The sequence below is a fragment of the Oryctolagus cuniculus genome, chromosome 14 (assembly GCF_964237555.1).
Source record: "Oryctolagus cuniculus chromosome 14, mOryCun1.1, whole genome shotgun sequence".
Taxonomy (NCBI): Eukaryota; Metazoa; Chordata; class Mammalia; order Lagomorpha; family Leporidae; genus Oryctolagus; species Oryctolagus cuniculus.
Window position 1 is genome coordinate 92,018,311 of NC_091445.1, and position 72,089 is coordinate 92,090,399.

General features: G+C 42.5%; 1 long non-coding RNA gene across 1 annotated transcript; it reads right to left on the reverse strand.

Annotated features, from left to right (window-relative positions):
• Window positions 1-9,121: 9,121 nt before the first annotated feature.
• LOC127492727 (uncharacterized) lies at window positions 9,122-40,739 on the reverse strand. Its single transcript, XR_007922424.2, has 3 exons — window positions 40,456-40,739; window positions 18,390-18,645; window positions 9,122-10,314 (listed from the first exon to the last, which is right to left on the reverse strand). It is a non-coding gene; the product is annotated as an uncharacterized lncRNA (long non-coding RNA).
• Window positions 40,740-72,089: the final 31,350 nt, after the last annotated feature.

Below are 72,089 nucleotides of genomic sequence, written 5' to 3' on the forward strand. Positions count from 1 at the left end.
TGTTGGCTATAGACATCCATAAGGCTACCTATTTGCTGATACTGAAGTGCTGTGTTGGTTTTACTGTGGCTGTGAGTGGCCTTTGCTGATCCCAGGTTAGCTTGCTCTTAGTACCTCTATTGTAGCTGGTAAATGTTGGTTCTGAGTCAGATGCTACAAAGACCCTTTCAAATAAAATGTTATGGGATCTGTGGCTTCAAACCTCTTTCTTGAGGTGTCTGAACAACCATGGGCCAAAATCTACCTGGTCCCACCAAGAACTTTGTTCACATTCATGGCTAATACTGCTCCTTTGAAAGACAAATGAAAGTGCAAAGAAATATTTTGCCTTACCTGGATAAAACATGTGACTATGAGAACAAGAATAAGTGTACTGGGATTGGAGATGTGGTGTAGCAGATAAAGTTGGTGCCTGCATGTGGGCACCAGCTTGAGTCCCTACTGCTCCATTTCCCTGATAATGTGCTTGGAAGGGCAGTGGAAGATGGCCCAAGTGTTTGGGCCCATGCACCCACATGAGAGACTCAGAAGAGGCTCCTAGCTCTTGGCTTCAGCCTGGCCCAGCCCTGACTGTTGACGGCATCTGAGGACTGAACTAGTGGATTTAATTAATCACTCTCTCTCTCTATCTCTTCCTCCCCCTCTCCCTCTCTCCCTCTCTCCCTCCCTCTCTTTCTCTCTCTCACCCTCACTTTTCCTTTCTCTTCCTCTTTCAAATAAGTAAATAAATCTTTAAATAAAAAGATCATACTTTAAAAAAAGAATAGATGTACTGTAACTCCTAAACTGTGAGAAATAGTTATCTATAATGAAAAACACGTTTCCCAGAATTCCATTAGCACTCCCACTGGTTAATACTCTTTCTACAAGTTGGAATTCCTCCCTGCATAAGTTACAGATCCTCTCTTAGAACTAATTCCTGGCTCACTTTGTCTTTCTGTATTGAAATAAAATATATTAATATATATGAATGATTACAATGTAATACCTGATAAATTCATCTCTAAGCTCTATGTCTTAATATCATAAAATTACACTCATGTGGACATTGGAAACTTTATCATGATAAAGTCTAACTTGTTCATTTGAACATGATAAAAACCAAGACTAGGGGATTCATCCATGAGGAGAAAACAAGAATATTCCCAGAAAACAGCATGGCATGGCCTTTGGTTCCAAAGGGGCCCCTCTGAGAAAGTGACCTGAATTCTGGGTGGCTGAACATTGGGTGAGTAAGAGGATGAGAGGCCATTTAGTACAAAACTGCAACATGGTCCAATTTGTAGATAGGTAGATAGACAGACAGACAGACAAATAAGCTAGATCAAAGATAATGAGATTGACTGGGGCAAACCTCCAGGGAAGCCACTGCCTTATCCATAGAGGTCTTGGGGACACTGAACCAGTGTGGAGTGGGCCAGCAACTGGAAAAACATGAATTTAAATGAGACAGAAGATGAAAGGAGTGGATGAGAGACTTGCTGTGAAGAAGGGAATCAGGGAATCCTAATTCTTTGTACCCCAACCTGGTGTCTGGATCAGATAACTGGGTGTGTTGTCTTGCCAGTCACACATGGGGGTTCTAGGAAGATGAATTCAGAGTTCTCATTTAAATATGTTCCCACTGGCAATTTCTGTGAAATAGCCATATGTACATGCCAAAGAGGGAGTTGATTAGTGATGTTCTACATACTTAGATTTTACAGCCAGTAGCATATGCGTATGATTTAAACTCATATCAGTGGATGATATGACCTAGGAATAGAGAGCCAAGATTAAATAGTAAAACATCCCGGGCTTTGCTTTTTAAGTTCATCATTAAGCTACCATAGAGAGGAAAATGGTCATGTAGAGTAAGAATAAGAACGAAGCAAAAATTCAGGGTGTGTGATACTGTTGAGGCTAGAAGAGAAAAATAGCTCAGTTGTATCAAATACACAGAGAAGTTAAGTGATAAGAAAACCAAAAAATGACACTGAATTCGGTAATCTAAAGTGTTGAAGATTTTGAGACCAGAAGTTTTGGCAAGTTAGCAAATAGGGAACTCATATTTGGGCAGAGGATCAAATAGAAGCAGAGAAAGTGAAGGGGTATTGAGTGACTGCCCATTGAAAGCGAGGTGCGCCGTGAAGAAGCAGGAGGGGATAATGATAGGGAGGGGCTTTATTTCTGCCTGTTTCTTTGATACGGGTGGTACTAGATCATGTTTATATGGGAATGACTGAGTCAAGGGGTCAATGGTCAGGAAGAAAGATGATAGCAGGTAGAGCTAACATGCAGTCCATGAGGGAAGGTTCTGCTGCATGTGTGTGGGGGGGGGCTTGCAGTCCATGAGGGAAGGTTCTATGCATGTGTGTGTGCGGGGTGGGGCTTGACCCCTGATGGAAGAGAGGACATGTACTCAGCTGGAAGAGAACTCTTTCCTTCTGTTCCAACTGAGTAAATGTGGGAAGGTTTGTGGATTGGAAAAGGAACAAGGAGACAAGTTATATTTATCCTGTGCAATATGAGGTTTATAATCATTAAGAATTAGAGGGGTTAAAAGGTGTAAATGACACTGTTATCTCAGACATGAGGAAGCCAGGTTGCACAAATGTAAGAAGATTTGACAGGCGTTAATTCCTAGATGAGGCTTGTTACTTGAAATAAATCAGAGTGCAACATTCCTTAGCAAAGCTCTTTCTAGTAAAGGAGCTACAAGGCATATGGAGGAGCTGATGCAGGCAGTGGGTAGCGGGGGAGGGGTCAGCAAAACATCAAGAGGAAGAATGAGATAAGTGATTTAATTGAGATTGACAGATTCTAATGGCGACTTTGGAATTTGAGTTAGACTAAGAAGTACAGGAAGGGAGTAAGATTCAATGAACTAGATATTACAGTTAGGGTCACAATTTTTATTTCTGCAGTGACGGATGTTTGGCTGAGTGAACTTCACTGACCTTTCCTAAACTTCACAATGGCCATTCCCTCTATGGTCTCACATCAGACCTGGACCATCTCTCGGGTATAATGTGCAGATGGTGTGAAGCTCTTGGAGTAGAGTGTGATTTTGTGTTTCCCAGTTTCCTTGGAACTGTTTGACTCAAGGAGTGGAAGTAGGTGTGGGGAGCAACTTGGACTAGACTAAGTTACTGGAATTAAGACTTATTCTATGCACCTGCTCTCCCACAATATGATGCTGAGAAGGGAGAAACAGCTTCTACACAGCTGCCTCCAGTTCAACCAATAAGCAGCAGGACCTGCTCCTGATTGGAGGAGAGCAGCGTACTCGGCATGTGGGTAGCAGAGTTGGGATTGGTGGAAGAGGACTATAAAGGAGGAGAGAGACAACATGCACCAGGAACATCTAAGGGGAACATCTGAGAGGAACACCTGTGCAGCCCCCGAGAGAGCCGGCCGGCGGTGTGCTGCTCCCCCGCGGAAGTGGGGAAGGTGGCAGGGGGAACCGCCCTTCCACGGAGGTGGAGGGGTCGGTAGCCAACCCGGGAAGAACCAGCAGCAAACCCGGGGAGGGCCGAGCAGACGAAAGAACAGCGCAGGGTCCTGTGTCGTTCCTCCACGAAGAGGGGGAGCGACAAGTAGGAGATGTTCAGAAATGCACATCCTACTGAGTTGGGATCTCTGAGGGTGGGGAGTATTTACTTGCGTTTTCATTTCTCACTGATTTATAGTTCTAGAACTTAAAAATAACTTGAAATCTCAGGCCTTGTTAAGAAAATAGTGAGCACTATTGAATGCCTCACAGAAAAAAAATGCATTTACACCACACACACACACACACACACACATTTTACTTCAATTTCTGGGGAGTTGTTGATAACATGAAGCTGTTCTTGGGACCTGGAGCCTGGAGTAGAGATTTCCCTGCAGTGCCTCTGGAATACTGAGAAGGAGGTGAAGTCCCAGGGAGCTCTGCTGAAAACTCATTTTTGTCTCTGGATCAAACCCCCAGTCAAGCTGTTTTCTGAGGACCCCTCACCTTCACCCGTGAGGTCTGTCTTGTCATTGCCACTTTGGTTTTCTTGTGCTCAGCTGAAATACCCATCTGGCCCTCTTACAAGTAGGTAGCTTTACTTGAAGCTGGTTGAGGTTTCTGCTCAATAATGACAGCTTCTTTGGGGTAGGACAGGAGTCATTTGCTACTTTTACAGAACCTTTGTTCTGATCTCTTACAGACCAAATTCTTCTTTATCTGCACCAAAATTAACATTTTTTTCTGAACTGTAGACCCTCCTTTAACTGAGCCATGATAAACTCAGCATATTTCTTATCACTGGATGGTTTGTCTAAGTAAGCTAAATTATATGCTTATTTGAAATACATGTTAACTTCAGTCTGTTATTTTTAGGGTACCATGTCTTCATTATGTACTAAAACATATTGAAGTCCATTAAAAGTTAAATGTTCTTTGCACTAGTAATAATAAAGTACTTACTCTACTCTAAAATATGTTGTAATCATACCCAATATAATAATATAATCCATGACCTCAACATTCTCTGTTGCAAAGTTGTTGAAATATCCACAAGGAAAAATTTACACCCTTGATATATCAAGAAATTCAGTTCTGGCTAGTGTATAACTGACTATTGCCTTTGCCCAAACTCCCTACCCAATTGGTTTGGTTAGCTGTCCCTCTAAACCAAATTGATTTTACCCCCTTTGAGAAGTGTCTACATCTAGACAGTATTTCAAACAGAAAAAAGAATGATGTCCTGGTCCTCTCGGACCTTCTTCGCACACCGCACACTTGTGACAAACTCTTTGCCTGGGAGTGGGAGGCCAACAAGAAGAGCGTCAGCATCTACGTTGTGTAGAAGGCATGAGCTCTTGACGTAGGATGTGGTTTGCCCTAGGCGCACCCTCCTAGGACCATGCCAGAGAGAGGTCTGTGTCAGATGCCGCTGGTCCACTCCAGGGAAAGTGAGATCTCAGAGAGACGTGATTACCCAAATACAATGAAATTCATTGGAAAGTGCTGATTCCCACTTGATCCTTTGGGAAGAAGTCACACCACAATGACTCTTCATAAATGATACGACCAAAACAGTGAGGGTTTCAGGACATCAAGAAACAGAGGGACCTGGGAGAGGACAACACAGCCTCCACAGGAGCCCTGGACATAGAGGAGGCATGGATGTGACACTCTTTAGACGCTCAAGTGTCAGTTCCATCATCCTCGTCCACGTCTGAAACAACTGATGGCACAGAGTGGGAGAGGGGGCCCACGTGATCTCACAGGGCATGGCTTACAGGTGTGAGCCAGGGATTTTCTTCAGCCCGAGGCCACTGCTGGCTGGCAAGAGGAACCCTCTCGGCACCCAAGTTTACCAGATAGCATCAGTTGTGAGATTCTCCAGAATGGAGCCCTGCGTCTGAAGCAAAGAAAAAGAGAAAAACATCTCGAGAATGGGGTGTTTGAATTGGTGAATTTATAATTTTAAACCTCCTGAATTTGTTAATATTTTTAGTCTGATCAAGCAGGACAGCTCCAGGTTATAAGAAACAGAAGCCTTACTCTCTCAGCAGAATAATGGTATTTGTTTAGCTTTGTGTTAAATTCCCAATTTGGGGGAAGATTAGAATCAATCTTACTGCAATTCATAATTTATTTGGTGTATGTAATCAAGCACACTGGGGAAGGTTTGAAATGCACTGAATTTATCCATATTATTTCTTCCCTCTGTCTCCTTCTTTCTTTATCCACCTGAGAAATGGTTTATGTTATAAGGAAACAATTGCCTGATGTAAATATGTAAGAATATATAAATATGTCAACATAAAATATAAATTTATTTTATGACTTTTGAAGTAATAATGATAGTCATGAGATGAATTAGCAAACTAGACTCTATCTAAAGTGGCTACTTCCAGAGAGTGTGGCCGGGGCAGTCAGGGTGAGGAGGAACTCAGGTGGGTAAGCATGTGTACACATACTTCTTTCCTTTAGATTCATGGTTGGCATTTTAATATGTTAAATATTTCATGTTGGCACATTGTTCTTTATAAGGATATGCTTTCTTTTTGGCATAATTTTGCAACTGTCATTTTTAAATGTCCCTGAACATGTCACAGTCAGACCTAATTGAATAAGTTTTTCTCTTTTAATTCAGTTACCCACCATTTTGCAGGTGCGAACAGAAGACTGTCTAGGCTTTCACACTGATATCTAAGTTTTATGTGTTCCAACTTCAGTGACCCCCCTGCCCTGCCACCTTTCTATATGCATTTCCTACTTGGGAAATAACCATGATAGCCATACTTTTGCCTTTTTATAAAATGACAGTAGATCAAGATAAAATGTGCAATGTGAAAGCCACCTAAAATTGCTCTGGGGATTTTATCTAAAAGCAGAATTGTTTATTTTCTTGAAAAATTCAACAGACTCTGAGCCTGAGGCCTCTTTGGAAAATCCTGTCTCTTGTGTTTTTAATTTATTTAAAAGCAGGCTAACTACTGAGATTGTCAAAACACAGTGAAAGAGCAGCAAATACACCTGGAACTTTGACCTTGCAATGACCTTTATTTCTTGGGCCTTCGGTTACCTGCACAACTCCTGTCCTCTGTGACAAATGTTTTACTCTACCTCCCTTACTCTCTGGCATTTAAATATTTCCTGCCGGGGGGTGGATAGTTGGCCTAGCAGTTAAGATGCAGATTAAAATGCCTGTGTCCCACATCTAAGTATCTGGGTCCTGTCTTTGGCTCCAGCTCCTGACTCCAGCTTCCTGCTCACATAGACCCTGGGAGGCAGTGGTGATGACTCAGATAACTGGGTTCCTGCCACCCATGAATGAGGCTTGAACTGAGCTCCTGACTTGTGCTAGTGTTTGCCACTGAGGATATTTGGGAAGTGAATCCGAATATGGGAGCCCTCCCCTCCCCTCCCCTCCCTTCCCCTCCCCTCCCCTCCCCTCTCCTCTCCTCCCCTGCCCTCCCCTCTCTTCTCTCTTCCTCTCTCCACTCCCATGTCTCTATATGTGTCCCTCTTTCTTGCAAGAAAATTAATTAATTAACTAACTATTGCCTTTTGGTTACATCTATTATAAAAGCTTATTTATAGAAATAAAGACAATATTTAGTCTTACCTGGGTTGTCTGCTAGCTAAGACATTTGCACCGCATTGATCTTCCACTGTCTGGACTCAAGCAAGCATAGAGCAAGGAATTTAGAGGAAGCAGGGAACATGGCTTTCATTCTGCCTCTAAAAGGAAACAGCTGAATCTGGCAGAAATAAGACTAACTTCTCAGACGTTGTAATTTCCAAGTCTGTCTGAAGCATGACAAAATCCAACACAAGTGGAGGGTCAATGTGATGGCAGGCCACACCCCACCTGAACCTGAAGGGCCTCTGCTGGCCACAGGCAGTGCTGGCTCTGCTGTTCCAGGGCAACTTGGCCCTCTCTGGGAAGTTTCTTGCTCATGAAATTCTGTCCAAGGCCTCACCAGTCGCTTGGGGAACAAGCAACCCTTGACTGGCAGACAAGAAGCCCTACCGAGAGCCCCTTTAGCACTACAGCCACCACCAATATGCTGCCACATGAGGGCGTGGCTCTCAGATGCCAGTCCTCAGAGAGGCCGTTCTCATACCCTCTCTTGTTGTTCCACAGAATACTGCTGCCGTGATGCGCACAGAGAGGGAGGCTCCAGGGAGATGTGAGATGTGAGTATCATGGGACTGCTTCTTAGAGGCTGGAAGCCCACTGGTTTCTTAAATCTCTGATTGAACTCACAACAAATCACTTGTTTATGCAATTTCCCAAATGTGTTTGCCACTTGAATTGGGGGATAATATTTATTAATTAATAATATTTATTAATGCTCATATAAAATAGGATTTCATACAATTCATATAAAATTTTAACAGCACTCGGAGTTAAGATGGCCAGGAGCTGTGTCAGGCTTCGTAGTGCCGCAGGTTAAGCCATAGTTTGGGATCCCGCATCCCATAGCAGAGTGCTGGTGTGCTTTGGCTGCTCTGCTTCTGATCCAACTTCCTACTAATGCATCGTGGAAGGCAGCAGATGATTATTCAAGTGCTTGGCCTCCTGCCACTTATGTGGGAGTCCTGGATGGAGTTATTTGCTCTGGCTTCGGGCTGACCCAGCCACAGTTGTTGTAGGTACTTGGGATGGAATCAGCAGATGGAAGATCACTCTCATGTTCACTCTTGCTCTCACTCTTGCTCTTGCTTTCTTTCTCTGCCTTTTGAGTAGATGAAAATAAACGAATGAACATGTATTTTAAAAGAGGCCAGGAGCACTTGCTGTAGACATCAGTTCTCAATTTCCAACAGGAAGGTGATTGCCTGAGACCCGGGGGCCAGCCCAGGCACCTTCCCTTCCTGGGCAACTTCACTTTCCAAAGACACCCAGGCCATGTCAACCTCAGGTAACCATAAAGAGGCCACAAATTAAAAAACAGATGGAATATCTGCTCTCCATCGAAACTACAACACTGCTGCTTGATATGAACAATGCTAGGATTGATCTCTTACCATCATTATCGAGGCTTTCCCTCATCACCTTCCTAACACAGATATTCTCTCTCTCTCTCTCTCTCTCTCTCTCTCTCTCTCTATCTCTCTAAAACACACACACACACACACACACACATACATGGGTGATGCAAAGTTGGCAAACAACCATTCCAGGTAGCTACTATTATTCCCAACAGATGAGTAAACTGAGTCTTTAAATGTTAGGTAGCTTCTATGTATTTTTCAAGGATGTGGCATAATCAATATTTAAACACAGCTCTGAAGGTGACCTTTGACTAAAGAACCAGAGAGCTTTCTGTCTCTAATGCATTGTCTAAGTCCTTGTAAGATTCACTTCCATGAGCTAACTCTGCCTTTATTGTACCAAGAACATGCAAAACGTGTCATAGCAATCATCTTAGGCATTTGTGATGGAGAAATTGCTGACTGCTTTGTGATGTATTGAGAGAAGCATTCTCAGGATTAAGTATTTACACTGAATAATATTTTTCTTATAGCCACTAAGCATGGTAGACTTGATCTTACCTCTCTAAGCTACTAAGAATTTCGGAGCTATATTCGCAACTCACTTCTAATGAGTAATATGTATGTATTAAATTCACTTCATGGCTTAATCTTGACTTTACCCTTCCTATGTTATCTTTTTCTTTTTAAAAAATGTTTCATTTAATATACATGAAATTTCTTTATAAATAAATTACTAATGTAGTGACAAAGAAAATGAAAGAGAGGAAGAAAAAGAGACTCATGGAAAGGCACTATTATGGCAGAATCCTAACTCATGAATAGTTACATCTTGGAGCAATTTAGCTTGTTCTCCTCTACCTTCACCCGTGTGTAAATACAAATGACAGTTTGGGTCTCCTTCCATGAGGTTCAGATTTCACCTCATAGCAGAAGTGGCAGCAGGCTGGGGAGAATTCCACAATGTGACTATGGTAGAAACAACAGTAAACGATGGAACATTCAGGAATTACAAAACTATGATGCTGAGCTTGGCTCCTGCACCCTCACAGCTTCCCTGGGCAGAGCCAAGGATCTGAGGGTCGCCACCACATACATACACCACCATCATCCAGAAGTGGAGACTCAGACACTTGCTAGGAGAGATCAAGCTCCGTTTGAAACTCAGTCGGCATTTCCTGTACCAGTGACATAACTGTATTGTAAATTGGCTCAACTTCTACTACAGAAGGCAACTTAGAAATATGCATTATGCAGTTATAAATGCAAATGCCCTTTGATGGAGCGATTTCTTATCTATACTAAATGCCCCATATTCTTTTTTTTTTTTTTGACAGGCAGAGTGGACAGTGAGAGAGAGACAGAGAGAAAGGTCTTCCTTTGCCGTTGGTTCACCCTCCAATGGCCGCCGTAGCCGGCACACCGTGCTGATCCGATGGCAGGAGCCAGGTGCTTCTCCTGGTCTCCCATGGGGTGCAGGGCCCAAGCACTTGGGCCATCCTCCACGGCACTCCCGGGCCACAGCAGAGAGCTGGCCTGGAAGAGGGGCAACCGGGACAGAATCCAGCGCCCCGACCGGGACTAGAACCCGGAGTGCCGGCGCCGCAAGGTGGAAGATTAGCCTAGTGAGCCGCAACGCCGGCGTAAATGCCCCATATTCTTTCAATTCATGTAAAATTACATGCATCCAGTTTCTCGCTGAAGCATTGTTACCGCAGCATGCAGAACGCCAGGTTGGTGCCCTCAGTAGTGACTGCTGTCCTGAACACACTGCATCCATTCTGTGCAAAGACAACTTTTACTGTATGCCATTGATATTTTGTGAATTTGAAATCCCGCCAATGTAGCATCTGTACAAAAAAGGAAATGGGAAGTAATGTGGCAATGCCCTCCAACAACTCAAACGAATTAAAGCCCCAGGAACACTGGTACTGTCTTAAATATAAACACGTTTTACCTCAAAATATTTGAGGCATTGGAAAAAGCCTTTTTTGAACAACATTACCAGTTGTCTTAATTAAAATATGAGTGATAAATATGTGAGGCTGCTGGGTTGTGATTCCAACACTTACCTCCTGCTTTATTTTCTTCCTGTTGCTATGGAGTATAACCTTAGGACTTTTATTCAACCCCAGTAATATTAAAAATATAATATATTTACCAATTATTAATTTAAAGTAACTTCAGGCCGATAGATAATTTAAATGCATACATAAATATATATATATATATATATATGACTAGTGAGAAACGTAAGTATTACATTGCACAGATGTTAAACTTTTTGGCATGAGAAGTACATGGACAATTCAGGCTCAAACATAACTTTAATGATACTTTAAAACTTTGCAATGCCCCCGGGAAGAACACAAATAGGAATAGATATTTTACATTTCCTTAAGGAAGTAGTGAAAGTGGGGGGAAAATGATGACTATTAAAAGCTTCACCCAACATCTTTAGGGAATACCATTCAAATAATATCAAACTGTAATTAACCAGTTTTGAGACAGTATGACAAAAATTAAGGGAGAATCTCTGGATAGTTGTCAGAAATCTTTATGCTTGTGTTTCAAAAAATAATGAGGTCTTAAAAGATTATTTGAATCTCCATGCTCTAAGGACAAATTTGTTTTGAAAACATGTAAAGCTACCATATTTCAGTCTGGAGCCAGGAGTGTGGTAGTTTGCAGGAGGGGGTAATGCAATAATTTTCTAAAACATGACGAGAGAATAAAGAAAGGAGGCTGGAAGGAAAGTCCAATATGGAATGCAGACAAGAAGCATGAGAAGAAGATGGAGAAAGAGAATTGAGACGAGCACACAAGGTCAGGAGAGGGTGGCATTGTCGCCCTCTGAGTGTAAAGGGACAAAGACATCTGGAAGCAAAGTGAGGTCATTGGAGTCCAGTTGTGTCGTGGGCTTGGGACAATTAAGTGATGGCGTCAGTGCCTCTAACACTGTAGGGACTGCTGGTGTCCTTGGCGAGGACAAGGGGGTCTTGGAGCAAGGGGGTCTGAGCTCCTTTCTCAGGGTTTGAAGGGAATGATCACCAGGGAAGGTGACTCAATGCATTTAGGGCACAACATCTAAAAACTGAAGAAAAAACTCTGGACAGTGGGCAGCAGGGGGAGGTAGGATTGTAGCAAAGATTTTCTAGGCTAGGAAATGTACAGGAACTTATGTGTATTTCATTATCACTTATATGTGAAACAGTGAGAATATATTTTTTTTGAAAGGCAGAAAAACAGAGAGATCTCCCATCTGCTGGTTCATTCTCCAAATGCCTGCAAACAACCAGGGCCAGTCCAGGGCTGAAGCTGGACACTGGGAACTCAATCCAGGTCTCCCTTATGGATGGCAGGGGCCCAATTATTTGAGGCATCATTGCTGCCTCCGAGAGACCATTAGCAGGAAGCTGGGGTCAAGTGGATATGGAACTCAAGCACTCCAATGTGAGACAGGGCTGTCCTAACCAGTGGCTTACCTACAGTGCCAAATGCCTGTCCCTTGAGAAGAGGTTGGAACACAGCAGACTTTCTGGGGGTGGAGAGGGGCATCACAGACTCAAGGGGATTGGCAGTGTGTGGTCAAGAGCAGGGTCTGCCCCGCTGAGCAGCAGAGAGCATGTACCAGAAATTGTGGCATTAAGTGAATCAGGTGCAGCTATGGGAAAAGACTGGTAAGTTCTTAATGATTCTTATATTTCCTTGGTGACGTTACTGAGGTATCATGCTGAATGGAGGAGGAGGTAGGTAGGCAAAATAGTATACAAAATACAAAATGCCACAGTGATAAAATCTTACAATAGTAGTGATAAGGGGCCAGTGCTGTGGCACCGTGCTTTAAGCCACTACCTGCAGTATTAGCATCTCATACAAGTGCCAGTTAGAGTCCCAGATCCTCCACTGCTGATCCACCCGCTTGCTAACATGCCTGGGACAGCAGCAGAGGATGGCACAAGTACTTGGGCCCCTGACAACTGGATGGAGCTCCAGGCTCCTGGTTTAGGTGCCAGTTACCATTTGGTAAAAGAACCAGCAGACAGATGTAATGCTCTCCCTATATAACCTTTCTATAACACTGCCTGTCAAGTAAATAAATAGATATTTTATAAAAGTAGTAGAATAGTTGTGATAAAATATTAAATAGGGAATGTTAGATGGAGATGGTGGGGGCTACCCAGTGGGATTTCCAGGCCACACTGAGGAAACCTTGCCACTGGAGACCATGAACTTACAGAAGTTCTAAGTATGTGTGTGGTGTTCTTCATTAGTGATCATGAATATGAGAACAGAAGGAAAGAATCTGAAGACCTCATTTATCCAGGGAGGGAATATTCTGTCACAGGACGGTGGAAACCCACAGAGAACAGTGTTGACAGGATGACTGAATGACCACTGGTATTGCAGAACATGAAGTCCACGTTAGTCAAACCAGTAGGAAACTGATACGAGCAATGGAACAAAGGCAGTAAGATCTGAAATAATCATGGTGGGGCAAAGGGAGCAGGAGCGTGGAGAGAGTGAGATTTTACACTTAAAATATACGAGGCAAGGGCTAAGAATTGGGCCTAGTGGCTAAGACACCACTCAGGATGCCCATATCCCACGTCAGAGTGCACAGATTCACGACCTGCCTCCAGCTTCTGGCTCCAGCTTCCTGCTAAGGCCAACCCTAGCAGGAAGCAGTAATGGTTGAAGTACTTGGGTTCCTGCCACCTGTTAGGGAGACATGGACTGTGAACCCCTGGCTCCTGGCTTTGGCCCAGCCCAGTCCTAGCTGTTGTGGGCATTTGGATAGAGAACCAGTAGCAATAATACCTCCCTCTATTTTTCTCTCTCTTACTCTTTCTGTGTCTCTCGTTGCCTCTTTTCCTCTCAAATAAATAAATACTTAAAATTTTAAAAATACTAAGCAAATGTAAATGTAGTTTCCTAGGTTGGATCACACAACTGGAAAAAAAATGCATCAGTGGCAAAACTGGTGACATCTAAATAAAATCATCAATTTAATTAATAGAAATGCACCAAGGGTTTTTTTTTTTTTTTTCAGTTCTGGCAAAGTTTTGAGGGTTATGTAAGATATTGGAATTAGAGAAACTGGATTAAAGACATACAAGATTCTATCTTTGCAACTCTTCAAAGCATTTTAAATTATTCCAAAATAAAAAGTATTTTTTTTTGACAGGCAGAGTGGACAGTGAGAGAGAGAGAGACAGAGAGAAAGGTCTTCCTTTGCCGTTGGTTCACCCTCCAATGGCCGCCGTGGCCGGCGCACTGTGGCCGGTGCACCGCGCTGATCTGATGGCAGGAGCCAGAAATTCAGGAAGATTTACATGAAAACATAAGTAAAAGCAGGCATGTAAACACACAGACACATTTATCCCCACTTTCAGTGTCTCATAGGCTTTGGAGCGCATGAGCAGTCCCCCAAGAAACAACACCCAGATTAACAGTGGTTTTCTCCTCGCCGCTTGCTTCCTTCCGGAATGCGTGGGACTTTTATAAGCTTCTGGGATTCTCGCTGGAAGAGATGGCATTGGGGCAGGTGATCTCTAGTGGCCCGTACTTTCATTCTGTCAGCTGTCTACCTTTGTGTAGTCCATTCTCACACTGAATCATTGTTGGTCATATGTGGTCAGTTATATTCTATGGAGGTTTTGCTGTATAATAAAAGCCACTGCAGCTTCCCACCTTGTTCTCTTATCTCACTTGCCCTGCATAAGTCAGATACTGTTCTATAAGGACACTGAAGCAACGGAAGGAAGGAAGACCTTTCTCTCTGTCTCTCTTTCTCACTGTCTAACTCTGCCTGTTAAAAAAATTAAAAAATAAAATAAAAAAAGAAAGACTCAGACCTGGATTTCTCTATCAGGCTGCTCCTGGACTCAACCATCTGAAGCCTTGGGAGATAATGCGTCATTATTATTGTTCTAAGATATGAATTCTGAGGGTAATTAAGCAAAAATTGGTAACCTGTACGAACTTTCCAATATAAGAATGATGTGCTACAATAAAAAAAAATTAAAATATCTGAAACATCCAGATTGGCACTGGACCTAGCGGTAGGCAGAAGCTGAAAGAATGTGGGGAAGGGTCTTAGTGAGATCTCTCATGAGGACCTTGAAGAGAAGAAGCCAGGTGGTCTTCAAGGAGGCTTCAGGGAGACAAGTGTTTGCAACATGGAGCAAAGTAACAGAAAGTTTAGCAACACTGTTTCAAGCAAGGTGGAAACTGAAAAAAATGCTACTCACTTAGCTGGATGATCTCTCTAAAGAGTCTTCTAGGCCAAGTATTCAAGGTGCTGCCTGGATGATCCAGCAGCCTTAGCAAAATGCAAGACTAGAACCATGATGAAAACACACACACACGTAAACACACACAGATGTTCTATGCAAAGGAAGCAGTTCTTGTTGGGTTTAGGTGAAAACTAACAGTTTTTCCCATTTCTGGGCTTTCAGATCACAGAAGTTCTGAAAATAAATAAAAGAACCAAACCCAGGCCACTGTAAGTAAATCTGGTTCACAGGCAAGACCCAGGTATGAATGTAGAGTCTTCTGTGTGATGTCAGAAATGGATGAGGTGGGGACCTGGAGCAGCACTGCTGTGGGTTAAGACGCAGTTTGCGACACCAAATTCCATAGCTGAGTGCCAGTTTGATTCTCAGCTGTTCCACTTCTGATATAGTCCCCTGCTAATGCTCCTGGGGAGGCAGCAGATGATGGCCCATCTGCCTGACTCCTGCCACTCATCTTGGAGGCCCAGACATAGTTCCTGGCTCCTTATTTCGGCCTGACCCAGCCCTGGCTGTAGCAGCCATTTGGGAATGAGCCAAGGATGAGATCTCTCTCTCTCCCTCTCTCTCTCTCTCCTCTCTCTCTCTTTCTCTCCTATCTCTCTCTCCTCTCTCTCTCTCTCTCTCTCTCTCTCTCTCTCTGTGTGTGTGTGTGTGTGATCTCTGTCTTTAAAATAAATAAATAAATCTTTAAAAAAGAAATGGGTTGATATGCACTGTCAAACAGACAAAAGTCCTCTGAGGATATATGTGCACCACACATTTTAGTAATTAAAAATAAAACCACCAAGGATCGTAAGAGCATTATCCTGCTGCAGCCTTACAGAAAGTAAAATGGTGAAAGTCAGTTTACCTCAATAAGATTTGTGTTTGTGCCCACTTTCCAATGGAGTGAAATTTATAGAAATGGAATGGAATTTATAGAAAGCCCAGTGATTTTTACTTGGATTATGTGAAAGGTCATCAGCTCTGACTACAATGAACAAGTAAATTCAGAATGCAAAGAGGTTTGGGTCCCTGGAGGATTAAGAACAGGAAGTGGTCGGAAAAAATGACTTAGATACAAGCAGCATTCATTTTTACCCAATATGAAGACTCAGTCACAGCCAGAATGCCAGAGATTGGAATTAAGATATAAGGCAGTTGTCTGAGACCTCACACAGGGCCCGGTGTTCTGTGTGGAAATGGATTTTAGAATTACTGTGGAGAATTATGTGTCTCCTGTTCTCCTTTGTGAATAGTTGGGCCTGTGTGGAGTATTGTGCACCATGATTCCAATCATTACACATTTGGGATATGGAGAGTAAAAATCTTGCCTTTCTAGTTCACAGGACTTCAGATTTTAAAGAACTGACAAACTCAAGGAGCTGTTTGCACAGAACCCAATCAGAGAGAGACTGGACGCCAAGCTATGATGGGATGAGATCTGGGAGGGGGGATAGGAGGTGTTCCTGGGAAGCAATGCCAAGAGCTGAGAACAGTCTGGTATTTTACCATACTTACTTCATCACAGTTAGCTGGCCATGGTTTCATGTGTGTTGGTAGAAAATATAAGACCCCTGGGTCAGGAAAAAGAATCTTATAACTTATTCATAGCATAGCAAGAAATCTAAACATAAGCATAACGTGTCAGTTCCCCTGGCCCCCAAGTACTGAAGGAAAATGTGGCGAGGCCCAGATGGATGCTGGCCCAGAAAGGGTTGCCTTGCAGAGGAGTAACGCCAAGCTCAGGAACTCCTAATGTTTTTTAATGGACAGAACACTTGACTGTCCTTGGTCAAGAGGAAAAGTTTTACTCTACTGTGCAATAATCACACCTCTGCTTTGCTTCAGAGGAACACACTGTATTCTATGATTGTAAGAAAACATTTCTCTCTGGAGGGAGATACTGTATCTCCCATGAGTGTTCATACAAACATCTTTGAAGAGACAGTCTGAAGCACAAGGCACTCATGCTGTGTTCACAAGTTGTTCAGGAATGTGAGACCCCAGAGGACCTTCTCCCAGCAAAGCAAGGGTGTGCCTTTCACACGACACAGACATGAGGCCTTGGGTGGACGATGCACTGAAGTATCTAATCGCCAAGACATCTCCCAGTGAGGTTTGACCCCTGATATCTGTGGCATCGTGCAGTCCCCCCACTGCCTTTCATTCGAGTGACACTATGTGATTTTGAGACTCAGTTATGAAAGGCATTGTAACTTCTGCTGTGGTCTTTTGAATCATTCTCCTTGGGGTTACCACTGTGCCATGAGGACCCTCAAATATTTTTCTGAAGAAGTCCCCTTCAGGAGGAACTAAGTACCCTAGCCAAAATCCAGCACCAACTTGCTGTCCACTCAAGAGAGCCATCTTACAATTAGACCATGCATCCTATTTAAAACTTCATCTATTGGCAGCTGCAGGCAGCTTCTGACTCCAGTGTCACAACAGACCCCAAGCCTGCACTTCCCAGGGAGTAAATGATGTTGTAACAATCAAGGATGAGATCAGGCTGTGAATACGAACCAGGGAGGTAAGGCCGCTGTTAGACATCCTCTATTCCACCCTCCACATCGGGGGTGGGGGTGGCTATCTGACAGTGACCGTTGGGCCTACACTGTCAGTGACTGGAGTTCATTAGGACACAAGCCAGCCCACCTCATTCTTGGATCATTCCAGGCATCAGAAAGCCTTACAAAAATTGAACCAGTGTATGACTCTCTGAAGCTTTCGTGAATAGGTCCCAGTGTTGTCAAAATCCACACAAATCTGATTTTCTATAGGTTTAAGTATGTTAATTGCGATGATGCATGAGAAAGTTCAACTTCAAAATTTTTTCCTATAAATTCGTTTATATCTCCCTCAAACTCATGGGATTTTCTTACTTCCTTATATTACAGCAATGCTTTTTGGACATTGCATTTTCTGTTAGCAGAATTGGATACGGGAGACAACATGAATTAATCAGGTGGTCTGATTGATCCGGCTGAACCTACTTAGCATGCAATAGGTCACAGTATTTCTTAAATCCCCAAGAGATATGTGCCTACTATTTTTTTCTTGGTACATCTGGAAGAAGCCACTTTACCAGTTTCGATGTGATACTATCTACGAGGCACTCTAGGAGGAACTCAGAGCAGCATTTGAGCATTCTGTTTACCTCCTAACAAAAATCCAGCCCATTATTCCTGCTTATTTTGAGCTGGGAGGCAATCTACTTAGAGCAACCCTGGGGAGGATGTTGGAATGATCTGGCAGCAAACAGTTCTGATGATGAATGCAACATTACCACAAGGACAATACAATAATGTTTAATTGAATTTGAATCTCACCCAGACCATTTCCATCAATAATTAATATGTTGCTGGGTCAATAAGATCCTGGATTGTGATCAATATTACATCATAAGAAAGTAATTGCTTAGCATGGAAATATCATTTTTTAGAAGTCTGGAATGGATTACAATATTTCATTTCCCCTAAGGAGCTAGGTTAGTGTTTTGCCGCAGGGATGAAGCTGAACATGGAAATGCATTGTGCTTTGTTCAGGACAAGATAAAAAATTAATAGCAAAACAGGGAATACAATCCTCAACTTTTGGAACATGGTTTTGTGTTCAGTCTACAGAGTCACACTGTCCCAGCTTACCTAACTTCAGAGCTCTGCCAGCTTTGTCAGGTTCTGGAGAGATTGGCAAAGGTGCCTCCTAGGAAGTGACGAAACCGCTTGGGAAGAAGGGATCTACGTGATCTCTGCTGCTTTCATCACTGGAAGCACTGAGAGTTTTCTTTCTGGAGTAACAGTCTTGACAATTTGATCAAGTCTAGGTCTTTTCAAGTATTCAGTCGAGAAGGCTGGCATGGTATCTCTCTCTTTCTCTTGCTGCCACAGAGCTTATTTTGGTCTAGAGATAAGACATAAAAGAAACACATGATAAAAATGATCCAATGTAACTAGATGAAATCACAGTTATACACCTGTGTCGAAATAATAAGATCATAGGAAATTTATCAGGGGAGAAACAGCAATTAGAATCTCTAACGGGCTGTGGGAATTCAAGTTAGTGAAATGAAGGAAGTACCAGTTACGGCAGGAGGGGTGAATGGGAATTAGCTGGGTGAAGCATGGAAGAGAAACAACCCAGGTAGAGGGCAGGAATGCGAATACTGAGATGGGAGGTCAGGGTGACTTTCAGGAAGAAGAAATGGGTACACCTTGGGTGTATTGAGCAAATCATTGAGAGGTAAAAATAAACCAGTAAACAGAGGCCACTCACAGGTCACCCAGATGAGGCCAATGCTTTGTGGATTCATTTTGTGAAGAAGTCACTTGGTGGAAGTAATGGAGGGGCTGATTAACTTCATTATTTTTTGTGTTCATTCATTTAGCTCTCAGTGTCACTGTGGGTACTGTATGGAATTTAGGCTGGTGAAGAAACATCATTGAGATGGAAACCACAATTGAGAGAAAACTGCTTCAGTTCAGGAAAAGCTGATTGTGGTGTGGACAAGGGTGATGCTGATGGTGTTGGAAACGAGTTAACACAAGTAGGAAACACGTCGGAGGTAAACTCAGCGGGGCGTGTGAGATCAGGGACGAGCCTGTGGACATGGTCATTCTGCACTATCTGTCTTCAGAATGCAGTTGCCGCTTCACAGCACTGGCCTTTTGTAAGCGAATACTTCAGTGAGGTGCAGAGATTTAGTGGACTTCAATCTAATAATCACCATCAACCCTGCCTGTTGTTCATGTCATACTTCTCATGAGACAGAAAATTGATGACAAATGGAATATTATTTAGTGGTAAAAAGAATGAGCTGTTGATACCTGCAATAATGTGAATCCATATCAAGAGCTTTGGCAAAAGAAATAAAAACTGCCAATTTGAAAAGATTACTTGCCATATTATTCCATCTACATAATATTCTGGAAAGGGCAAAAATATGGAGATTATAAACATAAGTGTGGTTGCCAGGAGCCTGAAACTGAGGTGGAGTTGACTAGCTGCAATCTGGGGCATTTTAAATGCAGTTTTATTTCATTTTAGCAATAGCTACATGGCACTATGCACATATTCCAACCCATGGGACTAATCTGCTAGCACAAACAGTAATGTACAGATATTTTAAACATCACTCAGGAGGTCACAGTATTCCAGGGTGGAATGCAGACTGTGATAAAAGAATCTCATTATGAAGCCGGCGCCGTGGCTCAACAGGCTAATCCTCCACCTTGCGGCACCGGCACACCGGGTTCTAGTCCCGGTTGGGGTGCCGGATTCTGTCCCGGTTGCCCCTCTTCCAGGCCAGCTCTCTGCTATGGCCAGGGAGTGCAGTGGAGGATGGCCCAGGTGCTTGGGCCCTGCACCCCATGGGAGACCAGGAAAAGCACCTGGATCCTGGCTCCTGCCATCGGATCAGCGCGGTGCGCCGGCTGCAGCGGCGGCCATTGGAGGGTGAACCAACGGCAAAGGAAGACCTTTCTCTCTCTGTCTCTCTCTCACTGTCCACTCTGCCTGTCAAAAAAAAAAAAAAAAAAAAAGAATCTCATTATGTACAAATGTATGAAACAGTCTCATTGAGGACAGTAGGAGGAAAGATGTTGGCCTAAGTAATGTTGGGAGTTGTTGGAAGAAATTTTAAATCCATGCATAGGTTTTTCATAACATGCATTTTCCAAAAACTCTTTATAAAGACTGCTTGTGAATACTATTTCAAACATTTTAATTATATTTTAATTCAATATATCTATAAATTTTTGAAGTACCCTTCTGTAATGCTTACAGATGGATATATATACATATATATATGAGGTGTTTACATACATGTGATTTAGTATGCACACATATATTTCCTTGCTTTTTCAGGTGAGAAGATCTAGAAGTATTGACTTCCCAGTAGCCAGGAGCAAACCTGTCACTCAAATCTCATTTTCATTCTTAAATAAAAATAACTAGGAATATTTGGAAAAAAATCACTGATTCGACAACTGGGGCAGGGAATGTCATAGGTGATCTCAGGATCTCAGAGATTTTACTGTAGCCAGTAAATAAATACTTGAAAAACCAACAGTCACGAAGGAAATCAAAGGGACCTGGGGGTTGCCGGCGCCGCGGCTCACTAGGCTAATCCGGCGCCGCTAGGCTAGGCGGAGGATTAGCCTAGTGAGCCGCGGCGCCGGCACACCGGGTTCTAGTCCCGGTCGGGGCTCCGGATTCTGTCCTGGTTGCCCCTCTTCCACGCCAGCCCTCTGCTGTGGCCAGGGAGTGCAGTGGAGGATGGCCCAGGTGCTTGGGCCCTGCACCCCATGGGAGACCAGGAAAAGCACCTGGCTCCTGGCTCCTGCCATCGGATCAGCGTGGTGCGCCGGCCGCAGCGCGCCAGTCGCGGCGGCCATTGGAGGGTGAACCAACGGCAAAGGAAGACCTTTCTCTCTGTCTCTCTCTCTCACTGTCCACTCTGCCTGTCAAAAAAAAAAAAAAAAAAACAAAGGGACCTGGGGCAAGAGAAAGAGCTCTTAGTGGCCCCAGCTGCTGCAACTGAAGCAACAAAATGAATAAAGACGTCTGATATCCCAAAGTACAATGTAGCCTACGGTCATCAATTCATAGGTGTCTAAGAAAATCAAATTGAAGAATATGTAAACTTTCTTTGGAGAATCCAAATAATTAGTGCAGATACTTCAGTCTCAAGGAAGTGGGACATAATTCCACACTCTCTAATGTGGGTTGTGTGTCATGACTTCCTTCTAAAATGCATTGTCTGGAAAGGGATGGGGAGTGTCTTGACACCAGAGAAACCTGGGATGGATGATAAAGGTGAACTTCAACAGTAGTAAGTCACAGTGATGTTATGTTCCCTGTACACAATGTGACAAAAACGGCAGAGACACTGTCACAGCAAAGCAGAGCCAAAAGAAAAATGACACCTGAATATAATGTGGCATTCTGTGTGGGAACTTGGACTGAAAATGGACAGTAGGATGGACCTAGGATAACTAAATAATCCAATAGACTTTCACTAATACAAAAAATTAACATGGCTTATTAATTGGGGCACTGAATCTTAAGATGGTAGTAATAAGAGACACAGGATGGAGTGTGTTAGAACTCTTCACTATCCTCACAAATTTTCTATAAATTTAGATATATCTGTTTAATTTGTCAAAACAATATATAGGCTTAGAAGCAGGATATTTGTACAGAAAATTCAAAGCAATGACTTTCATAGGAACGAATAGCTGTCCAAAAAGGAACTGGACAAAACATACTGGCCAATGTCCAGGGCGTGTGTGATTGTTTTGTCTCTATGTCTCAATCTCTAAGTTTATGTTGAGAGTTTTGCCAAATCTAGCTGCTGAAAATTCACACGTATTTCAGTATTGTTCTGTTGACTCTGATTCTTCTTTGCTGTTTCCATCTCTTTATTCCAATCATATCAACCGCCAAACCATGTTATGTAAGATATTAAAGGCTGAAACGTGTTTCTTTTGCTAGCATTGTGAAGATGTCTCCTTCAACGTGACTCTGTCTGCAGGGTTTGCAGGCTGAATGTAGCCGAGCATGCAAGGGGAGCAATGTGGAAGCTGATTGGGAAGCTTCCTGTTTCCCTGGAATAAGGGGAGTTATGTCCTGAAGCACAATACAGAAACTCCCAGTTAGCACCATCTATGATCCTAACATAAAAGAATGTGGCATGCATTGCAGCAATATCATATAAAATCAATATGATGCAAAATTTATGTTAATAATGCCACCTACTTAAGTATCCTGAGCAATTTTTTTTTCACTTGGTTGGGAGTTTACACTGGTTTGAAAGACTTAGAAAATACAGGAAAAATGTCTTCCTTTTGAAATGGATGAACTCTGATTTCTTGGATCTCAGAGGAGTTGCATCTAGCTTGGCATAGACTAAGTCATGTTCACAAGTGCCAGTTTATAACGACTGTGTGCACAAATGTTGACTGCAGATTTTCACCTTAAAGTCCCAAAATCTCAGTCCTGGAACGGATCTCATTGCATCTCCACTTTGTTGTTAACACAATCTCTAGACATTTCTCAGGACAAATATATTTCTGTGTTTCCAGTATGTTTTCAAGAAATGGAATCATCTTTTGCAACAATTTTCATCTCAAGCATTCTGTACACTCTGTACTTTGTCCAGCTGCTCTCCCAACACTTGGGCAGGGGAGTGGAGCAGCACTCATGGGCTCTGGAAAAGGACTACAGCTCCACCCACAGGCATCAACGGTGGCATTTCTGACACCTCCTACAGGAGAGGAGAAAGGGGAGACAAGAGTTCTTGCAAAAATACCACTGGGGTGCTGTGAGTCCACTCCTCAGCTTCTGGCTTCTGTTAAATGTGTGTTCAACCTGTGCAACAGGGGCTTCATCTCCAGCTACAGAGCAGGTTCCCTTTGTAAAGTCAGGTTATACGGAAGTTTCAACTTCTTGGTTTGGAGTCTTCCTTATTGTCCTACTCCATCATGCAGTCTCTTAGATAGGATTCTTGATTATTTTTTACATATTTATTTATACAAAGAGAACAGATTTCATGTATTTCATATATGCAAATATAAGCAAATAATGCTTGCCACCTCCCCCGCCCTCCCTCCTCCTTCCTTTATTTTTCTTTTCATTTTTGCAATAACATACTTTCAATTTATTTTATAATCACAATCCTGTCCTCCAGTAATGAAAGGATGTGAAAACTTAAATGTTCAGTGACTAATCCATAAAATATCTCATCTAGTTATGTTACCTGGTTACTTTAACAGCTTTGTTAAATAGCACATGGAAAGCCAGCTGTAACAGTGATTTATACCATCGATGTCACAATAAGCTGAAAACAATAATTTATTCTAAGAGCAATAGTTGAGAAAACAACTAAGTTTTCAAATGATAATTTGCAACAGCGGCCATAGGTCACCACACTGCCGGCTTTGGAAGGCAGGGGCTATGTTTTATTCCTTTTTATGTTGCTCCAGCCTTTTTTGTAGTGGATGCTACCCTGGATACTCACCAGGGTCACGTACAGGGATGGCATCTGAGGGGGAGAACCTACTGCTCTCATTGGAGTGCTTGCAGAATATTCTTGTTACAAAGTATTTTTAAAGAAACAAAACATTCTGATACATCAGTTAAAAAGCTTTGCAGTTTAAGAATTGACCATGAAATTGTTAGTGGAAAGTTGTTTGTAAAATATTTTGCAAAAATGAAACTTTTTCAACTTTTAACCATCATGACATCAAGTTGGATCTTGTTGCTACAAAGCTCTAAAGTCCCACTTGCTCTCTGAGTCTAACTGTATTCACATAGGATATTCTACTCAACTCAGTGAGAAAGAGCTTTGACTGAGAACTGCTTTGGCATGGGTTTGTGCTGTCGTAGAGCTTCTAACCAAGATCAAAGTTCCATTCTCAGGGTCTAAGTAGGAAGAGATGCCAAGAAGTAAAGGTTTTAGCTGTTTTTCCCTCAGGGGCACTTGATGCCAATCTGAAAAGACCCTTGTGGAAGTCAGAATATAAAGGAAGGCTTAAGTTTTATTTAGTTCCTTAGGCCTTGTAAAATGTTTCCCTTCTTTTTCATTTCTTAACTGGGTGTGTGGAGCATATTATTCTTTAAGAACTCCTAAGGGTGAATAATAGTAAATTTGTTGATTATAAACAACATCACCAAAAGCAAAACATTTTAGTATCAGCAATGCTTGCAACTCTGGATAGCCCTAGAGCGCTTTGAATATGTTAAAGCTGAACAAGGTGAGAGGCTGACTGCATCACAACAGAACAATAATTTTGAAAATTGCTGGAATTATTTTGGAAGCAGTTCTCTTCTGAAAAATGACTTAAGAAACTATCCAAGAACTGTCATTTTGAAAGCGGAATTTGATGGCAATTAGCCCAAAACTAACATCTAATGGTATCATTTTATGCACATCAGTGGTCTTCATCTTCACAACAGTAAAATTGATATAATACTAATGAATAATTTAATATTACTTACATAATAATAAAGGTATCATTTTCCCCATTCCAGGTGGAGAATTACGACTTACAAAGGAACTGCCTTGTCCATTCAGGTTCTTGGCAAGGGGCACTACAACAGGCTCTACCCTTTGTTTTATCTCAGTTTCATTATTTAGAAATAATTAACTGCAAAATCTGGGAGCGTCATAAAACACAGGGGGAAAAAAGCATAATCGCAAGCTAAAAGTCAGCCATTCCTTTTTAGTTCAGTCAAAAAACAAGTTGGCTAGTATAGATAAGATTTCCTGTTTTTACTACAAAACCATTTTGTGTATGTATGTGTGGCCAGATAAAGAATGTTTAATTTTCAGGCCCCAGGAATGAAATTATTCCACTGTGATCTGAAAAAATTAAGCACGAAATTCAGTTCCACCTTTCACTCTAATTCCCACTCACTAAGTAGTCCTCTCATTCTGGGATGTCCCACTTGCTTAAGAAGCTGCCACCAAGTATCTGCTAATACTTAATATCACCATCATCATTTATCTTATTTATTCATTATTTACGTATGTACTTGGATGTTTATGGTGAGCTTTATTTTCCTTATTTTTAATGGAAGCTTGGAGTTTCCCCAGTGAGAACTGCTGGTGGTTTTGTGGAAAGCTCTTAGAACATCTCCTACCACCTGGAAGAAAAGTAGTATACACAGCTGGCCATTACTTCACCATCTCTGGTATTCTTCTGTAATCACCAGTATGTAGAGCTCATTAACATACATCTGTTGCCTATGGAGCCTTGAGCACAAGGAAGAATGCAATAGACATGTAATCATGGGGTTCAATATTTATTCATTAGTTAATTAGTTAATTACCAAGAACAGAAACTGAAGACAAAGAATCACCACAGGAACTTGTGGCAGCAGCACTACTTCCTGTTCCTCCTGGTAATTCTTCTGCCTCTCCCAAGTTGACAGGTGGACCTCTTTGAACATGGTGCATTGCTTGGCAGGTTATATACACCTCTTTCAGAAAGGAGCAACCATAAAGTCTTCTATAGCAGAGATTGCCTTACCTATCAGGTTCCAAAGATGTAAAGCAAAAGCCTGAATTCAGATGACTACTTAGACATGTGGCATTTCAACTCTCATGCTAAGCGGTGTGAAGTAAAACTAAAATGATTGACAACACAATCAGTTATTGGAACTGGTCACCTGGGAGGAGGGAGAGTAGTGGGGGCAGTTGGTGCAGAGTATACGAGGGTAGGAGCACGAATTCCAGACAGAATTCCTACTTTGGGCAGCAGCAATGTGCAAAAGCAGCCACATCTTCACTGGTGGTAATTCAGGACTGCCGTGCCTCACAGGTGGAGGGAGGCAGTTACTGCTCCTGTCCTTGGAGGGCAGAAGAGAGAAGACAGAGACAAACACTCCTCTTGTCTTAACACGACGTCATTCTCAAGCCAGACCTACTGTCTTTGTCTTCCTCTGGTGTCCATCTCTGTCAAATGCCCTCATTTATCAGTCTAAAAACCACTCTGTGCTGGGAGATGTTTCCATCAGGAAAAGCTCTTTGGAAAGACCACCACCCAGAAGGAAGCATGTGGCTTGTGGATCAGTGTGGACAGGAAATCCATGAAGGGCATCTTCATGCACGAGGGAGGTGCTTCACAGAAGACATCCCAGGGCCACTTCAAACAGATCTGCCTGGTGAGTGGGCTCTGAGTGGGTCTCTACAGGAAAGCAGCATTACTTTCCCCCAGTTTATTGAGCATGGAGGGACATCTCAACAGACTTCAAGATGGGAGAAACCAGAAAGCCAACTTAATCATTCACAACAGGGTAAGGACAGGAGGCATTAACTTTCTCACAACACCCTCTTGTGATGGGATTGTTTACTCAAGAGACCAGAATGGAACTTGTGAGATTGTTTGGTGAGCACAAAGTGCTAAAATGGAGCGAAATGGCTTTCTTGAGGGGAATGTCTGTTAACCCAGGAAAACGTATCTGTCCAGGTAACCAGTAAAAAGTTCCCAGGTTCACATCTGCACTTCTCTATGAGGGACTGGGTAGAATTAGTGATCTTTAAGTATCCTTTTCAGAAATTATTTGAATTATCTCTTAAAATATAGCAAGTACTGTGTGGCAAACAATAACTATGGCAGATGCTCTCTAAGGAGACCCTAGAAGATTCACACCTGCACCTTCGTGCTAACCAATAAAATACAACAAACGTGATGGGACATCCCTCTTTATATTAGGTTACAATTTCTAAGGCAAAAGTGTAAAGATTGTACAAATGACAAAAATTGCAAATTAGCTGATCTTTTGAGTTGAGCAAGAAGGAAATTCTCTTGATTGGTCCTTACTAATCAGGCGAGAGCTCTTCAAAGAGAACTCAGAACTTTTTTTTTTTTTTTTTTGACAGCAGAGTGGACAGTGAGAGAGAGAGACAGAGAGAAAGGTCTTCCTTTACCGTTGGTTCACCCTCCAATGGCCACTGTGGCCGGCACACTGCGCTGACCCGAAGCCAGGAGCCAGGTGCTTCTCCTGGTCTCCCATGCAGGTGCAGGGCCCAAGCACTTAGGTCATCCTCCACTGCACTCCTGGGCCATAGCAGAGAGCTGGACTGGAAGAGGAGCAACTGAGACAGAATCTGGTGCCCTGACTGGGACTAGAACCCGGTGTGCCAGCACTGCAGGCAGAGGATTAGCCTATTGAGCTGCGGTGCTGGCTGAGAACTCACAACTTTTAAGAGGAAGTATAAGTTCTCTTTCTGGCCTAGAAGCAGCAGACCGCTGTGTCATGCATGACCCACCATTGATAAGTTAAAGTCGTATGCAACTGTGTTTCCGGCAGGACCTGAGGGCAGCTTCTAACCAACAACCAGTAGGAACAAGGGTCACCAAACAGTCCAAGGAGGTGGAGGTGAGTTCTGCTAACCTGAGTGCAACTGTCCTGCCTCCAGGTGAGAATGCAGCCCAACAGACCTCACGATTATAGCCTGGAGAGGTCTGGGACACAAGATCCAGGTCAGCCATGGTAAGTTTTTGGTAATTGGTTGCAGATGAATAAAAAGCTAATACAAGAATGTGATAGATTTGTTTATAACACTTTGTGTCCTCCTGGTGATATAAGACACCCTAACTTCATCAGCAGAAGCAAAAACGACCTCCCAGAGAGGTTTTGTGTACCACTGACTAATTTCCTTCAACAAAGTCAAATTTCTACTCATTTCAGGTTCAAGGGTGACTTTTTCCTCATCTATAAGTCCCCAGACCCAGGAGCACCTTTTTGAATTCCCCATGTAAACTACTGAGAATAAACTGTGCCGAAATTGTAGCCACTGCATTTCCAGAGTAAACAAATCAACAGTGCAGCAGTCAGCGATCCAGCGATCAGAGCAGGGCTGCTGAGACCCAGCTACAATTCATCACCGGCTTATCTCACAACCCATCCTTCCTTAAGGTCACTGTTTATTTTCCTTTCAGCTTTCTCCCCACTATTTTGCATTTAGATGAGGCCTGGATTAATTCTAAATTCCTGGGATGGACAAAATGCAATAATGACAGCCTTAAAGAAGCCGAGCAGCTCCCTGCGGAGATGATGTGTGGGTCCCAACATGCACTTGAACCTAGTAATTACCAGTCCACAAACAGCAGATCCCTCATTGTGGATTTGTGTTGGAATCCCCGAGAGCAGGAAAGACCCAGAGGCAGCACTTCAATGGTGTGCACACTTTTCATAATTGAATTGCACAAAAAGAATCACTGTTGCCCACCTCAGTTTCAAATATTATCTAGCCTTAAAAGCACCCTTAGGAGTTTCTTGAGATATATGTAAATTAGATTTCTCCCATAAATAAATAGTCCTGACAAAAATCTAAATGACTAGCGGCCAAATTATCCTTGATTCAGTAGATATGAATGTAATGTCCATTGGTAGATTAGTTATGGGAGTCAACAGACTATATTAGCAATAGCAACAAAAAAACTCTCACATTGATTTATCCCATAGGTCACCCCCCTCAATGAATAGCAGCCCTCTATTAGGCCATCCTCCCAAGTTCTGAAAAAGTTGAGAATTTTTCAGGAAATAGTTAATTGTAGGATTCAAAATGCAGCCTGTCTTGTTGGTTGGGACTACACTGGAGGATGAAGCCCAGGGGAGCACTCGCTGAATGCCAGCACTGGCATTGCCTATCCGCTCTCAGCATTTGCCTGGGGTAGCCACAGTGTGGAGTCTGCAAAGGAAGATTTGCACCCCTATGGGATGCTGGCGCTTCAGGCCAGGGTGTTAACCTACTGCGCCACAGCGCCGGTCCCAGAAGCAGAGTCTTAAACATATTACTAAATAGATTTTATGGCAGATTTGAAGCCTGACTAGAAGATATTATCATAGCCTTATTTCATAAATCAAAGTTAAGAAAGGTCATAAGGGATGACATTAGAGATTTGTTACAAATAAATTATGTAGTCAGAGCAAGGTATTGATACTTCTTAGCTAAGGATCTGAAGTTGACTGACCAATACTGAAAACAGAGTGGCAGCAGCTCTGTCTTTGGAGAAGACAGAACATTGTGAACAGACTGCTAAATCATGTCTGGGAGAAAGGTCAATCTCATACTGGGCAAACATGTTAGGATCGTCATCATGTTGACACTTCACCTGCTGGACTGCCAGAGGTACCAAGTCACCACGCAGCAGAGACGGAAATGTGTACCTGTTGCCAGAGCCTTCATGTCACAGAAAAACAGGGACCTACACTCCTCCGAGGAATAGCACCAATTGCCCCCATCCTTTCCATGGGTCCTCGTCCCTAGGGGAGGTTCTAGAATTTCTTATGGAGAGGGAGGGGGTTAAGGGCAGCAGCTTGAATGGAAGGAGGGTCAAATGATCCTTTGCTTTATATCATTCCTGTATTTTAGATCCATTTGGGGTGCCTTAGGTTGGGGGTGAGTATGTGGTTGGAGAGGGATCCAGGTCCCAGCAGGGCATCCTCAGCACCTGTCTTCCTCCTTCAACATCATAGCTTAGGTTCAGAGATTGCCTATCCAATCAAAACTCCACATCCCTTGTCAGAGTCTTTCTCCCCTGCTCTTAACATAGATCATTAGAAGCTGTATTATTAATTAATACATCAATAATTAATCAGAGCCTCTATTCACTCCTACCCTAGGTGTTCAGCTGTAGAATCCATGCCATATACTTTGTCCATGGCTGACCTGGATCAGCCATACTGGGACCTGGCCTGCAGCAAATTCTTATAAAATTTAAAGAGACTGCAAGGCTGAGTTCTAAGCAACTTGGAGGCCCAGTGTGGTCTTAATAGGCATGGAACTGCTATGCCCTGCAGGGCAGGGGATGTCTGGGATCCTTGAGGTGCCTAAGGAAGTTCTGCTCTGTATCTTGGCCCAGAGAAGTCATGAGCAAACTAATCCTGGGTTCCCAGTCCTGGGAAGGCACATGGAGAGCCAGATCCACCCTTCTACAGACTCTCATTTAACCTGTTTTTTTTTTTTTTAAGATTTATTTTAAAAGCAAACTTACAGTTAGAGAGAGAGAGAGAGAGAGAGAGAGAGAGAGATTTTCTATCTGCTTATTCACTCCCCTAATGGGAGCAATGACTGGGGCTGGGACAGTCAGAAGCCAAGAACCAGGACTTTCATCCAGGTCTCACACATTTGTGCAAGGGCCCAAAGACTTGGGCCACCTCCCATTGCTTTCCTAGAAGCATTAACAGGGAGCTGGACTGGAAGCAGAACATCCAAGACTCAAACTGGAACCCACGTGGGATGCCAGCATAGCAGGTGGCGGCTTAACCCAGTGTGCCACAACGCTTGTCCCTTAACCTGGGTGTTAGGTGACACTCACCTTGGGCTGATGGGCTCAACATTTCTCTATTTACTAGGAGAGATGAAAAAATATAAAAATATATATGAAATATAAATATATAAATATATTTATATGAATATATAAATATATAATGCATTATATATGAAATATATGAAGAAATATATAAATATATAAATCGGTGACATGTGCAATTATAAACAAAAAGCACATGGAAGACTGGAAGTCCACAAATCATTAAACTGTTTACCTGAGGAGCCTATGCAATTCGTTCAGAGCAATTAATCTGAGAGAGAATATTAGTGAGAATACATTAGTGATGTTCAGGTAGCTGAGCCACATAGAAACACCTCCAAAAGGGAAGGGAAGCACACTCAAGATGAGCAAACAAGTACAATCAATGGATACTGTAGGCCCATAAGCAGAACCAACCACATAATTTGAGGGGCTGGTGCAGAATGAAAATGTTCCCTTTGATCAGTGTGTCCCCATCCACTCCACCACCCTGTTCCCCCATCTCTGATAACCGTACTCTGAGTAGGACTTCTTCCATGTTCTACATATCAGTGAGATCGTGCTGCAATTTTCTTTTTGTGTCTGGATTATTTCACTTAGCACGGTGTCCGCCTTGAGGCTCAGATTCATCCATGTTTTCCCAAATGGCAGGACTTCTTCCTTTCCAAGGGTCAGACATAGCCCACCATTAGTATTCCACAATGTCTTTATCCCTTCACCCACGGTAAACACTTGGGTCAGCTGCTGTGAACAATGCTGCAATCAGGGAGGGGTTTACCATTTTTATTCCTTAGGGGTGTATATCCAGCAGAGATGACTGGGTCATGCAGCAGTTCTTTTGGAATCATGATACTATTCTCCCCAAAAGCTGTACCAATTTACATCCCCACCTATGGTCTGTAAGCTTTTCCTTTTCTCTACCTCCTTACCAACACGTGTGTTTTTTATCATAGCCATTCTAACAGGTGAAAGGGATATCTAATTGTAATTTTGATTTATATGTGATAAGTTCTAGAGATCTAATGACGAGCATGGGGACCATAGTTACTATTACCATAGTATATACTTGGAACTTACTACAAGAGTGGATTCCACAGGTGTGGCTCTGGCACGGACAGGTGGGTTAGCCTTCAAGGCAAGTTGCAGTCATGACCCAGGCAAAGCCAATCTTCTTTCCCTGTGTTGTCACCGATACTGCAAAGACGTAAACAGATGCTCACGGGAGTGAATACAGTTTGAGTGAAATACTAAAAAGAACCCGCATGGCCGGCACCGCAGCTCAATAGGCTAATCCTCCGCCTGCGGCGCCGGCACACCCGGTTCTAGTCCCAGTCAGTGCACCGGATTCTGTCCTGGTTGCTTCTCTTCCAGTCCAGCTCTCTGCTGTGGCCCGGGAGTGCAGTGGAGGATGGCCCAGGTGCTTGGGCCCTGCACCCCATGGGAGACCAGGAAAAGCACCTGGCTCCTGGCTTCAGATCAGTGCAGTGCGCTTGCCACAGCGGCCATTGGGTGGTGAACCAACGGCAAAGGAAGACCTTTCTCTCTGTCTCTCTCTCTCACTGTCCACTCTGCCTGTAAAAAAAAAAAAAAAAGAAAAAAAAGAAAAAGAAAAAGAACCGGCAGACCATTGTGAATACAGGGCTTCTTCCAGGCTGGTGAAAATACTCTGAATTAGATTTTCATGATGACTCCACAATGCCATGTATGTATTAAAATAACTTTCTGTTTTTAATGAGTGTATGGTATTTGCATTTCTTCTGTTAATGCTGTTAAAATCCAAAGGTAAAAGCAAACAAAAGCCTGTAAATCAATTTGGTAATCACTTTTTCCTAATTTTATTATTAAAATTGACCCATGAATTAAAGCATCACCCTGGATTTGAAGACAATGATAACAATTTTAATAAAGTGACAGATTTCCTTACAATTTTCATGAGTTAATTTCACAGTGAAAGCTCCAGTTAGGCTTAATAAGGTCGTAGTGGTGGGTCATTAGCTTTTAATGTTGTAATAACATTCCCACTAGAATTTCTCTTATGTAGAGAGATAAAAGTAAAAGAGCAAAGAGCATTTGATAATGTAGACTAACAAGGATGTAAGAAACAGACTCTCACTGAACTGACTCGGGTTGGCCCTCCCTGTGAAAGCTTCAACAGCCGACTTGGACTGATGTGTCCACACCATCACACCCCAAGGCAATAGCAACATCTGCACACTTTTTCCCTTATCTCTTAGTGGCACCCACTCACTCAGGCAGAACCTGCGCTACCCCTGCGTGCCCATCTCTCACTACCACAATGGAATGTGTTTCTGAACGATCTCTTGAAGCCTTCCCTTTTCCAGTCATTGCCCAAGTCCATGATATCTTCACTGATCCCCTGACCACTGAGCGCTCGCTGGCTGGCGCACAGGGTCCTTTGTGAACCTTGTCTGTGGCACGTAGAGATTCCTTAGACTGGCCACTCCCAGCCTTCAAAGCCATGTCAGTCATTCCTTTGATCTGGCTGTATACAGTGTTGTCTTCCTGACTAACATTACAGTTTACAATCCCAGGTAGAATTTCTCCTTCTCGCTGGAGCCCAGCCTGGCGAGCAGGCTTCCTCCAGCTCTGTGCCCTCGGTGTTTGATGCCTTGCTGCAGTGACCTCGGATATACACTTTTAACATCTCCCCATCTTTCCACTCGATGCCGGTGTTCCTAAGGGCATGCTTTACCTCTGCTCTGCCTCTGAGTCCCTGACACTTAGCTCACTTTCTGGCAGTTTTCAGCCCCAGTAAACACCCCGGTAGACAACTGGGAGTTGATTTGTTTCTTTATTCTTATGTTCTTGCTCACCGTGAAGTCCAAGAAGGAAGGATTTTTCCTAAACATTGGGTATCTCCAAGACTGGTCTAAGTGCCTGAATACAATGGTTTATTAACATGTGTTTAATTCATAAGTTGATTACTAAATATACACAAATGTTACACAGTTGTAGGAATAATAAGTGAAATTAAATAGCATATTTGACCATAATTTTTTAACAAGTTACTTTTTCCAGTCTTCTGCATGTTAGATGTATAGATTCTAGAATCCAACTGCCTAGGCTGAAATGCTGCTTCTTCCACTTCACAGCTGTGTGACCTTGGAAAGCAGTTTAATGTAAAAGACATTGCCACAGTTTGCTGAGTTCTGTTTCTTTATCTGGGATATACTCAAGTCCACAATCCTTATCCTTATGCTGTTAGGAATTTAAGACAAGTTCTGGCCAATGACCTGCACACAACAATTTACTTCTTTTGATCTAAAATGTGTATGCATTGATAATCCAGCTCTCCCCTGCACAAGCACATAGAATGAAATGAAGTACAAAATAGATACAGAAATTTTCAAAGATAAGCATGAAAATTTCTGTATTACTACAGAATGCAATTACATAGCTATCATAATGATTAAAAAAATGCTACCAGATGTATTATCTACATAAAACTGTATACCATTTCTCAATTACTATCCTTTTCCTTATCCCTAATTATCAGCCCAGCTTCCAACACCATGAATTACTTTTACCTGTTTGCCTGTACAATCAATATGTGCTCTTTTGTATGTCTTTTTCCCATTCAGCATATTTGTAAGATGCATCTGTAGAATTATATATAGCAATAATCATTCTCATTGTGAAAGTTTTGTGATTGTGTAAACCATCAAGCTGCATATGTCCACTGCAAAGTTGGTGAGACTTTAGGATGTCACTAACTTGAGAGATGTACCTACACTCCAAAATTATTACTCCTTTCAGGTTTTGGACGTCATCCAGTCAAGGGCCGCACAAAGTTCCTTCTCAGGTGATCCTGAGGTCCATCAGGGAAAGAGGAGCCAAGAGGGGGTTACCAGAAATGTAGAAGTCATGGTCTTTTACGTCCTGGTTTCAGGATGAAGAGGGGTTACCAGAAGCGTAGAAGTCATGGTCTTTCGCATCCTAATTTCAGAATGACAGCTCAGCACTTTTTCAGTGCTCTGTGCTGCGTGTCCCGGGTCTGCCCCCCACCCCCCCAAAGGGGACCTGTGGTAAAGAGACAGGAGAGAGGTGAATCAAGCCCCAAGGCACCACTGCGTCCTCTGTGGGTCCCAGAAGGGACGAAGCCCTCAGGTGTGGGCAGTGCTGGCGTTATACGTACCACCAAGAAAGTAGAACTGCCATCACTTCTGTCCTGAGACACAGCTGACTGTAACATCTCCTCCAGCTGAAATGTTACAATGTGAATATTTTCACTCAGTGAAACATGCTTCTTGGGTTCTTCACTGATCATTCTGACAGTTCCTTAGGATAGAAACATTTAATTTCCTTACTCCATGAATGGTGCCACTTAAATCAGTCATATTAAGTGAAGGGTGTTAATCTGAAATTCCTATGTTCAAAAACCCTTACTTACTGAGGTACTGCCCTATACAACTGGATATTAGTGACAATATTAGCAAGTAAATATTAATGTTTAACAAAATAACTATGCAAAGAACCTAAGGTAGGTTAACATTTTTTCTGATTCATCAGAGAATCAGCCAAATAAAGCAGGCATAGGAATCTAACTTTCTGTGACAACAAAGATGATCCCATCTACTGGAATATCAGTTTCTCTTTTTCTTAAGTAAAGATTTATTTATTTAATTATTTCAAAGGCAGAGAGGAAAAAAAGAGAAATCCTGCTCTGCTGGTTCACTCCCAAAAATGGTCGCAATGCCTAGAATTCAGTCAGGCAACAGCCAGGAGCCTGAAACTACATTAGGGTCTCTCATGTGGGTGGCAGGGGCCCAAATTCTTAAGTCATCCTCTGCTGCTTTCCTAGGGGCATTAGCAGGGAGCTGGGTCAGAAGCAGAGCATCCAGTGTGCCAACTGGTGCTCTGATACGGACTGCTGGCATTGCAGGTGGCAGTTTAACACATTGTGCCGCAACGCCAGGCATAGCATATTAATTTCTCTTACAAAGAGCATGGGAAATGTTGGTGTGTGTGTGTGTGTTATGTGTGTGTGTGTGTATCTATGCACACATGCATGTCAAATGTAATGGAGCATAAATTACTACAATAACTTAAAATGGGAAATAAAAGTGATATCCATGTAACACTGTAGAAAAATAGAGGTGAAAACAGTCTATACTAGGCTTTCACCAGGAACTTTAAATATTACCTTGTTAAGCTTTTTAGTGCAGAATAAGGGTATGATACCTTCTTTATTTTACACTTCCAAAAGTGATCATCCAAACAGGAGAAATATTTTTTTGGAAAATGAGAAACTGCTCCAAATCATCATCCTAAATCCATAAAATGGAATGCTATGTGGCCCTGAAAATACTGTTATAAAATGTTTGATCAGGGCCAGCACTGTGGAGTAGCAGATAAAGCCACTGCCTGCAGTGCCGGCATCCCATAGGGGCGCCAGTTCGAGTCCCAGCTGTTCCTCTTCCAATTCAGCTCTCTGCTAAAGCCTGGGAAAGCAGTGAAAGATGTCAAAGTCCTTGGGCCCCTGGACCCTCCTGGGAGACCTGGAAGAAGCTCCTGACTCCTGGCTTTGGGTTGGCACAGCTCCAGCCATTGTGGCCACATGGGGAGTGAACCAGCGGATGGAAGACCTCTCTTTCTCTCTGCCTCTGCCTCTCTGTATCTCTGCCTTTAAAATAATAAAATAAATAAATCTTTAAAAAAGGTTTGATGACACAGAAAGTAATATTCATTATGTGATACTGAATAGAAATATGAAATTGTCCATAATGCTCAAATTTAAAACACAGATCTTTATATAGCCATAAAAAGAAGGCTGTTTCTAAGATATTAATATTGATTATTCCTAGTTTGGGAGTTACAATTTTTCTCTTTAGCTTGAATATAGACATACTTAATGCATATTTACTATATATTTGTAATATTAAAAATGAATCAGCTTACTAGTGAGACATGATAGCAATGTTCCATAAATAATGAAAACATGGCCACCAATTAATCTGTGGATCATTTGCCATTTTAACTTAAAACAAGGGAAAGCTTCTTTATTGGAAATAGTGGAGTGATAAATAAATTATAAATACGTTTTACTTTAATGTGTGCCTCAAGCCCGGATGCTTCCTGTTCAGCTGAGGAATTCTATCATGTGTGAGCCATGCTTGCGGTGCAGTTTAGATTTTGCATTTTTTCTATTTTGAGGTGTGTATTTTATCACTTAACATTTGTTGGCAAATGATAGGAAAAGACAATGCATAGAAGAGGAAATTTTCATGTACAATTATAGAATCACAAGATCCTAAGCTCTCACAGCTGCCCAAATCCACCCAAGAAACAATTTCTCACACATCACTTTGGCGAAATGTTTAAGGTCTGATGATATCAAGTCCTGTGACCACTGAAGTGGGCAGGTAAGGGTCAAGTAAAGAGAAAATCTCTGTCCTGGCCATCCTCTGTGTGCTCACAAACATGCATGCACAATGGTATTCACTGAATCATTTTTACTATTTTTACTTTGTTTTATTAAGATTTCTTTTTTTTAACTTTCATTTAATGAATATAAATTTCCAAAGTACAGCTTATGGATTACAATGGCTTCCCCCCCCATAACTTCCCTCCCACCCGCAACCCTCCCCTTTCCCTCTCCCCTTCCATTCACATCAAGATTCATTTTCAATTCTCTTTCTATACAGAAGATCGATTTAGTATATATTAAGTAAAGATTTCAACAGTTTGCACCCACATAGAAACACAAAGTGAAAAACACTGTTTGAGTACTGGTTATAGCATTAAATCACAATGTACAGCACATTAAGGACAGAGATCCTACATGAGGAGTAAGTGAACAGTGACTCCTGTTGTTGACTTAACAAATTGACACTCTTGTTTATGGCAACAGTAATCACCCTAGGCTCTTGTCATGAATCCCCAAGGCTATGGAAGCCTTTTGAGTTCACCAACTCTGATCATATTTAGAGAAGGTCGTAGTCAAAGTGGAAGTTCTCTCCTCCTTTCAGAGAAAGGTACCTCCTTCTTTGATGACCTGTTCCTGTTCTTTTCACTGGGATCTCACTCATGGAGATCTTTCATGTAGGGTTTTGTTTTTGTTTTGCCAGAGTATTTTGGCTTTCCATGCCTGTAATACTCTCATGGGCTTTTCAGCCAGATCCACGTGCCTTAAGGGCTGATTCTGAGGCCAGAGTGCTGTTTAGGACATCTACCATTCTATGGGTCTGCTGTGTATCTTGCTTCCCATGTTGGATCGTTCTCTCCCTTTTTGATTCTATCAGCTAGTATTTGAAGACACTATTCTTGTTTATGTGATCCCTTTGGCTCTTAGTTCTATCATTATGATCAATTGTGAACAGAAATTGATCACTGGGACTAGTGAGATGGCATTGGTACATGCCACCTTGATGGGATTGAATTGGAATCCCCTGGTATGTTTCTAACTCTACCATTTGAGGTAAGTCAGCTTGAGCATGTCCCGAATTGCACATCTCTTCCCTCTCTTACTCCCACTCCTATATTTAACAGTGATCACTTTTCAGTTAAGTTTCAACACTTGAGAATAACTGTGTATATTTGAAAGGCAGAGTGACAGAGAGGGAGAGATGAGGAGAGAGAGAATCCTCGATGTGCTTTCATTCCCCTAATTGCTGCATAGTCAGGGCTGGACCAGGCAGCAGCCAGGTGCAAGAATTCCATCCAGGCCTTCCACACGACAGGCAGGAGCCTAAGAACTTGGCCATCTTCTGCTGCCTTCCCAGGCACGTCACTGGGAAGATGGATCAAAAGCTGTGCCCCCACTCTGATTTATAGACAGCACCGTGAGGCCATTTTTTCCCATAAACAGTGGCTTCATCCAAACTTTAGTCTGAATTTCATTTCACACAGAAAAAAAAAAGAAGTGTGAATGCCTGTCAAAAAGCCAGCATTACTCTTATAAGCAGAAGATCACAGAGACACCCACACCTGCATGGCAGGGTTAGCCACACCTTGCTTTTGCTGATTCAAAGTTTTGGACTTTTCATATTAGTATCTGTGTAAGAATTGGTATATCTGCAGGCCACACCCACTCTGTCATTTTCAACACTGCTCCTTCCTATTCGTACCTCCTAAACTATTGCGATTGTTGGTGTGAGACACTGTGGCTAAACCATTCACTTTACAAAATAATTTTTATAAAATTTGCCTTTTAGAACAAAAATTCAGACATGTTTAGAATAAATGCTTTTTACCACCCATTAATAAGGTTTTATGAGAAAATTCACCATACCTCTCTCTTTTTTAAGATTTTTTATTTATTTATTTGACAGGTGGAGTTACAGACAGTGAGAGAGTGAGACAGAGAAAGAAGTCTTCCTCCCATTGGTTCACTCCCCAAATGGCCGCAATGGCCAGAGCTGTGCCGATCCGAAGCCAGGAGCCAGGAGCTTCCTCCTGGTCTCCCATATGTGTGCAGGGGCCCAAGCACTTAGGCCACCCTCCACTGCCTTCCCAGACCACAACAGAGAGCGGGACTGGAAGAGGACCAACCGGGACTAGAACCCGGCACCCACATGGGATGCCAGCGCCGCAGGAGGAGGATTAAGCTAGTGTGCCACGATGCCAGCCCCAACCCTACCTCTCTTGAACGGTCTGACACCCCTTCTTTGGGTCACTGCTGACAGCTCACGAACCCCAGCTCTCTTGCCTGCACCTAGACAAGACAGTGAGAAAGCCAATTCAGGGCAAAGCCAGCAAGTCTGTATCCACACCCCTTAGCCACCCAGACCCACTCACAAGCGCACAAATTCCAGGGCCACTTTCCCCTTCCTGACCTTTGGAGTCATTTAGACCTGCCTGTCACCTGTGCTGCTCTCTTCATAGGTGAGATATCCTGACATCCTCTTAGAGAAGGTGTGGCATCACGGTCGTCACATCTAAACCATTCCTGTGATCTGACTCACAAAGGGTGAACACAAGATAATCTCTCTCCCTTGATTAAGTTAGCATGGAAGAAAAAATATTCTATGGAGAGGGCTTTTGCTTGGAATTAAACACAGAAAATATTCATATGTACTTGGACTGCTTGAGATGTATGAATAAATTTAGACACTTATTTCCAGGGCAGATACATGTGCCTGTACAGAGTGGCACAAAGGCTGTGGTTTGAATAGGGACAAATCCTGTCTCACCTGGCTGGGTGAGGACAACCCATCTAGCACTTAGAAGCCATGCCTGAGTAGAAGGATCCTGGTGGACCTGGCCTGACCTCTGTGTACAAAGGGTCGCACAGCACTCTGGGAATTTTAGACACCTGAATCCCCTCTTTTAGAGGCACAGCAGAGTGAGCCGACAGCAGACGCTCTGAGCGCCAACGCTCTGCCAAACTCATGACTCAGAGGTGGGGTTAATGCCTCTGCTGACCTCCTGGCCAGTGGGGATTCCTTAGCTCTTTCTTCCTTCCTTTTTTAATTTTTTTATATTTTTTAATTTTTATTTAATGAGCATAAATTTCCAAAGTACAGCTTAAGGACCACAATAGCCTCCTCCCCCCCGTATCTTCCCTCCCACCCACAATGCTCCCCTCTCCCACTCCCTCTCCCCTTCCCCTTTACATCACGATTAATTTTCAATTATCTTTATATACAGAAGATCAATTTAGCGTATGTTAAGTAAAGATTTCCACATTTTGCTCCCACACAGAAACACAAAGTGTAAAATACTATTTGAGTACTAGTTATAGCATTAATTAAACACCTAAGAGTAATTGTGTATTAATTACAGAGTTCAACCAATAGTTTTAAGTAGAATATAAAATGCATCTTTTGTATTGTTGTGGCTTCCCCCCCGACCTCCCTCCCTCCCATGGCCCTCCCCTCACCCACTCCCTCTCCCATCCCGCCCTTCATCATGTTTCATTTTCAATTACCTTCATATATTGAAGATCAACTTAGTATATACTAAGCAGGGATTTCAACAGGTTGCACTCACACAACCGAACCAGGTATAGGGTATTGTTCGACTAGTAGTGTTGTTTTTGAGTTTCATAGTTAAACATATTAAGGACAGAGATCCTGTGTGGGGAGCATGAACCCAGTGACTCCCTTTGTTGATTTAACAATTGGCACTCTTATTTATGATGTCAGTAATCACCCGAGACTCTTGCTATGAGCTGTCTAGGCTATGGAAGCCCCTTGAGTTCAGCAACTCTGAATTTGTTTAGTCAAGGCCATGTCACAGTGGAGGTTCCTTCCTCCCTTCAGAGAAAGGCGCCTCTCTCCTTGATGGCCTGATCCTTCTGCTGGGGTGTTGTTCAACAGGATCCTTCATTTAGATTGTTTTTTGCCACCATGTCATGGCTTTCCATGCCTGCGAGACTCTCATGGACCTTTTAGTCAGATCCGAATGTCCCAAGGGTTGATTCTGAGGCAGGAGTGCTGTTTTGGGCATTTGCCATTCTGAGTCTGCTGTGTGTTCTGCTTCCCCCGCAGGATCATTCTCTCCCTTTTGATTCTATCTTTCATTATTTGCTTACACTGGTCTTATTTGTATAATCTCTTTGCCACTTACCCTATCTTTTTGATCAGTTGTGTATTTATATTTGCCACTTTACCAAGTGTGCTGGCATTAGTACCTGCCTCCTTGGTAAGGTTGAGTTGAAATCCCCTGGCATGGCCAGCGCCGCGGCTCACTAGGCTAATCCTCCGCCTTGCGGCGCCGGCACACCGGGTTCTAGTCCCGGTCGGGGCGCCGGATTCTGTCCCGGTTGCCCCTCTTCCAGGCCAGCCCTCTGCTGTGGCCAGGGAGTGCAGTGGAGGATGGCCCAGGTGCTTGGGCCCTGCACCCCATGGGAGACCAGGAAAAAGCACCTGGCTCCTGGCTCCTGCCATCGGATCAGCGCGGTGCGCCGGCCGCAGCGCGCCGGCCGCGGCGGCCATTGGAGGGTGAACCAACGGCAAAGGAAGACCTTTCTCTCTGTCTCTCTCTCTCACTGTCCACTCTGCCTGTCAAAAAAAAAAAAAAAAAAAAAAAAGAAAAAGAAATCCCCTGGCACATTTCCAGTTCCACCATTGGAGGTAGGGCTGAGTGAGTATGTGCCGTCCTATATATCTCCTCCCTCTCTTATTCCCACTTCCATGTTCCACAGAGATCAATTTTCTGTTAATTTTTAAACGCTTAAGAATGGTTGTGCATTGATTGCAGAGTTCAACCAGTGGTCTTGTGTAGAGCAAATCGAGCAACAAAAACAACAACAACAAAAATACTAAAGGAACAAAATAGTAAGTTGTTCCTCAATAGTCTAGCCAAGGGCTGCTCATGTCATTGTCTCTCATAGTGTCCATTTTACTTCAATGGGTATCATTTTAGGTGCTCGTTTAGTTGCCATCGATCAGGGAGAACATGTGATATTTATCCCTTTTGGACTGGCTTATTTCACTCAGCATGATGTTTTCCAGCTTCCTCCATTTTGTTGTAAATACCCGGATTTCATTGTTTTTTTACTGCTGCATAGTGTTCCATAGAGTACATATCCCATAGTTTCTTTATCCAGTCATCCGTTGATGGACATTTAGGTTGATTCCATGTCTTAGCTATTGTGAATTGAGCTGCAACAAATATTGAGGTGCATATGGCTTTTTTCACCCCTTTAATTCAATTTGGGTATATTCCAAGGAGTGGGATGGCTGGGTCCTGTGGTAGTGCTATATTCAGGTTTCTGAGGGCTCTCCAGACTGTCTTCCATAGTTGCTTTACCAGTTTGCATTCCCACCAACAGTGGATTAGTGTCTCCTTTTCTCCACATCCTCGCCAGCATCTGTTGTTGGTAGATTTCTGTATGTAAGCCAATCTAACCAGAGTGAGGTGGTATCTCATTGTGGTTTTGATCTGCATTTCCCTGATGGCTAGAGATCCTGAGCATTTTTTCATGTGTCTGTTGGCCATTTGGATTTCCTCTTTTGAAAAATGTCTGTTAAGGTCCTTGGCCCATTTTTTTATTGGGTTGTTTGTTTTGATTCTGTGGTGTTTTTTGATCATTGTGTAGATTCTAGTTGTTAGTCCTTTATCTGTTGTGTGGTTTGCGAATAACGTCTCCCATTCTGTTGGTTGCCTCTTCGCTTTCCTGACTGTTTCCTTTGCTGTTAAGAAACTCTTCAATTTGAGGTAATCCCATTTGTCTATTTTATCTTTGATTACCCGTGCCTGTGGGGTCTTCTCCAGGAATTCTTCGCCTATTCCGATATCTTGAAGGGTTTCCCCTATGCTCTCAATTAGTTTCATGGTGTCGTGGCGCATCTCTAGTTCTTTGATCCATGTTGAGTGGATTTTTGTATAAGGTGTAAGGTAGGGGTCTTGCTTCATACTGCGACATGTGGACATCCAGTTTTCCCAGCACCATTTGTTGAAGAGGCTGTCCTTGTTCCAGGGGTTGGTTTTAGGTCCTTTGTCGAATATGAGTTAGTTATAGATGTTTGGATTGATCTCCGGTGTTTCTATTCTGTTCCATTGGTCTATCCATCTGTTTTGTACCAGTACCAGGCTGTTTTGATTATAACTGCCCTGTAGTAGGCCTTGAAGTCTGGAATTGTGATGCCTCCGGCCTTGTTTTTATTATTAAGGATTGCTTTGGCTATTCTGGGTCTCCTGTTTCTCCATATGAATTTCAGCATCATTTTTTCTAGGTCTTTGAAGAATGACTTTGGTATTTTGATTGGTATTGCATTGAACTTGTAAATTGCTTTTGGGAGAATGGACATTTTGATGATATTGATTCTTCCAATCCATGAGCATGGCAGGTTTTTCCATTTTTTTGTGTCGTCTTCTATTTCTTTCTTTAGCGTTTTATAATTTTCATCATAGAGGTCTTTGACCTCCTTGGTTAAATTTATTCCAAGGTATTTTATTGTTTTTGTGGCTATCATGAATGGGATTGATCTTAGTAGTTCTTCCTCGGCCCTGGCATTGTCTGTGTATACAAAGGCTGTTGATTTCTGAGCGTTGATTTTGTATCCTGCTACTTTACCAAACTCTTCTATGAGTTCCAGTAGTCTCTTATAGGAGTTTATTGGATCCCCTATATATAGTATCATGTCATCTGCAAACAGGGATAGTTTAACTTCCTCCTTTCCCATTTGTATCCCTTTAATTTCTTTTTCTTGCCTGATTGCTCTGGCTAACACTTCTAGGACTATATTGAATAGCAATGGTGAGAGTGGGCATCCCTGTCTGGTGCCAGTTTTCAATGGAAATGCCTCCAACTTTTCCCCATTCAATATGATGCTGGCCTTTGGTTTATCATAGACTGCCTTAATTGTGTTGAGGAATGTTCCTTTTAACCCCAATTTGCTTAGGGTTTTCATCATGAAAGGGTGTTGTATTTTGTCAAATGCTATCTCTGCATCTATTGAGATAACCATATGATTTTTGTTTCTCAATTTATTAATGTGATGTATTACATTGATTGACTTTCGAATATTGAACCATCCCTGCATACCAGGGATAAATCCCACTTGGTCCGGGTGAATGATCTTTCTGATGTGTAGTTGGATTCGGTTTGCCAGAATTTTATTGAGTATTTTTGCATCTATGTTCATCAGGGACATAGGTCTGTAGTTTTCTTTCTCTGTTGTGTCTTTTCCGGGCTTAGGAATTAAGGTGATATTGGCTTCGTAGAAGGAATTTTGGAGGATTCCCTCTCTTTCAATCTTTTGGAATAATTTGAGAAGAACTGGGGTTAGTTGTTCTCTAAACGTCTGGTAAAATTCGGCAGTGAAGCCATCCGGTCCTGGGCTGTTCTTTTTCGGTAGTGCATTTATTACTGATTCAATTTCTTCCATGGTTATGGGTCTGTTTAGATTTTCTATATCTTCACGGCTCAGTTTAGGAATGTTGTATATGTCCAGGAATCTATCCATTTCTTCCAGGTTCCCCAATTTGTTAGCATACATCTCTTTGTAGTAGTTTCTGATGATTCTTTTTATTTCTATTGTGTCTGTTGTTACATTTCCATTACTATCTTTGATTATACAGATTTGGGTCTTCTCTCTCCTTTTTTTTTTGGTTAGTTGGGCCAATGGTGTGTCAATTTGGTTTATTTTTTCAAAGAACCAGCTCCTGGTTTTGTTGATCTTTTGTATTGTTTTTTTTTGTTTGTTTCAATTCTGTTTATTTCTTCTCTGATCTTTAGTATTTCTTTCCTCCTTTTGGATTTGGGCTTGATTTGCTGCTGTTTTTCTAGATCCTTGAGGTGCATGGAGATTTCATTTGTTTGGTTCCTTTCCAGCTTCTTGATGTAGGCACTAATTGCTATAAACTTTCCTCTTAGCACTGCTTTTGCTGTGCCCCACAGGTTTTGATAGGTTGTTATCATTTTCATTTGTTTCTAGAAATCTTTTGATTTCTCTTTTAATTTCTTTGATGACCCACTGTTCATTTAGGATCATGTTGTCCATTCTCCATATATTTGCATATGGTGTAGAGATTCTTGGGTTGTTGATTTCAAGTTTCACTGCTCTATGGTCTGAGAAGCTGCATGGTATAGTTTCAATTTTTTTGAATTTGTTGAGGCTCCCTTTGTGGCCTAGTATATGGTCAATCCTAGAGAATGTTCCATGTACTGGGGAGAAATACGTGAACTCTGTGTCTGTGGGGTGGAAGGTTCTGAAGATATCTATTAGGTCTATTTGGTCTATGGCGTCAATTAGCTCAGTTGCTTCCTTGTTGAATTTCTGTCTGGGTGATCTGTCCATTGGTGAGAGTTGGGTGTTGAAGTCCCCTGTAACTATTGTATTTGAGTCTATATCTCCCTTTAAATCCTTTAGTAATTCTTTCAGGTAGCCAGGTGCCCTGTAATTAGGTGTGTATACATTTATAATAGTAATATCTTCCTGTTGGATAGATCCTTTAATCATTATATAGTGCCCTTCTCTGTCTCTTTTAATAGTTTTTATGTTAAAGTCTATTTTGTCTGATATTAGAATGGCCACACCAGCTCTTTTTTGATTTCCATTAGCTTGGAGTATCTTTTTCCATCCTTTCACTTTCAGTCTGGGTGCATCTTTGCTGATGAGGTGTGTCTCCTGAAGGCAGCATATAGATGGATTCTCTTTCTTTATCCAATCAGCTAGTCTATGTCTCTTTGTCGTGGAATTAATACAATTCACATTCAGTGTGATTACTGTTAAGTACTGTCTTTTCCCCTTCATGTTTCCTGAAACGAGCTGTTTATGTATTTTGAACTTTGTTTGTGGGTTACTCTACATTCGCTTTTTTGCAGTGAAGTTCTTGTTTTTGTATTTCTGTGTGCAGCACGTCTTTGAGCAAGTGTTGTAGGGTAGGACGCGTGGATACAAATTCTTTCAGTTTCTGTTTGTCGTGGAAGATCTTTATTTCCCCTTCATTCATAAATGATAGCTTTGCAGGATATAGTATTCTAGGTTGGCATTGTTTGTCTTTTAAAATTTGAAATATATCATGCCATTGTCTTCTTGCCTGTAGTGTTTGCGATGAGAAGTCTGGGGTGAGTCTGATTGACTTACCCCTGAATGTGATTTGTCACTTTTCTCTGGCACATTTTAGGATTTGTTCTTTGTGTGTCACTGAACTGAGTGTTGCCACAATGTGTCGTGGTGAATTTCTCTTCTGGTCTACTCTGTTCGGAGTCCTGGCTATCTGTTGTATTTGTGTGTTGTTATCCAGCTGCCTTTGTTTAAAGTTTTCTGATATTATTTCGTTGAAGACGCCTTCTAATCCATTCTCTCTTTCCACCCCCTCAGGGACTCCTATTTTCCGAACATTACACCACTTGATTGAATCTTGTAGGTCTCCAACCGTATTTTTAAATTTTTTAATTTCTTCTTCCTGCGATTGAACTGACTGTATTATTTCTGGAAGTTTGTCTTCAAATTCTGATATTCGGTCTTCTATTTCATCTGTTCGATTTCTGAGGGATTCCACAGTGTTTTTTATATGGTCAATTGAGTTTTTCAGTTCTAGTATCTCATTCTGGCTTCTCTTTAGGATCTCTAATCCCTGGGCTTGTTTTTCATTCAGCTCTTGACACTGTTTCTCATTATTTCTAAGTATTCTGATTATTAATTTTCTGAATTCTATTTCTGGCATGTTTTCAACTTCTTCTTCTTCTGCCTCTGTTATGGTTGGTTTAGCCTGCTCCATTGGCAAATTTATATGTTCTTCTATATTTTTTTTGTTTTTTTGTTTTGTTTTTTGGCATTCTGTCTGGGTGATTTTTCAGGTTGATTTCCCTCTTCTATAGGCTGCTGTGAGTCTCTACCAATATCCAGTGTAATCAGGCTGCTCTACACAGCCCACAGGTAAACAGACAGGATGGCTGCTCTCTGCCCACTGCAGCTCTGGATACTGCACTTTTGCTTTTTCCTCACCAGCAGGCGCTGTTCAGTTTTTTTTTTTTTTCTTGTAACTTGAGTAGTTGGGTCTCAGGGCTTTGGGCTGCCCTCCCTCGAGCACCCTCAGCTCCACCTTTGGGCTCTGCCTCCGAAGGTTAGTGTGGAAGCAAAGACAGTTCTCCTTTAAGCCCGAATGTAAACAGACAAAATGGCTGCTTCCCGCCCGCTGGAGCTCCGGGGAGGCGCCAAGAGATACTGGCTTACTCAGTCTCTCAATTAGTACCCCTGAATCGTGCACTCTCTCTGCAGGCGCCACTCACTCTGTTCCATTTTCTATTTCCTCCCCCCACTCAGTCGTGCGTGTCTCAGTGTCCGTCCCAGGGTGTGTTGGGGGAGGGGCGGCGGCAGCTGTGCCGCGGTGCTGGTCGAGCGCCCCTTCTCACCTCGGCTTCCAGCGCTGGTGCGTACACACTCCTGCTGGTGTCCTGAGTCTCAGCCGTCCGCGTCCTCCTCATGTGTCCACCCTATCTCCCCAGTTTCAGGAAGGGCTTTTAGATCCTTAAAATCTACAAATTCTCACCCCTCTTTGAACCTTCCCCTAGTGGACCTTCGCTGTGCTCCCTCCCTCTCTATTCTGCCATCTTCCGGGGCTCCTTCCTTTTTCTTAAAACTCAAGCTCACCTCACAATGGACAAATCGCTTTTGTTGAAATCTAAGCAAGAGAAACTCATTTCAGGGACAATAGATATTTGATATCTTTATAAGTTTTTTGAATCTACAGTTCAAGTTAAGAAAAAAAAAAGGAACAGTATTTATAACAAGCACCAACCAATTTATCCAGTTTCTCAACATAAGTCAGGGCCAATCCATATATAAATATATAAGACAATAAATTCCCCAAACCCAAAGATTTTCATCTCTACATTTACACACACACACACACACACACACACACCATAATCAAAACAAGCAAACAGAAAAAAAAAATCTGAAAAGCAGAACTACCTAGAATAATTATATTGCATATTCCAAAAACATAATGACAGCTTAAGAACAACTTATCTTACTTATGTGTTAGGCGAGATCCATGATAGGAGTCAGGTTTCCTGAATCGTGAGAAGGGTTATTTTTCCTTTACAACAAGCACAGCAGGTCAGAGTCAACCAAAGAACCTTGGGATTTCATTTTTATTTATTTATTTATTGACAGGCAGAGTGGACAGTGTGAGAGAGAGAGAGAGAGAGAGAGAGAGAGAAAGGTCTTCCTTTGCCGTTGGTTCACCCTCCAATGGCCGCCGCTGCAGCCGGCGCACCGCGCTGATCCGAAGCCAGGAGCCAGGTACTTCTCCTGGTCTCCCATGTGGGTGCAGGGCCCAAGTACTTGGGCCATCCTCCACTGCACTCCCTGGCCACAGCAGAGAGCTGGACTGGAAGAGGAGCAACTGGGACAGAATCCGGTGCCCCAACCAGGACTAGAACCTGGTGTGCCAGCGCCGCAGGCAGAGGATTAGCCTAGTGAGGCGCAGCGCCAGCCTCAGCTGATCTTAAGACAACGTAAGACCATTTAAAACACAACTAGGATGAAAAGAGACAATTAAATGGTTTTTTACAATTAACGTGAAAGCATATTAGAGAAGCAATTAAATTAAACAAGTATCTAAACACACCACAATCAATATTAATGGATTTGTATGATTTACCAAGTTAAAGAAGCTTAATTGAATTGAGGATGAAAGTGATAGTGTGCTACATATCATTTATATTCTACTTTTATTGCAGCTTATTAAGGAAACATATGGACAATGCAAATGTAGAGTATGATTTTTTTTAAAATTTCATAATAAGGTTTCAAATCAAAATGATGTATTTAATAAAATGTCATATTCAATATTCAGTTTTTCAAAGGGCTCCTTTCTTTGTAATGCATCTATTGTCAGTTAAATTAATTAAACCTCAGCAGAAATCAAAGTAACTTTTTCAAGGTTGCTGTTAAAATCTCAAGATGTAAGAGCAGGTTTCACAGATTCAACATGCATTGAGGACCCAACCCAGATGCCCCCCGAGCTGGGTAGACCCCAAGTCTGTTCATAGGTACAGCACAGGCCTGAATTCCTCAAGTGCTCTAAGCATGAGTGTAGTTATCCAAAGGGGTACCTGATACTAATTTGTTAGCAGTTACACACAGCAAAAAGGTCTTTTTCTTCCCTCAAAAGTAATGGATTTTAAAACTTGAGAAATAATGCTGCAAAAACCCCAGTGCAAATATCCAATATAGAGAACACAAACATGCTGAATCTACTGGCATGCTCAAAAGACTATGGATTGGGTCACAATTATCAGTGGATGACAACCAGTGGTCCTTTTATGACCACCCCCCACATAATGAAGCAACCTGATTGATGGTTGGATTGTGTCTGTATCGGGTATTTTAGCCTGTCCTTCCTAAATTTATTTCTCCTGGCATTGGCTAGATTTACTACATCCATTTGCACTGACTTCCGTATATACACAGGATTGGTTGGAATTCATTTGATGACATCACTGAGGCATAGCTGTGTTCATCCAGCCATCCAGCGATTCACTGTTTCTGGTTAGTGTTTATGTCCTGCTCCACCGGACTGGATGCATTTTCTGAATGGAGAGAGTTAGTTGTGTCTTCCAATGCTGTCAGGGTCCTCACACTTTCAGAATAAAGAAACAACTAATTTCAAATTTCAAAGGGTTTACTCCAGTGGCACTAGCAGCGGAAAAGGGGGCCTTACAAAAACCGGGTCTAGGGACAGGCATTTGGTTCAAGGGCTTAAGTTGCTGTTTCAGATACCTGCATCCCATACCAGAATGCCTGGGTTCAAGGGCCAGCTATTCCACTCCTGATTCCATTTTCCTGCTAGTGCACACCCTGGGAGGCAGCGTGAGTCCCTGATACCCACATGGGAGGGAGGTCTGGATGGGGTTTCAGGTTCCTGGCTTTGACCTGGCCCAATTCCATTTGTTGTGGGCATTTAGAGACTGAACCAGCAGATCTGAGATCTCTCTCTCTCTCTCTGTTTGAGTCTCCATCTGTATCTCTTTTCCTTTCAAACAGAATGAAAGTAAATGAAAAATTTATAAAGTCTAACTTAAATGGACACATTAAAAATCAGCACGTTAGCACAGACCAGGGTCCTTTCTCAGGGCAATCTGCAGTGCAAGACTAAGGGGTATCCATGGCTCTGCTACATCACGGTGATGAATGAAGGAACTATGTATCTGTTGCAGGCTCCAACAACCGCAAAGGCAAGGTGACTGTGATCATAGGCAATGTTTTCCTTTCAGAAATCCATGACTCAGGCAGGCTATGCTGCCCCTTGGGACGCCTACAAAGGCTGGCATCGAGTCTCGCTTCGACTTACACTCCAGTTTCCTACTAACACCAGTGTCTCCCCTCCTCTTTCTGTCACTCTGCCTTTCAAAGATACAGTGACTTTGACTTTCAGCAGCTATAGTTTATTCTACAAAGTTCATCATACTCATTTATGAAGAAAATGTACCATAATTACACCTCTATAACTTTGTTGATAAATCTATTGCCAGGGGCTAAATCCTTAAATTTGCAAGATAAAGTGTTCTTTCACCTGAATTCTTTGACAATTTGAGACTAATGTTCATGAAGACATCGCTATGTATCTGAATTTTAATGACCAATCTCTCATGATCTCTATGATCCCTATTTTATTAAGTGAAAACCAGTCAAGGATTCCTTAACCCTGATGACCCCCAGACAATGGCAGCCACTGTTGTCATTTTCCAAACACATTGGAAATTCTCTTTACTTGAGGAAGGAAGACTCAGGCCCCAGGGATGGCTTCAGAGTCTCTCAGTGGTACAAACCTGGGAGCCCTGGTCTCTCATTCCCTGTATAAGAGAAGCACAGATGAAACACACAGGTTTCAGGTGGCCCTATCAGAGCAGCCATCAGGTTTCAGCAGAAGAGTGCTGGGGGCTGAACGCTCTGACTCTCCCTCCGAAGCCCAAGGCAATCCTTCAGCACAGGACGTCCAACAAACCCCTTGAAGTAGTTGTTCTTACTTATCCTCAGAGACCAGTGAGGCCTACCACGGTGCCTGTCGCTCCAATGTCATCCATGCTGACGTCAGAACTCCCTTGCTCTGGAATTGATCAGTGCTGCCTTATCCCAGGTGGATACAGTGCACATCCCACATCCATCTGAATAGCATAGGGGGACTGGGGGACTGCTCAGAACTGTGACTATACGTGCAGGATTCCTCCAAGTGGCTCACCTTATCTGGAGTCAGAGAAGGGGCCCTAGGTCAGTTAGTGGGATTGAAAGCTGCCCCTATGTCGGTCAGACGACCACAGTGAATCTAACTCGAATTGCAGAACCACAGCTCTGCTTCCCAGAAGGATGTGGGACACACAGGGAGACACACACAGGCTCTATTAGGGAGAAGAGAGATCACAGGGCTCCCTTTCTCGTGCTGCACACCCAACTCCTGTTCCCAGGGTGCTTCCCTTCCCAAGGCACCCCCCTTTCTTGGTGGTCTTCTCTGACAGCAGTGGTTATTTTTCTGTCTGCTATTGAGAGGCCCTTTTACCCCCCCCCCCACCTCCACTGCACTCCCTCCCCCTAGCAAAGCTGGTGCTGATATGGACAAGGGGAGTTTTTTCTTGCTTGTTTCCAGTTAGTCTGCCTAGCTCATAACTGTTTAATTCTTCCTTAGAGATTATGAGAGCTAATACTGGCAGAAGGAAGTGTGGGGTCTTTTCATTTGTATTCCAGCCCCTGTGTAAGTGTGGGAGACTGGCATTTCTCCAATTCTCTAAATCTTTAAGGATCTATACCAGAAGAGGAGTGAAAATCATACTAAACAGTTTTTGTAACTGGACTAGAATTTCTATGCTCAAGTACCATGAGGATTAAGAAGCAAAGTATAATTCAAGTCGTTATCGAGCCAATACTGCTGTGCTTTTTAGATTACTGCTTCCTGGGAGTCTATACAGAGAAGCTGTCAGGAGGAACCTGAATTCTCTCTACTTATGAAAGCACTAAGAAAATGCAGCCCTTGGCACTGGAAGAGAGAGAGGGCAGCCACAGCATTTCCCATATCTAGAATTAGATAGTGGTGATGGGTGCACAACTCTGAGAACATAATAAAATCCACGAATTGCATATGTTAGAATGACAAGTTCATGGTATATAAAATATATCTTGATGGTAATAATCCATTAAATTTAACTGCCCTCACCACATGCAAAACATGTTTTTTCAACTTTTAAGTAAAATAAAATATATTAGAACATCATTGGTAAAAGGAGAGAGGGACACTCCCATAAATATCAAACTCTTAATAGGCAGGAAACTAAGGGAAAAATATTAAAAGTCATAAATAAGAAGGAAGGGACAGGCATTTGGTACGGTGTTTAAAGAAACCACTCGAGGCACCAGCACCTCACATCAGAGTGCCTCGGTTTAATCCCTGCTTCTCTTCCAATGCCAGCTGCCTGCTAAGCACACCCTTGGAGGCAGCAGGTAACAGCATAACTGCTTAAGTCACTGCCTCCCACTTGGGAGACAAGATTTGAGTTCCAGGTTCCTGGTTTCAGCCTGGCCCAGGCCCAGCTGTCTCAGACAATTGGGAGGTGAACCAGATGGAAGATCTCTATTTTTCTGTCACTTCTTTTCAAATAAATAAAGGAAAACAACCTTACATAAATGAGGAAGAGGCTAATAAATGTGTATGGTGTCACCATGGTGGACTTTAATCCATGAGTTACATTCCAATCTCAAGCCTATTTACTGGACGCCTACCATTCTCTTTGAATTCAAGTCACTTTATTGTGTGTTGGGTTAAAATGATCTTCCCCACATTCTGCTTCTCAGTGGAGGCGATGAGTTCCTGAGAAAAGTCCTTGGAATCCTCCCGATCGTAAATGATATACAGTGTTGACTGGTGAAACTCCCTCTTAGTTTTCACACCCACTTCCTTTATGCCTTGAAGTCTCTAAGGACATCACTGTGCAAATGCCAATCTGGTGAGGAACATGTGTCTGACCTTCTGCTTTCCAGCTCCATATAGATTAAAGAAGCAGAAAGCCCTTGGAAATCTGAATTATAAATGCATCACATTCAGTTTTATGATATTTTCCAACTTAACACAATCTTCACGGAGGCTTAAAAATAAAAAAATGGACATGATTTATGGCAGTGTTTCTCAGAATTTAGCAGCTATCAGAAACAGTGGAGGGTTTGTTTTTTGTTTTGTTTTTTAAAGATTTATTTATGTATTTATTTGAAAGTCAGACAGAAAAAGAGAGAGAGAGAGAGATCTTCCTATTTACTCTCCCGATAGTCACAACGGCCAGGAGCCAGAAACTTCATTCAGGTCTCTTACATGAGTGGCAGGTGCCCAAACACTTGGACCATCTTCTGCTATTCTCAGGTGGAGCAGCAGGGACACTAACTGGAGCCCATATGGGATGCCAGCATTGCAGGTGGTGGCTTTAATCGTTATGTCACAATACTGGACTCGGTGTAGTTCTTGTTAATACGGCTTGCTGAGACCTGTTGCTGAGTCTCCCGCTGGCCAGTGATACAGCCAGAGTTTGCATTTTGAAGTTTCAAGTGATGCTGTTGTTGGTGGCCCAGGACCACACACTGTGAGCAGTGGTTCAGGAACTGAAAGACATTAAATCACATGCTATTCTTTCCCAGGGATGTGGAGAGAGATGATACTCTATTCTCTAATAAGCAACTGTTCTGTTCTTTTCTCTTTAGCGCAGTTTACTTCAGTCAATGTTCAGAAACAGCAAAACACAAGCCCTAATGGCCAGGCTGACGTTTCCTTAGTAATCTGCTTCCTCCTTGCGCTGGATTCCAGCTGGGAAAAGAGCAATTTAGTGAGACCACATCTTCACATCTGCTCTGTAATTGTTTCATCTTTAGTGCCCATAAAACTACTGAGACACACTTTAGAGGCTGCATTATTTTATTCTTTTATTATTAATAAAAGAGAAAAATTCAATGCCCCATCCTTTCAGTTTTGGCAACCATCTTATATATGCTACTGCTGTTTTCTTAAGAGAATGGTCTTGTTTACCTAAAGTCTTTCTCCATAATGTCCAATAGAATAACATTTACTTTTCTTGTTAAGGCTCCTGGTGTATTAATGCTATGGAGTTTTAAATTATATTTTCCAGTTTCTTTTCTTCTGAGTTGCCCTGTACAGCTCACCAGGCCTTCTCAACAGACAGAAATGATGCCATATTTGGAAGACATTTAAAGTCAGCTACAGATTATGAGACTGACACGCTGCCTACTGCGCTAATAGTCAAAGAGATCACATAAACAAGACTAGTGTCTGCTAATACTAACTGATAGAATTAAAAAGGAGAGAAAAATCCAACATGGGAAGCAGGATACAAAGCAGACTCATAGAATGGCAGATGTCTGAAACAGCATTCTGGCCTCAGAATCAGCCCTTAAGGCATGCGGATCTGGCTGAAGAGCCCATGAGAGTATTTAAGGCATGGAAAGCAAAGACACTCTGGAAAAAAAAAAAAAAACTAAATGAAAGATCTCTGCGAGTGATATTCCAGTAGAAAGAACGGGCCATCAAAGAAGGAGGTACCTTTCTCTGAAGGGAGAGGAGAGAACTTCCACTTTGACTATGACCCTGTCGGAATAAGATCAGAGTTGACAAACTCAAAAGGTTTCCATAGCCTTGGCAACTCATGACAAGAGCCTAGGGTGATTACTGACACCATAAACAAGAGTGTCAATTTGTTGGGTCAACAACAGGAGTCATTGTGTACTTACTCCTTCTGTGGGATCTCTATCCTTAATGTGTTGTACAATGTGAATTAATGCTATAACTAGTACTCAAACAGTACTATACACTTTGTGTTTCTGTGTGGGTGCAAACTGTTGAAATCTTTACTTAATATATACTAAATTGATTTTCTGTATATAAAGATAATTGAAAATGAATCTTGAAGTAAATGGAATGGGAGAGGGAGCAGGAGATGGGAGGGGTGTGGGTGGGAGGGAAACTATGGGGGGGGGGAAGCCGATGTAATCCATAAGCTGTACTTTGGAAATTTATATTTGTTAAATAAAAGTAAAAAAAAATAAAGTCAGCTACAGAAACGGATGCTTGTCAGCCTATCTAGGCATTTTCAAAAGTCTGTTCTTGGTGCTATAGGAGATATTAGCACCTGTTGCCTGTGCACAGTATCCACAAGTCACTGCTACAGACAGTCATTCCTGTCTATCACAGGCCCATAGTGGCTGGATTCTAATGAGAAACCTTGGGAAACTTTGAATAGACAACTGTACACTCACTTAGTCCATCTGCTGTTGGAGACATCCATGAGAACCCCGTGAAGATGGACGTTCTGTTTGCACAGGTGATTGACAGATGCATCTCCTCTCTTTATGAAGGTTTTTCCCTTGTGCTTGCCTCTCCTGCTTCTGCTTTTATTTATTGATTGATTTAATAAGCAGAGTTACAGACAAAGAGAGGGAGAGACAGAGCAAGAGAGATTTTCCATCTGCTGGATGACATCCCAAATGGCCACAATGGCCAGAGCTGGGCTGTAGCTGGGCAGATCTGAGACCAGGAGCCAGGGGCTTCTTCCAGGTCTCCATGTCACTTTCCCAGGTACATTAGCAGGGAGCTGGATAGGAAGTGAAGCAGCCTGAACTGGTGCCCATGTGGGACGCCGGTGCCGCAGGTAGAGGCTTAACCTCTGCTTTTGCCTACGCTCCCTCTTACAACTTTCTCGCTCTTAGAATACTTTCGTTCTCCACACAGCTCTTCATTCATGGTGTCTTGAATTCCTAAGATTCTTGTTTTGTATTTGAATCCTACCATTTGAGTGTCACACGCAACTCCCTGCAGTATCATGAATAACACATTTGCTCTTTACATTCACTGAAAACCTAATCAACCACAATCCTTTGAAAAAATCGGTTAGTGCCCCAGGTTCGGGTGGGGGTGTTCAGATTCACTGTGTGCCAGAAAACCCTGGGAGCCTGGTTACAACCAGAAGCTGCGGGTTCCACGTCTGGGGATTTGATCACAAAGTTTGACGCAGTAAGCAGTCTTCTTAGCAAACACTCAAGCTATATCTAGTCCTGTCTAATCCTGGGTTAGACAAAAACCAGACACCCTGTCTGTCAGGTTGAATCAGATACAAAGTCGAACAAAAGGAGCTATCCCATGTCTACAAACTTGGTCAAAATATTAAAATGCATAATATATGTATATAGGAAATATTTTTTACATGTAACAAATTCTCTCTTGGATCGCAGCAACAAGAAAACCAAGGGCCCACTGCCCCATTCCTTCTAAGAAGTCAGGGTGATACCGAAAGAACACTGGACCAGAGAAGCCAAGGAATTGGGGGGTGTTATTTAAGAATTCCACCAAACTCAACAAAAATAAAAACTAAAGTATTTGCTATGAGTGCTGAAAAAGATGAAACTATGATATTTAAATGAAAATATCTAAAGGAAACTACTAGAAAAATTTGAGACAAGCCACTACCCTTAACAAGGTACTTTATACAAAAATATACAGATGAACAAATGTCTTTCTGTTATTTATGTATTTTAACTATTTACAAGTAAAATCAAAAAATTTCAATACAATTAAGTCATGAAATACTTAGAAATAAACACAGGGGGACTTCCAAAAGCTCATGAACAATGGAATTAAAAGATAAATTCATTTCTGTGCAACAATCCACACAGTCATGCATTTCCATGAAGTTTTTGAAGATGTCTCCTATAACTAAGAGGGCATAGGAAAACCATCATATTTCATAAAGGTCATAAAAAGTACCCCAAGGAGATGAAAATATGTAGACATCAGCTCTTTCCCTGTGATGTCCAATTTCTCACAAAATTCCAATGAGTTATTTTATAAACTGAAGGAATTAATTCTAAATTAAATCTATAAAAAACTTTGAGTAAAATTAATTGATAATGATTTGGAGAGTTTTACAAACCGAGTCCTGGCACAGGAAGAGTAACACAGGAATGAAAAGACTCAAGTGTGTATAATTGGATTTATGCAAATACTCATTCTGGGATAACCAATTACTCAACTGGAAGTTACTAAAAGACACATCTAAAAACAAAATCTAAAAAAAGACACATTGAAAAATATTCCCACATGATGTCAAGATTTAAACCTTAAGAAATTGGAGTCCTAGTTTTGTCCAGCAGACAGTTCCCTATGTGTTACAACTGAGTAAAAGATGAAAGGGTGCTACACTGCTGTGTAAGGGCCTCCCAGGAATGGCTGTGTTTGATTCCCTAGAACCTACAAATATCACGTTATGTGAAGCAGCCAGACATACTTCTGAGCTGTCATTAGGGAGTTTCAGATGGGGAGATTTTACTTGGTCATCAGGAAGACGTTGATGTCATCATTGTAACGAATGGTCCTTAGAAGGGGACACAGGAAGAGTCCAAGAGGATAAATGAAGCAGGGATGTGCTTTGAAGATGGAGGAGTAGACCACATGTAAGACAGCATGGAAGGTCAACAACAGGAAACCAACACAGGTCCCATGGAGCAAGCTGTTAGGAATTAATGTCCAACTCCCTGGGACTTGAATTGGCCCCAGAAATTTTTATCTTAGGGTCCCTGCTGCATTCCTCAGGGCAGAAATAATTCCTGGAACTTCATGTGTATGCACACTTGTCAGTGGTGATCAGGTGTTAGCTTAGGAACAGCTAAAAATTATAATCAGCCCAGAAATCCTTATAGGTGAATGATTGAACAAACTACACCATATAAAAATGGTAGAATACTACCCAGCGATATGAAAGGAAAGAAAAACATCTGATATATGCACAACTTGGATAACTATCCAAGGAATACAGCAAGAAACGCTGATCCCAAAATTTTATTCACTTCATGATTCCACTTATGAGTATATAATGGTTTTGAAATGGCAAAGGTTTAGACATGGAGAACAAATCAGTGATTGCCACAGGTTATGGATGATAGTGGAGAGGTGATGAAAAGCAACAGGAGAGATCATGATGTAACTGTTTAGATTCTTGGTCATGATATGAATACTCAAATACAGAAAGCTAAAGACACACACACACAGGAGATCTGGATAAGGTCAGTGACTTGTACTAATGCTAGTATCCTGGGTGTAATTTTATACTATACTTTTAATAACTTATCATTGGACTACTGGGAAAAGTGGTCATGGGATATCTCTGTATTATATCTTTTTTTTTTTAACAGGCAGAGTTAGACAGTGAGAGAGAGAGACAGAGAGAAAGGTCTTCTTTCCGTTGGTTCACTCCCCAAATGGTTGCTATGGTCGGCGCGCTGTGTCGATCCGAAGCCAGGAGTCAGGTGCTTCTTTTTGGTCTCCCACTTGGGTGCAGGGCCCAAGTACTTGGGCCGTCCAGCAGAGAGCTGGCCTGGAAGAGGAGCAACCGGGACAGAACTGGCGCCCCAACTGGGACTAGAACCCGGGGTGCCAGCGCCGTAGGTGGAGGTTTAGCCTAGTGAGCCATGGTGCTGGCCTGTATTATTTCTTAAAACTGCAGGCAAACCTGCAATTACCTCAATAAAAACATAAATTTTAAAATATTCTTAACACCTGTAGGTGCATTTTTGAAACCACATAAACATTCATCTCTGTTTCTCAGAGCTACCATTACATACTATTATGTTTTCCAATAATTTATTTTTTGTAATGTAATAAGGCTTTACTCATTTTTTAATTCAAGAAGTAATGTTATTATTGAAGTTTCCATCACTTGTGGCTACACTATCTGTTAAACAGAAAATTACTGGTTTCTGCTAGAGAAGAAAATGAACGAAAGGACTTAAAATTAGAAACAACAGAACTCCAGTCATTTAAAATGTCCTACCCCTTTTCCCTGGATTTCCATGTTCATTGAGAAAACCAAAGACTGCTTGAGGCACAAAAATAAAGAAAAGGGGGTTGGTGTTGTGGCAGAGCAGGTTAAGCCTCTGCCTGCAGCACCAGCATCCCACATGGGCACAGGTTCCAGTCCAGGCTGCTCCACTTCCAGTCCAGCTCCCTGATAACACACCTGGGAAAGCAGCAGCAGATGGCTCAAGTGCTTTGGCCCCTTGTACCCACTGGGAGACCTGGAAGAAGCTCCTGGCTCCTGGCTTTGAGTCAGCCCAGCTCCAGCCACTGTGGCCATTTGGGGAGTGACCTAGTGGATGGAAGATCTCTCTGTAACTCTATCTTTCATAAAATTAATCTTTAAAACAATCAAAAATAAAGCAAATAACGCAGTGGATACCACATATGCATGGACCCTTTGTAGTTCCAAGTGTGCTCTGCAGAGAGCTCTACTTTGGGGCCTGACCATATGTGTCTTCCAGGGAGGGCAATTCTTCCGGTCAGTAATATTGATCTCTCCATCTGGAAGTGGCAGCCGCTAATTTTAATCAAGGTTTGACTGTGGCTTTTTGCAATTCAGTGGTGCTTTTCTTTGGGCCACTGCTCTGAGAACTTCATCACCATTATACATCGGCACACCCTGACATGCATTATTTTACCTTATATAGCAGAAAGTGCTCCTTAATTTGACTTTGACATTGGTTTATTTGCCTGACTTGCTGTTCAAGATAGATTTAGCTTGGGTAATTTGGTAGACTCAAAAATATGCCCTGTTTTATTCATGGGAATAAAGAACCAAACTAGAAAGAATCTTGCCCTGGAGGAGAGCAGGAGGGAAACCTGTGGTGTCTCAGGTTACCAGGATGCAGGGGAGATGGGGGAGGTCCCGGCACAGGTTCCTTCAGACAAAGTGTGACAGTGTCCTGACTTCCTGAGTCAAGTCAGGAGAAGCCTTAGGGCCAGATGGGACACCTGGAGACAAAGCCAGCCTCCTGCAGGCTGAGACAGAAGTGTGAGGTTCCCTGGAGACAGGGGAGATCTTCAAGGGTGGGTCACAGCTGTCTGTCCAGTCTGTCTCTCATTCTTTGACAATGGTTTATTTTATAGCAGTGTATTCAGCTAAAAGATTGCAATGTTCACAATATCCCTTGAGACTAAATCTTCATAATAGATTACAAGTGCAATATTTCAGTGAAACAAGTAAGCATCCTTAAATGGGCATTAACAGCAAAGCATTTCTTCCTGTCTCCTGCGTCCTGTCTGGAACACAGGCTTGAAGGCTGGAGACCAGCAGCCATGTTGGACTATGAAAACGGACATCTTCATTCTAAAGATGTGAAAGTAAAAAGACAGAAGCAGCTTGGTTCACCAGTGATCCTAGAAATGACGGATCAACTCTGAAGAGCCACCTACAGAACGTCAGCCCCTTCATCTCCTATCCCTGTAACCAGCATGGAACAGACTTCCTAGATGAATAGCCTCCCACACATGATGCCTGCTTCAAACAGGCACGCTCACCCTCGGATGCCTCCAGTGCTTGTTGACTGACTCTTTCCTATTCCTCTTTTTAAACCTGGATAATCTGAAAGAATGGCTCGTGAAGTCTCTCTCTTGTTTTTTGTTTGTTTGTTTGTTTGTTTGTTTTTGTTACAAGTTTATCAGAGAGAAAATGTCTCTAACAGTCAAATCAAACCCCTGAGATGATCGGATGAGAAACAGCCATGAGAAAAGCATGAGAAAAGAGGAGGTAAGGGAAAGGAAGCAGCGATACAAATAGAAAAAAAAACTGTTTTCTTGTTGCAATTTGACAATATGGAAAGCATGCATCTTTTAATTTACAAAAGTTAGAAATTAAAAAAATGAGTCTGATTGCCTGGATAGAATATGAAGGTATGTCTGAATAGTTTTCATTTAGATATTTTACATAATTAATGTAAATAAATTGTGTTTCAAATAAAGAAAATTGTTTCAATATAAATTTTTTATTTACTTTAAAATACTTCCAAATAGAGCTCTGCTTCTAGGCAAGATGAAGAAATGTGGACCAGGTTTGGCCCTCTACCTTAAACAACTAAAAATCTGGACACAATGTATGAAATGTGGTTTGAAAACACTGGGCAGTGGTAAATAACGGGAGAGATACAGATCTCTGAGAAATAAAAAAAGCAGCAAGATGAGCAGGACAGACACCCCAGTGTCTGGCTAAAGTGTTTCCAGGGGATGGACTTTTGGTGCTACATCTGGGATGTCCAAATCTTGTATCTGAGTACCTGGGTCTGAATCCCAGCCCTGCTCCTGACTCTAGCTTCCTGCCAATATTAGTGCACATGGGGAGGCCATGGGAAGTGGTTCGGGTACTGGAGTTCCTGCCATACACAATGTGGACCTTGATTGAGTCCCAGACTCCTAGGCATTTAGGGAGTGAACACGTGGAGATCTCAATTCTCACTCTCTCTCTCTCCCCCTAGCAATCCACTAGGAATTTTTTGCTTCCTGCTCTTGTGATGGTAAGTTCTGTTGGTCTACAGGTCTTGGGTCCAAAGGGAGGAAAAGTTCAACACAGGTCACAAAATAACTATTGTATTGTACTGGAGGTTGAGACAGCTTCCTGAGCACCTGATGCTCATTTTGAATTAGCAGGCAAATATGTGGGACTGTACTCACTAGGCTGGTTCATCTCGGCTATGAAGAGAAAAGCGGGTTGCCGCTCTGTAATGCAGTTGAGGAGTATGTCGAATGCAGAAAATCTAGGGTGTCTTTTAGTACTGTCCATGCATAGATTTTTTTAAAATATGCATATTTCATTAGCTTTTTTTTTTTTTGACAGGCAAAGTTAGACAGTGAGAGAGAGAGAGAGACAGAGAGAAAGGTCTTCCTTCCATTGGTTCACCCCCCAAATGGCTGCTACGGCCAGTGCACTGCGCTGATCTGAAGCCAGGAGCCAGGTGCTTCCTCCTGGTCTCCCATGCAGGTGCAGGGCCCAAGGACTTGGGCCATCCTCCACTGCCTTCCTGGGCCACAGCAGAGAGCTGGACTGGAAAAGGAGCAACCAGGACAGAATCCAGCACCCCGACCAGGACTAGAACCCGGTGTACCGGTGCCACAGGCGGAGGATTAGCCTAGTGAGCCGCAGCACCGGCCATTCCATTAGCTTTTTGAAGATCCTGTGTATACGTGGATTTCAACATTTTTACTCTACAATAAACACTTTCAATTTCATTTTCCAATAAACTTGAACTATCCTTAAAGATGAATTTATATATGAGCACTTAAGTTATAAAACATCAAAGGTGTGTGAATCAACTAGCAGAGGAATGAACATCAAAGGTGTGTGAATCAACTAGCAGAGGAATGAACGTAGCCCCTGAACAAAATTGAAAGTTTATACACTCTTCTATGGAATGGCTGGGCATGTCTTCAGTTTTAAGGAGATGTATGCTAGCAGAAGCATGGCTTTGGTGTTGTCTTTATTTAGAGATTAAATATGGTTAACAGAGGAATGTATGAGTGCAAACTCAACAAGGGGTAGTGTATGAGGGCTTTGTAATGGAGCAACTTGGTTAGGCTGAACTCTATTTCTCAAAATGCGCTCTCTCGAATGTTTCCAGTTGGGGGGACCACAGGAATGTTCTTGGGAGAGTTGGAGACGGATGGAAGGCGGATGCCTCTGTGGCGCAGGCGCCTTACTGAGCTGATGAACTGCTGACACGAAGCAGCAGCTGTACCTGCAACTGCTCTTCATTCTGCTGGATTTCCCTTCAGCTTCTCAACTCTCCAGCCAGGTGTGGGGTGTGTGTGTGTGTGTGTTTACCTTACACTGAAGGGCTCTGAATTCTTCCAGATACCCTGGCAACCAGGGAAGTAGGTAACAAGGATGGATAGTTTGCACTTCATGCTCCTTGGGTTCCAGCTCTTGTTTGTAGATCCCAGAATATTCAAGTCTTCCTTTCCTGAACGCACCCCACTCATGTCAGGTGCCATCAGCAGATGAAGTGGTAACAGCTCTCCAGACTGGCTAACCAGCCTCCACAGCTGTGTAAAACAATCTGCAACAAAAACCTTTACACATCTCTTACTGGTTTTGCTGCTTTGACTGAACTTTGACTGAAACAAAACCATACACAACCTAAATATGTATCATAAAGATAATATATGATAATTATGATATATTCACACATAGAACACTGCTCAGCAAAAACAAGGAACATGTCACTGATTTACCCAATGACATGGGTGAATCTCACAGAGATTACACTAATAAAAATAATCCATATGCAAAAGGGTACATACTGTAGGACACCATTCCTCTAACAGGTTTAAACAGGAAGGAAAAAACATACAACAGAAAAGAAGCCAGTACACAGACTGCCTTTGGGACAGAGGGATTCACTAGCAAGTATCACAGAGATCTTTTCGTGGATATGGATGTGTTTTACTTCTGGATAGCACTATAGTGAAAGAAATACATGCATTTGTCAAAACTAATCAAACTGCACATGTACAATTTCTTCATTTCATTGTGTGTAAATTTTGCTTAAAATATTGTAAGAAATATTGTACTCCATTTACTATTCTTGCTTTCCATAGTGGTTTGCACCAACAATGCAAAAATCAATCATGTGTGCCGGCGCCGAGCTCACTAGGCTAAACCTCCGTCTGCGGTGCTGGCACCCCCGGTTCTAGTCCCGGTTGGGGCACTGGATTCTGTCCTGGTTGCTCCTCTTCCAGTCCAGCTCTCTGCTGTGGCCCAGGAAGGCAGTGGAGGATGGCCCAAGTCCTTGGGCCCTGCACCTGCATGGGAGACCAGGAGGAAGCACCTGGCTCCTGGCTTCAGATCAGAGCAGTGCACTGGCCGTAGCGGCCATTTGGGGGGTGAACCAACGGAAGGAAGACCTTTTTCTTTGTCACTCTCTCTCTCTCACTGTCTAACTCTGCCTGTCAAAAACAATCAACCATGTGATCCTATTTGTCAATTTTTGTTTTTATTGCCTGTACTTCTGGGGCTTTATCCAAGTAATCTTTGCCTGTGTCAATGTCTTGCAGAGTTTTCCCAATGTTTTCCTCTAGTAATTTGATGGTATCAGTCATAGCTTTAGATCTGTGATCCACTGTGAGTTGATTTTTGTATAAAGTTTAAGGTAAAGGTCTTTTTCCATACTTCTGCACATGGAGATCCAATTTTCCAAACACCATTTGTTGAAGAGACTGTCCTTTCTCCAGGGATCGATTTTAGTTCATTTGTCAAAGATTAATGGTTGCAGATGTGTGGATTAATTTCTGGGGCTTCTATTCTGTTCCATTGGACCACATGTCTATTTATGTCTATTTTTGTGCCAATACCAGGCTGTTTTGATTATAAGTGACCTGTAGTATGTCTTGAAATCTGGCATTGCTATGCCTCCGGATTTATTTTTGTTGTTTAAGATTGCTTTGTCTATTCACGGTCTCTTGTGTTTCTATATGAATTTTATCATTGTTTTTTTCTAGATCTGAGAAGAATGTCATTGGTGTTTTGATTGGGATCACACTGAACCTGTTAATTACTTTGAATAGTATGGACATTTTTACAATATTAATTCTTCCAATCCATGAACATGGAAGGTTTCTATTTCTTCCCTTAATGTTTTATAATTTTCACTGTAGAGATCGTTCACATCTTTAGTTAAATTTATTCCATGGTATTTAATTTTTTGTAGCTATTGTGAATAGTACTGACCTTACAATGGAATTACATCCAGCTGTACAGAAACAACAATGTGAAGAGGCACCCAATAGAACAGGAGGAGGAGGTATTTGCAAACTATGCAACTGACAAAGGATTAATATCCAGGATCTATAAAGAGTGAAAGAAACTCAACAACAACAAAACAAACAATCCAGCTGAGATATGGGCAAAAGACATGAATAGATATTTTTCAAAGGATGAATGGCCAACAGACATATGAAAAAAATTCTCAGAATCATTAGCCATCAGGGAAATGCAAATAAAAACCACAATGAGGTTTTCCCTCACCCCAGTTAGAATGGCTATCCTCCAAAAATCAACAACATAATTAAATGCTGATGAGGATGTAGAGAAAAAGGTACCCTAATACACTGTTGGTGGGAATGTAAACTAATACAACCTTTATGGAAGATATCATGCAGATTCCTCAGAAATCTGAAAATAAGTCTACCATATGACCCAGCCATTGCACTCCTGAGAATTTACCCAAATGAAATGAAAGTATTATTTGTACCTCCATGTATATAGCAGCTCAATTCACAATAGTTAAGGCATAGAATCAACCCAGATGTTCATCAGCTGATGATTGGATAAGGAAAATGTGGTATATATCCACAAAGGAATACTACTCAACCATAAAAAGAATGAAATCCTGTCTTTTACAACCAAATGGATGCAACTGGAGACCGTTATGCTTGGTGAAATAAGCCAGTCCCAAAAAGGTAAATATCATGTTTTCTCTGATATGTGGTAGCTGATATAGGACACAAAAAAAATGTATAAGAATGAAACTGACATCTTATGATTCAATTATTGTTTTTAGCCTTGTGTATATTCCTTTGTCTTTTTACTTTTTACCTGTTGAACATTTAGGTTAGTGGTGCATTAAATCTGTGATCATAAAGTAAATTGAAATTATGTTATTAAAAAATTTAAGGAAAAAAGAAAAGAAGGGGGAATTGAGGGAGGGAGGGAAATACGGTTGTTAGAATTGTATCTGTGAAATACATGATATCTTTATGTTAATCTGCTCTGTTTATATTAATAAATATTTAAGAGAATGTTGATTGATGCCAAAGTGAAAAAGAAGAGAGAGGAAAAAAGAAACATATCACAAGTCATGAGGAAGCAGCTGACATTTTGAAGTTAAAGAATATTCAACAAAATAACCGGCTTTCACTATTCAAAAATACAGCAAGAAAATCAAGGGAAGGCCAAGAGCTGTTTTGGATTGAAGAAGACAAACAATCAACCCAATTTTCATGGGATTCTATGTTAGGAAAAAAATTCTGAATTCTACTATCGGATAATATTATTTTATTAAAATTAAATGTCTGGTTTTGTCTGCCCTGAAGTTATGATAGGAAATGCATATTGAAATGCATATTTAGGGGTGAATGAGATTATGTCCTCAAATTGCTCTCCAATGGTTCCAAAAATAATAAAATACATTAAATATATATTTAGATAATATAAAATATATAAAAATAAACAAATATATGTATATATGTACATGAAAGAGGGAAAAGGAAGAGAGAGAAATAAATTAAGAGCAAACAGTTGGAAGCAAACAACTCCTGAACTGGGAAAAGCATATATGGGAGTTTCCCATATGTATTAATCCTGAAATTTTTCTGCAAATTTGAAATTATAGCAAAATAAAAAGTCATAAAAATAAAATTAGACTCTCAGTGGTTTTAATGGAGGAAAGAGAGTTTGGGGAACATTTCAGTTTCACAGAAGCAAGTTTTTTTTTCTGTGGGAAATTACTTGATAATGTTTTTGTGGCTCTAAATGCATAACTATGAAACCTATTACTGTACACATGCAGATTTTTATTAAATCCAGCCTCGCTGGATGCAATGGTTGTTATGGCCTTTCTTTTTTAGACACTGAGTAACTGCTATTTTCTAAGTTTTATTTATTTGAAAAGCAGAGAAATGGAGAGACGCATAAACACACACATGCGACAAAGATTAGAGAAAGAGAACAGGAGAGAGAGAGAGGACAGGGAGAGATGTTCCATATAATGATGTACTCTCCAAATGCCACAATGGCCAGATCTAGGCCAGGCTGAAAACAGGGAATCAGAACTCTATTCAGGACTCCCACTGGTTGGCAGGGACCCAAGTACCTGGGCCATCATCTTCTGCTTTCCTACATGCATTGGCAGGGAGCTAGATCAGAAGCAGGTAGCTGGGACTCAAACTGGGTCTCTGATATGTGATGTCAGTGTTGCAAACAGTGGTTTAACCTGCAGCACCATGATGCTGGCCCCTACATAACTTTTATGGTCACAACGTTTACACTTTGGTGATCCAGCCAAATGATACTCCCAGAAGCAGCTGGGATGCACACAACAGGTTTTATTTACCCCACAGTACGCTGTACCCATCCGCATAAAATCAGGTTGTAGTTGAGCTCTTTAAGCAATGGACCTTGAGTTAAAATTGTACTCAGCCAAGTTGTGAAATGCCTGCACTTGCAAACTATACTGGCTCAGGGTCATTAAAAACAAAAACTTGTTGGTAGGCCTAGATGAAAACAGTGCTAGCTATACGTTGTATATCGAGTGACTGGAAAGAAGACTTTACCAGGAGCAGTCGGGGCAGGCCCCACTGAGGAGAGATCTGTGAAATGAGGACCTGAGTGAGGCCAGAAAGTGACGTCACAGAAGGAACAAGATCCTCAGTGGTGCTGATAAGAGCAAGTCCACATGGCTTGAGTCCACAGAGGAGGGAGCCAGTGGAACGAGATGCGAATACACAAAAACCACAGCTTGGGTAGGGCTTAGGAGGGCACGTGGAGGCATGCAGATCTCATTCTCAGGGAATCATTCAATGGGAATCGTTGGCAGATATGATGGGAACAGATTGGGTGACCTTCCTAGGCTGAACTACATTCCTCAGTGTTCTGTGGCCTGTGGCCTAGTCAATAATGTGTCAGAGAAGCTGCGTGTGCATGCTGTGTGGGTTTGGAAGTGGTCTAGGCATGAGGTCAAGTTTTCCTGATTCCTCTGTGTTCTAGTGGCCACCAACACTGCCAATCCCTCTCACCATATGCCATAACCCTTTTCCTTGTTCAGGTTATCCAAAAGCCGTCCAGCCCGGATACGAGACACCTGGAGTAAAGCTGAATGAATCCCATGACTACCTTCAGCACCACCACCACATCCTCCACCATCAAAAATAACAGCCCACACTGTCACTACCAACAAACCACCACTGGCCCCACTACCACTTCCACCCACGTAACAGCCAGCACCATCACTGCCACTACCACCAGCAGCGTAACAACAACCATCGCCACCATTAGTACTTGGAGCAACAGCCCATCATCCTCAGAGGATGGTAACTGTGCCAGCTCCAGGCTGGACTCCCTGTGGGAGCCATGATGAGAAGAAAGCTTCACCTATCTACAACCTCCACTGGCTACAAGAAGAAAATTTCAGTGATTCTGAGACTGCATACGTGGGTCCTTTAAAAAAATTTGAGGGGGGGGGAAGAGAGGTCAGGAGTTTTTGCCAGAAGTGTCACTATACTTAACGCAGCAACATAAATGAAATATTAGACGAAAGTCAGAGGTTCCATCTCTCAGTGGATATTGAACTGAATCTAATTCACTTTTGCCAATTGCCCCTTTCCTCAAGTGATTCTCCTCCAAAGGCGAATTCTGCCAAGCCCAATCAGCTGCATGAGGTCTACCTGGTTAGAGTTAACTCATTCCATTATATTTCAATTGCTGCAGTCTTGTGAAAGAAATAATATAACTACATTCCCGAAAACCAAATCTAGTAAAAAATGCCATATTGCAAAATGTCACTATCTGTGGCTTTTTTTGCAAGTCAATTTGCTGCTGAGAAGAACAGTTACAGAGACCCATGGAATGAGAAACTGTGGCTTTCGAGCTATTGAAACAGCAGTGGGAAGTAGCCTTAGGAGAAATGAATTCCATATTAAGCAAATGGAGGCCTTTCATAAGCCTGGGCCCTAAAGACTCCTCACAAGAGCAGCCTGGGGCACCAGGAGAGGCAGGATCCTAATCCAGCCCACCGGGAGTGAGGCTGGCAGCCTGTGCTTTGAGGGCCTACAGAGTCAGGACTTTGACAGCAATCAGTAAGATGGCTGCAGGGTGGCTGAGCATCCAGGTCTTTTCCATTTGTTTGTTTCACAAGCTAGAAGCTTCTCAATCAGACAGAAATGAACCACGATAACTAGCAGTGCCGTGTTCTGGGAGAACAATGCTCATAACCTGAAAGTAAGATTTGAGAAAGGACTAACCTGCTACTACTTAAACTGCAGAGTTTTCCCCTTATAAATGGTGTAGTTGTGACAGAAACTGCTTGAAAGCAGTAGTTGCTCTTACGTGGTGAACTATGTGTGACTGCGTAGAAGATTAGGCAGGGCATACGGTAAATAGACACAGATTCGTTATCTGATTTTAAACATGTTTACTGAAGTAAAGCTAAGCTTTATTCAAGGTTCTTGAGATTTAAGTATAAGCAGGAGTATCCATCTGATCAGATAGGACTGATGATTCTTTCATGTAGACTATCAGGGAAGAGAGTGCCTACCAACAACTACCAGCCGCCAGCCAGCTGAGCACTGAAATACCAGTAGATGTACAAATAAAGGGTAAAACAAGGAGCTTTCTGTCTTGTGCTGATTTATAAGCCTGACCAGATTTTATGCATTTTTTTTGCTATCTTTCAAAACACATTTCACATTACTTCATTTGATTCTCATATACTTAAGGTAATTGATGCACGGTTCATGTTCCGGAAAAGTAAGTGATTCAAAGGCCCAAGGTTACATGACAGGCGGGAAGCCATTCAGCAGTGCAGGGAGAAAATGGCAATGACAACAATCCCCCAATGTCATATGCCCAGTTCTTAGACAGCAATGCCCAGTGCTGTGGGTCTATTTGCCATGTAGGTACTTAACATTTCTAAATGAATCTGTGATCTTCATCCACTATTTTTCATGCTCCTCCAGTAGGTAACAGAACATGCCTTTTCAAATAAAAAATTATTTTAATACTTAAACACACAAAGTAAATACCTCCCTGACCTGCCAAGAGGACTTAAAATAAGTAACAACTTGACCTAAATAGCGAAAACATGAAATAAATCTTACCAAGAAGATACTCCACAAATAGCTCTGTTTTCTCTTATGCCATGCAGCCAGGTCAAAGCATTCTTGGTGCTTCTGTCTTATCAACAAATAATCATAAGTCTTATATATTCCATCTGCTTTCCTACATTGACTTTAGAAAGTATCCATACATTAATACTGGGGCTGCTTTTTCCTTATTTAACTTCATTTTGTGTGGCTCCTTTCACATGTCTGAGTTTGCTTCTCTTGTTTAGTTTTGCCCACCTTCCCCTCCTTTCTGTTCATGCTATGTCTGCTATTTTCTTCTTTTCCTATTCTCATTCCTATATTCATTTGTTTACTGTTCTCAATGTAAAATAGATATGCTTTCATTTATTTTTAAATTCTACTCATTTATTTCTACAGAGGAGAAGTGGGGAGAGAGGAAGAGAGAGAGAGAGAGAGTGCACGCGAGTGAGCGCTCCCATCTGCTGCAACAGCTGGGACTATGTTGGAGGCAAAACTGGAAGCCAAGAACTCAATCTAGATCTCGCAGAGACAGGAACCCAGTTACTTAACCCATCACTCTTGCATTCCAGGGTCTGCTTAGTAGGAAGCAGGAGTCAGGCACTCAGATGGTGGAATGTGGGCATCCTCGCCAGCATCTTTCTGGCTAAGAGAGATGCCTACTCCACACTGCAGTCTTTTGGTGAATAAAAACTTTGTTGTCAATTTCAGATGCAGATGTTTATCATTTTGCATTCTCTCAACACACGCTAACATGGCTGGCTTTGTATCTGCTTATGCCCATCTCTAAGTTCATTGTCCAACTCGTGCTCTGTGGACGTGGAGGTGTGTGGTGAGCAACTCGGACTAGACTAAGTTACTGGAATTAAGACTTATTCTATGCATCTGCTCTCCCACAATATGGCGCTGGGAGAGGAGCGTACAGCTTCTACACAGCTGCCTCCAGTTCAACCAATAAACTGTAGGACCTGCTCCTGATTGGAGGAGAGCAGCGTACTCGGCGTGTGGGTAGCAGAGTTGGGATTGGTGGAAGAGGACTATAAAGGAGGAGAGAGACGGCATGCACCAGGAACATCTGAGGGAACACCTGTGCAGCCCCCCGAGAGAGCCGGCTGGCGGTGTGCCGCTCCCCCGCGGAAGTGGGGAAAGTGGCCAGGGGGAACCGCCCTTCCACGGAGGTGGAAGGGATGGTAGCCAACCTGGGAAGAACCAGCAGCAAACCCGGGGAGGGCCGAGCAGACAAAAGAACAGTGCAGGGTCCTGTGTCGTTCCTCCATGAAGAGGGGGAGCGACATAATGGTGCCGTGACTCGGATAGGAAACTTAGGAGGGAAGAAACGGGAAGAACTGGGAAAATACTGGAGAGAGAGACTAGCAAAGAGCCTAGGGAAAAGCCGGACAGAAAAGGTGCCGGAAGAAGCTATCGAAAGCCTAGGCATAGACTCGGATACGGACTGTGGGAAAGAAGTTAGGATTTAAAGTGAAAGCAAGAAGAAACTTAGACTCAGATACGGACTGCAGGTTGAAAGTGAAAGTGAAACCTATAAGAAACTTAGACTTGGATACGGACTGTGGGGAGAGGCCAGGAGAAATGAGGGAGGAATATTGTTGGAAGAAAACTTAGGGAAACATACCGGGTAGAGAAAAATGTTAGGGAGGATGAAGCCGCGAGTGCAGGCCGAGGCGGAGATGTAAGCCAGCTTGGAATTCTTCAAGTCAGCCCGGGGAGCAAAAGGCGAAAATCTGGAACCAGAGGCAGAGACGTGGGCCGCCAGGTTGGAATTCGCCAGGTTAGTCCGGGGAACTTGGACTGAATACCGGTGCTGGCGGAAACGTGAGCTACGCTGTGTGATTCGCGGAAGCTGCCGCGTGCAGAGAGAGCACGGGGCGTGAATAGATAGGGAACGAGGGGCTGGCGCGAGGCCGTGGTGCGGGCACGAAGGGCGTGGAGACCGCGGAGTGTGCGCGCGAAGCCGAGCCGCGCAGAGCCGGGAGCCTGCCGCAGGGCGGGCGCCGGGAAGCTGCGCAGATGAGAGAAGCGCGGGCTGAAGCAGTGCAAAGCCGGGAAGCCGACGCAGGGCGGCGAGGCGCCGAGAAGCAGCCTGGGGGCGGGCGCCGGCGGGGCGAGGCACCGGGAAGCCATGCAGAGCGTGAAGCTGCCTCGGGGCGGCGCCGGGAAACCGCGGGGGTAAGAGAAGCCGCGGGAAGTTTAGAAGTAAAATGAGAGAAATAGGAATGCTGGCAGATAGAAGTAAAATGGGAGAGATAGGAATGCCCGGAGGTAGAGAAATAGAGAAAAATAAGGCCTCCCCTCAACATGGCAATGAGAGAGCTTGGATTCAGTCTGCCTGATTAGGGAGGTGGTGAGCACCTGCGGGCGGCTAGCAGCTTATGCACCGCAGGTCACCGAAGACAGGCACGAATTAACATCAATAAGTCTCCC